Source organism: Leptosomus discolor, chromosome 19, assembly GCF_034619465.1.
Source record: "Leptosomus discolor isolate bLepDis1 chromosome 19, bLepDis1.hap2, whole genome shotgun sequence".
In the NCBI taxonomy this organism is placed as follows: Eukaryota; Metazoa; Chordata; class Aves; order Leptosomiformes; family Leptosomidae; genus Leptosomus; species Leptosomus discolor.
The window spans coordinates 10,793,764-10,864,423 of record NC_141409.1 but is presented as its reverse complement, the minus strand read 5'-3'; the positions used below and the strand labels follow the sequence as shown (position 1 = coordinate 10,864,423).

General features: G+C 50.4%; 1 protein-coding gene across 3 annotated transcripts; it reads right to left on the bottom strand.

The window, feature by feature from the left end:
* Positions 1–36,597: 36,597 nt before the first annotated feature.
* Positions 36,598–69,466, bottom strand: OLFM1 (olfactomedin 1). 3 transcript variants are annotated; one of them, XM_086475606.1, is made up of 6 exons: positions 69,401–69,466; positions 56,031–56,180; positions 50,453–50,608; positions 47,743–47,962; positions 40,465–40,571; positions 36,598–37,272 (listed from the first exon to the last, which is right to left on the bottom strand). In XM_086475606.1, exons 1-6 carry the CDS (start codon positions 69,464–69,466, stop codon positions 36,598–36,600), a joined length of 1,374 nt encoding a protein of 457 aa, XP_086331732.1. The 3 variants fall into 3 exon arrangements, with proteins under 3 accessions (XP_086331732.1, XP_086331734.1, XP_086331731.1); XM_086475608.1 differs by lacking the exon at positions 69,401–69,466 and adding an exon at positions 61,840–61,848; XM_086475605.1 differs by lacking the exon at positions 69,401–69,466 and adding an exon at positions 57,793–57,942.
* Between the last annotated feature and the right edge of the window lie 1,194 nt (positions 69,467–70,660).

Genomic DNA, 70,660 nt, shown 5'->3' with positions numbered 1-70,660 from the left:
AGCTGTTGTGGAGTTTACAGGCAAAAAAGATTACGGTGCTTGGAGGCCCTATGCCACAGAGACTAACAATTTTTGCTGCAATGGGGCTATCAAGAATTGGGATTGTGTTTTATGGGGCTGATATATGGCTCTATAAAGAAGAGACAAGGTCTCTTTCTTTTCTCTTTGAGTAGCTAGTGAGTCGTGCTACAAAGCTCCAATAAACTCCGTTTGAACATTCAGGGATTCCAACACAGCAATGCCAAATTATTCCTATTCTTCCTATTAATTATTACTATTATTACATTAATTTTTAAGGCATCAATCTCCATACTATCTGGGTACTATGACACGAATTTAGCACAAAATTAGCATACATTAGCTAAATTAATGTAACGTACCATATGTGGCAAAAACTAACATAACATAATGTGGAATAAATTACAATAATTTAACATTGACTCTCAGGACTTGATGAGACTGTAAATCTTCTTTAAGAACTAAGATTAAAACAAGAAGTGTTAAAAAGTGGATTCATTTTACAAAGCAACAGTCTTTGCAAATGCAGTGTTTTGAAACACAGTTCATTTAGTGAAAGGTTTCATCCAATTTGCCACTTAATAGCATTGCTTTGCAATTACAACATTCCCTTTCACCCAAAACACCTGCAGCACTTTACAAATAATAATGCATTTGCACTGTGTCTTGTGAAGCCAAAGAGTATCAACAATCCCCAGGTTTTATGCAGAATGAAAATGAGCTGTGGATAAATTAAACCATTTGGCCAAGCAAGGCAGAGGCAGGGACCATGTCTCTGAAATCCCGACTTCCAGTTCTTTGCCCTGATCATCCATCAACGTGCCACGGCTGCTCCTGCTTATGTCAGTGATAAAACCTCTTCCCAGCTCGCTCTGCTCAGACACCAAACTCTTAATTTCCACATGCAACGAAGGGCACAAGCAGAGCCCTGTGGAGCAGAAGTGCTGGGCTCCAGCCACTGCCGAGGTGACACCCCTGGGTGATGCCCACCCCACTGCTGCCCTCTCCTCTCCTGCCATTCAAAGTGTTAAAACACTTTCTTCCCACCACCGTGTGTTTTATTGGAGGAGGTGTCCGGCTGTAGCAGAGGGGATGTTCTTACTGCAATAATCATGCAGAGCTCAGTTCCGCTCCTGCTGAAACCAACCCCCTGCCAGCTGCTGGTTTAGAGCCAGCAGCAACCCGGACGGCGCAGGTCCCCGTCCACCTCTGTTGGGTACCAGACAATAGCTGTACAACACAGGGAAACTCTTCTCCTCTTTCTCTGTCCCCATGTGGTCCGCGTTTTGCTCAGCTAATCAGAGGAACACGAGCAGCACACGGAGCTTTACCAAAACTGCTGCGCTTGGGTCTGCTGGGAGGAAAACCAAATGCAATTTCCCTTCCATGTAAAGCTGCTGTTAGCTCTAGGGAGCCGTGCTCCTCCGTGCCTCAAGGGGAGGAAGAGAGAGGAGGGAGAGTCAAGACATTGCCCTTGAAGAATGCAGGAGCAAGTATATTAGTCATAGAAAATCCATTACTCAAGATGATGAATGCCCTTTCCTGCTATGTTGCTGTTAGTTTCCAGAATTAAAACCCAGACACATGTTGCAGCTCTGTGAGGACACTAATTTACACCACAAGTACAGAAATTACAAAACACAGTATTTCCCTGGATCACAGAGTCAGTCTGGCCATTGGACAACTGCCCCTTTCCAGCCTCCAGCATTAGGAATCCCACCAAAGGACCCCAAGTCCCCCATAGCATATGATGGGCCGTGAGCAATGCTAGAGCACGTCTTTATCCCCTTCCTCTCTGAAGAGTCACTCTATTGCCCTGTCTGCAGAGGCCAAGGGAAAGGGTGCATCTGGGGGAGCCCCAGGGGGGTGTCTGTGATCAGAGCAGAGAGAGGCTTTGTTCATCAGAGATGGCTCAGGGGTGTCCACGCGAGATCCAGAGTCAGAGAGATGCCTGTGGGGAAGATGATGGTCCATGGACCATCCTGACCCATAACTTCTGAGCTCCAGACGTACCCCGCAGAGGTCAGCAGCCCAGTTCCTGCAGTACGGGGGCAGATCCTCACACCAAAAGCCTTTGAGCCCAAACCAACAGGCAAAGCAATTGGGGAAGAGAGCTCTAAGTGCAATACAGTATGAAAAAAAGAGATGAGGTAAGTGAAATTCCCGCTCTCCCAGGGATTTCACAGAGCTTTTGCGCATCCTGGGGATCCAGCCTTGGGGAGGCAAGGCTTTCCCTGCCCGCACCAGCCCTCTGAGCTCCTCAAGGCCAAGGCTGACTCTTCTGCTGTGTTTCTCCATGCCTTTCCATGCTCAGGGGGTGCACCCTTGCATGCTCCCGGGCGTCCTCCACCAACCCCCTCTGCCCTGACCATGGGCAGCCCATGGCTGCCTGCCCTCCATCCCTCCCTCCTGCATGGTGTAGCTCCGTGGGGCTGTGGGAGAAACCTGCTGATGTGCTCCCATTGCTCAAGTCCACAGAAAGCAGCGGTCATGGTTGGCCATGCCGCTCTGGAATGATATTCCCACAGAAACTGCCATTTTCATAAATGTAAAAGAGAGAGAAAGGGAATTTAAGCCGGGCAGAAGGATGACAAACACCTCAAAGTCCCAGGCACCACACTCATCAGGAACCTGCTGATGGAGGGAAATGTTATTTTTCAATATTAAACCAATCTCGAACAGATTCAGAACCTGGTGTCAGCGGGGCAATTTAATCAGCTGCTCCAAAACATTTCACCTTTGGAGTGAGAAAATGTGCTAGTGGAGAAATAGCAAATGAAACGCTCCAGAACGTCTGAAATCCACCTTTTTTTTTTTTTTTTTTTTTTTTTTTTTTTTTTTTAACACACCATCCTTTGAGATGTTATGACACAATGCCTAAATGTGGAAACACAGGGATTTTCTGAGGAATAAAAATGTTAAGTTTTGCTCATGCCTGTTTAGCTCTGAGTTCAATATTATGAAGCAGGTTTTAAAGCTGTAGAGAAGTTGATGAAAGAATATTAATGATATTCTTAGATGAGCAGTAAAATACACTGATGCTGCTAATAAATTGTAGCTGCTTTTTTCACCATTGAGATATTGGATGGATACAAGCTGATCTGCGAGACAATTTTTGCTGTGCTTTGCTGGAACCAGTAGAGGAGAAAGGTTAAAATCAGCGACGCTGCCTGTGCTGGGAAAACACGACGAAACCCGGTGGTGATTCATCAGCATAGAACAATGCGGTCCACAACTGAAGGAACTATTATAAACCCAGGAAGGACAGCGTAAAACCTCCAAATTATTCATCAGTCCCCAAGCCAGGCCTCTGCTTGTGCTTTTTATCTTGCAAATAAGATGTCAGATCTCAGGAGGCTTAATTCAGTCTTTGCTTCCCCAATTTGGTGGACCATCTATAATGATTTGCCATTAAATATCCCACATTCACAAATTTCTACACTTATTGGCTTCATTTTAAAACATCACGGCTGTCTTTTTATGTCAGCAGGAGATATGACAGAGCTCTTCGATGAAGAGAACTGACTATAAAAGGGGCTAATAAAGAAATCAATCTAACATTACAGCACATATTTAGAATTAATTCTACCTATTCTCTCCCCCCCTCCCCCTCCCAGCAATAGACAGCACCTAATAACAGCAGGATCATCTGAAAAAGTATATCCCTTGATTTAAAAACTGATGTGTGTCAAGGTAATGGGATTAAAAATGAATTGCCATTTCTAATAGCTCCCCACCAGCATCTATCTCACTGTCAGGGCTTCCCAAACAACGGAACATGAAGACTCAGTCTGAAATTAGCCCATGTCATTTTAAGTCTCTTCCTAATGATCTTCTGAGTGAATTCCTGCTATTTGGCAACATAATTTTAGAGTTAAATATCAGCTAAATTTCTTTTTTTTTTTTTTTTACGTACTGATAACCCATGATGGGTTCTTCACTTCGCAATGGTGCCTTGCAGATTAGAACAAAGTGAATTCTGGGGGGGAATTGGCACTTTTGTTGCTCTCTTAGCAAAGAAGAAGAGCAAGCAGCCCCTCGTCCCGCTCCCAGGCGCGGGGCAGACCCCAGCCTCGTACGGGTTGTTGGGGGCTTGATGGAAAACGAAGCTCCCATTTGGGCGATTGTCCTATTTCTCCCCTCGCAGCGGGTAAGCAGCTGGCCCAGGGCGGCAGAGCAGGCAGAGGCAGGCAGGGCTGCTGGCTCAGGCGGGCTGCGTCGCTCCCAAATTTATATTCCTGTGTATTGCCGCCTGCGCTCTCAATTGACGATCGTGTCCCGGTTTTAACTGCAGCCTTGACACCACTCTGTTTCTTCAGTGTACAAATCTGTCAAGGGCGCTGGCTGAGAGAGTACATAAAAGCATTTCTTTTTCCCATTTGCTCGCGTCTGAGAGTTTTACATATCCGAAGAGGAATAAAGAGACGACAAGCCTTTGATATTCTGTGGCACATCTCGTGCAAAGATCACTCGGTTTCTTCGCGGTGTCACCCCCCAGCTCACGGTAGCACGCCTACCGCTCGAACGGGGGGTAAAGCGGCAGCTTGGCTCCCCGGTGCAGATGCCCAGAAAAAGGTGTGGAGGGAGACAGGCTCAAAATAAATTTGGGGCTTTCCCTTTTTTTTTCTCGCCAGGCAGACTCACAGCACACGGGGGGGCTGAGGCTAAGGCAGGGTAAATGCATTGACACCCCACGGACGTCGATACCCTCGCAGGTACCGATGCCTGTGAACCGCCCCGCGCAGGGGACAGCTGGTGACGCAGATCTGACTCAGACCCAGTGCTCTGGTCTGACTCCAGCTTTCCCAGTTCTGGGTGCAGGCTGGGAGTGGAGATTCTTGTAAGTGTGAGGACAATCCCTCTGGGTACCAGAGAAGACATTAAAGGAGCTGATTTCAATTTCCAGCTTCTAAGGGGTTTATTAATAAACAGTGCGGGTAAACATCCTCCTTCCAATTATGACAAATACCTTGAAGGTATAGTGTCCTTTTAAACAAACATTAGATGCCTTATTAAATCTAAATTAAATGCTCACTAAGGGCCATTCATTGACAAAAAAATGCTTCCAAAAGTAATGAGCAGGTCACCTCGCTGGTGTATTACTGCCTGACCTTGGCTTCCCGAAGAGACAGCCCTAGGTAATGCACCAAACGCTTGGCTGATGAATGGCTCTGACAAAATGCTCTTGACCTTAGGAGACACTCCAAAGTGATGAACAGTTAATGATGAAAGGCTCCAGAAAGAGATTGTTTTAATTTCTGGCCATAACACGCAATTTTCAGGCCATTGCTTGGTGGGGAAGGGAGGGGAGGAGAGTACAAGGAACAGAGAGAAGAGGTTATATTTCAATATTTAACAAACCACGGTTTAACAGCACCGCTGAAAGGCACTGTACTTCTGGTTCAGCCATGCTGTAGGGGTTGTGCAGCGCTTTCCTCAGCCCCTCTAAATTCACAATGGATGTAGCTGGTGAGCCTTCCCTCAGAGTCTTTGGTGGGTGTCACCCCTAACACACCCCGCTGTCCTCCCTGGCTTACAGCATCCTCCAAGCTGTCCTCTTGGTCTCCCAGCAAAAGCCCCCCTCACCCTTCATGTCCAAGGGGACACCAGCTGATGAGGCATCTCACCCCATCCCTCCATGTTCTGCCACCCCCGCTCCCTTCTTCCCAAGCTATGGCATCAGCCAAGGTGCCAGAGAGAGTCCAACACCCGTTCGTCAGCCTGTGATTGCTTCAGCCCCTGAAGCACTTGCTTTTCCGCCATTCTGAAGGCAATAAAAGTAATGAGAAGAATGATCGTGCCATCTGCTCCCCAAGCTTTTCACCTGCACTGGCAAGGCAATTTGTTTCCTTGACTCTGTCAGACACAGTCCCTTGGGCAGCAGCAGGCAAGCCCAGCAAGCTGGGTGCCTTTTCCATCCCATATGGGCTTTCCCCAGCACAGGGAGCCGTGCAAGAGGTTTGCAACTTGAAAAAGAAACATTGAGGTGCATCCCTTCACCTTGATGGAGAGGGAAGAGTAAAGGATGGAGAAGTTGCTTCTGAGCTGGAGATAAGACTGGCCCTGGCTCAAAACTGCTTCACGGCTTGGAGCCAAGCTGAGACCAACTGGGGGCTCTGCATAAGTCAATGATATCACACCAGTATCCAGAGAAGGATGGGGACACTTGACTGCCCCAAAGAAAGGATGAACAAAGCAAAGTGAAAAAGAGGTAAGGGGAAGGGAAAGAATGCTTGAGGATAGTCACCAGGGTTTTATTGGCTGGAAAATCAACAGAGGAGATAAAAAAAAAGAGAATAAAAAGATCTGTCTGGAAAAGTCAGGCTCAGATTCACTTGGAAAGCGTGGCTGCAAGCACGTCAAAGCCTCCATGGAGCGAGGCTGGAGCAGGGCTTGCCAGCAGAGCTGCAGCTCCCCATGGAGCCGGGCTTGGTGACAACAGCAATTTGTGTGTATCTGGAGCACTTTGTACTTGTGGCCAAAGCACACTTCAATAAACGATACCAAAGCATCACAACTTGCCCCCTGAATATTAATACTGCACACTTGACACTTGGGCAACCTCAGATGCTGAGAGTTTGAGGACTTGCTTGAGGTCAGAGAGACAGTGGTTGATCATGGTGTGACCCTTTGTGTTAGCTACCAGCATTAGCTACCAGCTCACACTTCTTCATCCATTTCTCAGAGGAAATGAGAGTGACTTTTTTCCCCTCCCTCGTAGCTGAGTGCAGAAAGACGTATTGGTTCAATCTAAAGGCACAGCAAATAGTCACAGGGCCTTGGCTCCAGAGGGATTTTTTGTTCTTTTTTATACCAACTAATTACATTTAAACAAATTCTCACTGTTGAGCTTGTTGGGAAGTGTCAGCTCTTGTTTTTGTCATCTGGCCTCACAACGCTCATTCCGGCTGAGTTTGCCTAGCACTTTCATTAACCTTTCAGGGCATTTTGTTTATGAAACAGTGAAACAAATGAACAATGTGCCACTTTGCCTGAAGTTTCTGTTCAGCTGCACTTTAACTGGCTTTTGCCCTGAGTTTTGAAGTGGTCCAGTCTCCATCCTGCATGTTCATCTGTTTCCACTCATCACAAAGTTAACCCTGGAGAAAGACAGAGATGCAACATATACAATAAATGTATGTCTCTCTCCCTATATATGTTTATAAAATCAAACTATCTCCTATGCTTTGAGTGAAAGGCAGGACTCCAAGGACTCCCTGGTCTTTCATGATGGGGAAAATGAAGTTGTAAAGTCTTTTGGGGACCTTTCATACTTCCTAACTGTAGGCATCCAACTAAAAACCCTCATTGAAGACTTTATCCATCTAAAGACAGAGGACAGTAGGGTAAGAGAGAAGTAAATGACTCCAGGGGGCTATTCTGAGTCACAGGAGACAGGGTGGAAGGACCTTGAAAAAGCATTGAGTCTTTTTCCTTGCCTCCAGGCAAGATCAGCTCCTCCGAAACCACTCCTGACAGATGCTTGTCTGATCTCTCCTCCAGAATTTCTTCTGCTGCTATTTTAATCCCATTATTTCTTTCCAAGAGAGCAGTGAACTTGTATTAAAAAAAAAAAAAATAAAAAATTAAGAACTGAGGTCTCTTCCTCACTGTGGAAAACTTGAACACACTTGGTGAACTATCTTTCCCTTCAGTCGTTTCTTCTACAGAGCAAACCAACCCTCCTCTTGTTGTTTTCTTCTGCTGAGGTGATCTCTGGACCCCTCACCCTACTCACTGCTTTCTTCCACCCATTCTTACCGCCTGCTGTCCACCTTAGGTGCTCTTGACTTATCATTGAGGTGCCCATTTTTTCGCTCTTCCTTCCAACCATGCATGTTTAAGTGAGAGTCCTAGAACAAGACACAGCAACAACACTCCCTCAAGAGTTATCTGAAATTTCTTAGTGTCTCATCCAACCAGAAGAGACGTTAGAAAAGAAGTCCTGGGTTTGCTTCATGTGGTTCTTGGCAAGATGGGTGAGGGCTGCAGGAGGATTCACGTGGGATTTCACTCTGCTCTTATCATCCAAGGGGAAACTGAGACACTCCAGGGCCAGCACCTTTAAAGGAAAGCTTTTCAAAACACCCTGCCTCGGGTAAGGGCTGCTGACTCCAGTCTTTCGTAACAGACCCTTCCATCACTTACTAAAACAAAACGTGCACCACAGGAAACAGAAACCTGAAGGTGAATGGCAGTCTTCCAACCTCTCCTCCTGGTCATTAAGCTCTTCTGCCATCATCAAAGTCTCATCCACTGTGAATTTGTTCATTGCTATAAGGAATGGGCAACTCTACAGTCTCTGATTTAGGACCTCACCTCCCTCTCCAGGCAATAACCACCACTTCATCACTTCCTCCAAAGATGCAGGAAAAGCTCCTTGAAACACGTGGCTCTTCCTGACCCAGCATGTGGCTCGGGATGTTCAAACTCAAAGTTTGTCTGTAACAACCACAACAGATGGACTGCTCAAAATTTTTGGCTAAAACATCTCCAGTTGGCAATGACAAAGTGGGTGGGGAAGAATGATATCTGAGGATTAGGCCATGGTACATCTCATAAGTCAGGCTATGCAGAGCCAGGACAGCCAGTTTTGAATTGCAAAGCTTCCAGCTCTGTGGAAGGACGCAATCCATCTTGTAACGAAATGAACAATAGGCAGTTACTAAAATTCTGCAAAGTTGATTTAGGAACCCTGGTTCTGGGTGTATGTGTAGGGAAACCATCTTCAATCATCAGGTGGGATGGAAGGGCCTTTCTAAAAGCATCTCTGAACTCATTCCAAGGTCTTTCTTTTTTTGGGGTGAGGACTAAAGACAAATATTTCCTCTTCCACCAACTCACCCTGCTCTATGGCAAGGCCAGTCCTTGATCACAAATCCCTCACCCCACGTGCCAGCTGCTGGCCCAGACAGTCTTTTAGGCAGGAAACCTTTGATCTGAACAAATTTGGCTTGATCTCATCTCAGATGAGCCCTGCAGCCTGCCTATGTTAGACTGGTAAAATACATTCACCCAGCCATGGAAAGCTTGGCCTCTCTTGCTCCTGAATGTAGAAAAGCCCCTGCACAGTAAATGCTGCACACGGGTCTATGGGGATAGAAAAGTCGGGAGCAGCTCACGAGCGACAGCTCCATGGCATCGCTGGCTGCAGATCTGCAATCCATGAACCAACTGCACCCCAAAAGAAGGGCTATGGCCTTGGAGTGGAGCTGAAGAGAGCATCCATCTAAAGCTTCATTTCAGCTGCTAAAAATACGCAAGATCTGAATTTCTCCTATGGGGTTTTCCCCTTACAAGGCAAAAATCCTCCCATTAATGGCTTGTAATCTCTCTGCCATTCCTAGTGGCAAGTAACGGGTGAGTCTCAAAGGGCGAAGGAGCCAACTCCTGCTACTTTTGTTCTTACAGATGGGAAACATTAGCACTGACAACTTGAGCTGTGCAATATGTTTTACTCCAGGAGGAGAGAAGGTGGTGCTGCAGGAACAATACAAATAAAACTGCAAAGCAGTGTAAACCACTGACTCAAAGGCTCAGTGCTAGGCAGGGAGAGAGCAATGTCCTTGCTGGTGCTCACACAGTGACCTGACCCACCCTTGTCCCTTGCCATCCAAGCCATCCCTCTGCCCTCTCCCCCGTAGCACCTCTGGCCCCAGCAGGAAGGCTCCCCTGCCCAGCAAAGCCTTTCCCCAAGGGCTGCAGTCATCCGGAGGTGGTGCTGGGCCATTTCTGCACAGAAGGATGAGCTAGAAGTAATCTACTCCGGCAAGATAGGGAGGCAGACTTTGGGCCAGAATCCAGGTTTTTATTAATATCCCAGGCTGGGGGAAGGGAAAGCTGTTCTTCCTTTCATATAGAGATGTGCTGAGAGGAGGGAGAGAGACACATTTCTGTTTAAGCCTTCTGCAGCCTCGAGGCTCTTGCTGCCCTGGAGGTTTTCTTGTGGGTATGTTTGCAGGTCAGCAGGAAGGTGCAGGGTGGTGTGGATTGACTGTGGTAGGACATATGGGTAAAATTCCTTTTTCATTATAAACACTGGTAGGCGGAACTGAGAGGAAGGGGAAATTTGTTGTTTGCTTAACCATTTATTTTTAATCCTAGCTGGTGGAGACACCTGATTCCTGGGACAGCAAATCCTCCAGCCAAAGCAGAGGAAATGCAGAATTCAGGCCAGTTTGGGGAGGTTTAGGATGAAAAGGACCGCTGTAATCTCTGCTCTGTCCACAGGGTCACAGCGTGTAGGCAAGAAGGGAGGTTTCATCCCCAAAGACTGCTCAGCCCACAGGGATGACAGTGCCCAATCCGGGCGTGTGAGCTTCAGCCCCAGCAAACAGCACCCCTCTGCCAACTGTTTGTTATAGGGAAGCCAAAGCACTCCAGAGCCTCTGTAAAAATTCAAAGTCCAAAACTCCTAGTCAAAAAGGAAGGATTTGGGGATTATCAGAGACATGGACAGCAGTGGAGAGGTGGAAGGTGGAAACACACAGTTCAACTTCTGAGGGCAAAATTTATTTTTAGGCCTTCTCTTTTAACCTTTTATTTTTCACAGATGTTGGAGGTAGGGCTCTGGACTATCACAGGCGACATCATTAATTTGGATTTCAGGAAGCCTTCAAGGAAGATCTCTGGTGCCAGCTCTGCCTTTTTTTTTTTTTTTTTTTTATAGCTACTAGACAAGCCAAGATTTAGGAAAGCCCTGAGGGCACAGCAGGAGGCCAGACCCACTGCAGGGTGAAGAGTTTGGCGGCCAGCTTGGGATGGGCAAGCTCTCGTGCATTTCGTACAAAGAGCACTCAGACCTAGAGTGTCTCCAGAGAGCATAAATCAGTCTGACACTAGGAAGAGGAAGCATCCTACCTTTGAGAAATGTCACCCTCATTCCAGGAGCATCGTATCAGCTTTCCTCCATCACGGAGACTTACGTTTCCCACAGCAGCACCACCAGTATTTCGGAAGCAGAGAGGCTGCTTTCCTAATCTGGGAGCCACCAAACACAACACACCAGGACGCATCTGCCCCATCTGCTCCCTTCCCTCCTGCTCCTCCCCATTGCTCTTCCCTCATGATGGAGGCAGCAGAGCACGCTCCTCTTTACAGGACTTGTGTGGGCTGTGAGATTTAATGTGCTTTTCTGGGGGGATCAGGTCTTTCTTTCCTTTCAGTAACTTCATATGATTAACCAGTTTGAGTTTACACAATGCTGTAACTCATTCCATTGATACATAATGGGGTTTTGCTGCAATGAGGCTTTCCCATATAAACAGCATTTAATCTAGACTTAAATTCTTCCCAAAGGCTAATGCCTCACCTTTATTCTGTCATTTCCAGCAGTGGTACCGCATAGGTTCCCCTGCCAATGTACACAAAACCCATGAAAACATCAGAAACTCAGGATCTTACTGAGCAGCAAACAACTGGACCCCAGCCAGCCAAAGCCCTGAATTACCCAGAGAGCAGAGAGAGCGATAATAGTTGTGCTTGTAAATAGCTGGTAAGGAACACACAGAACGGCTCTTTTTCAGAAGTCTGCAGAAATAGGAGCACATTTTCTGCCTGTACTATCTGTGGCAGGAAAGGGACACATCCTGGGTCACAGCTCAGCTCCAGGAGACTGAAACTGTAATGAAAGCTGGTTTGAAAGCAATGCTCGCTGGGTTGGGAAGGGCAGGTTGCCATTCCTCATGCTGACCCACAAGATCACAGCTGAGGGGGGGGAAGGAAAATTAAGAAAAGGATCTTCTGTCACTCATTAACCATGCTTTTGAGTTTATTCTCACCAGGCAGCAGCTGTGCTTAGAACAAATTCCTGTCCAAATACAAGATGTTTGGCTTATAGACTTGTTAAAGTGATAGAAAGCCAGACAGTTCAAATGATACAGCCTTGTGTGATTGTGCTACTTAAGGACTCTTGTTCAGCCTCTATCACAGGCTTTAATAGCTACGATTCTTAACCCATCTCCTGACTTTTACGTGATGCCTTATATATACACACATGTGGGCACATACACAGAGTTTATCTCTAAGGCAAAGCCCTGGAGTGCTTGAGAAGCAGCTCCTGGTGCTAGAGAGATCCTAGGGTTTATCTTAAGCATCACTGCTGTCAGAATGTCTCGTTATTGATTCGGTCCTGTGGCAAATTTTTGTTCAGCTCTGAGACTAAGAAATAGCCAGATAGATGGATTCCTTCCTAACCCACAGTTCTGATGCAGGCTGGATTCCCAGAGCGGGCACAAGGCTATAGCTCTTCCCCTAATTGCAGGGAAATGCAAGCCTGCTTGGCATAAGTCAATACTAAAAGCAAAAACTTGCCCAGCCTGTGATGGCCCATCACACTGGGAAAAAGTTCCTACGCCCAGCAGTGCATAAAGATCGCTGTTTCTTGCAGCAGAGCTGCTTCATTTCCCAAGGGCATTCCCCCTCCCATCCCACCCACTTTGTTCTCTCCGAAAGTCTCCAATACACTCACCACATCGCTGCCCCAGCCCTGCCACCCCGCACCTCTCACAGTCCTTCCAGCGCAGGGTAAAGGAAACCCACCACGACCAGTGAAATGGCTCTTTGCTGTCCTCATCCACCCACCTCCCCAGGTCTGATGGGCACCGGCACTGACAACTGACTACTTGGAGCTTTCACCTAAGCCCTCCCTGTCTGCACACCCCACTTGGTCCTTCGGCACTGCCCTGTGCCAGGCCCATTTTCAGACACGTTCTTCTACATTGCACCAAGATGATTCGGTCTCCTGGTCTTTATTTAGGAGCCAGTTATGGCAGTGACCAAATTATGTATTTCCCCCTGCTTCCAGAGGACTTTAGCTCTGCTGTCTTCTCTGACAGGGCTATAGCCTTTCCTTTCATGAAATAAAGGAGTCTGCACACCTGCCTTGAGAAAATAGCACCGATCGCACAAGGAAAAGGTCTCACTAGGTCAGATCAATCCACAATACACAGCACTACTTAAAATATGCCTCTAGTTGAAGTCAGAGAAAGGAAACCCCAGAGTTAGATTAAAAATGTGACCAAATCAGCAAGTTACACTTACAAATGTGCTCTCAGACTTACTAATTCAGCGATTAATGTTTTCAAATCAGGCCGCAGCAGGTGGTGATGGTTGCCGGGGACAAGCGTGTGTGATGGGTCTGCGGGATCTCAGGAAAGTCTTGCAAAAAACCACCAACCACCCCAAACTGAAGCACTGCAGTGCTCCAATCCAGATCCCACCAACACAATGAGGACAGTAATTGCTGCTGCTACAGCCAGCGCAGTGAGACTGCCCTGCCGTCCTTCAGAGCACCAGCTTCTGCAGCCAGCAGGGCTGTACCAGAGGATGATATAGCCCAGCAGCTTGCTGGAGAAATACTGGCCATTTTGACAAGATTGAGGACTTCTGCTCCAGAATAACCCCACAACTGGAAGTGCAAGGGTCCTGACATTGCTATTCAGCATCCTGGAAAGAAGCACAACTAAGAGAACAAAGTATGTAAACCAGGAGAGAGAGGCTGGGAGAAAAACATGCAGGGAACAGTCTATTAATACCTGCCTGTACTGCCATTGGCTTTAATCAGCACTATTAATCCCTCACTGTCAGAAGCATTTTCCATTCACCCTCTAATTTTAAATAATTATTATAATAAGGATTCTACTACAAAGTGCTAGAAACAGCATCCTTGTCACTAAAACTGTACCTAGTAATTGAAAAACAAACCAGCAGAGGATCTATCAACCACACACACGAAAGAAAGAGAACATTAACTACCACGCTGCAAAGCCCTTTACTTGTCATAATATGTTAGGTGTTTCATTACACATCCTGCTGGAGCTGCAAACGCACGGTGACCCAGCTAGCGTGCAGAAAGGGAAGACCTAAAGGGCCAACAGCCTCTAGGGAAATAAAGTTTGTGTCCATACTGCCCTGCTCAAACCAAATGGCTGTCAGAAGGACTGGTCTCACCTCCTGCTTGGAAACTTGGAGGTCATCTTTTTGGGTGTCTTGGAAAACCACCCACCCAGCTGCATGCAGCTCACAAGGTGTGAAATCCTTGGTGCACATCAGCACCATCCATATCTGAGTTAATTTTGTCCACTGATTTTTCTCTCATTACATTAATTCCATCTTATGGAGGAAACCAGAACATCCTTTTTCCTTTGAAGCCATCACCACTGTAACGCAGCTCTAAGATTCATGGTGCTGGAAACTCTGTGCCAGGACCAGAGTAGCAGCACAAGTCTAATTAAGACATAGAGGAGGAAAGGCTGTAATCTCCCCGGTCAATTAACCAATTTCTCAATTCAATAGCACTCTGATGGGTGGGCAGAGAGCTGGGGAGTTGGACAGTCAGGCAGATGGAGTATGAGCTCAAGACGTGTTTGAGTCGATGAGCACGCAAACAAAGTGTTTCTAGGTTGAAGAAGGGAGGAAGAAAGGGCTGGAAGCTTTTCCCCACGGCCACCTGACCCCCTGTACCAGCCTCCCTCACCCCACACCGTTCCACCTCCACCGTTTGATTCCCAGGGCAGATGCCCTGCAAGGATGCTGGCTTATTTGGGGAAGGAAATATTTTATAATTCTAAAGCAGGTAGAGCTGACGTGGAAGGCGTGATCTGTCTCTACTCCCTCACTCTGCCTGAGAGGGCTGGATGGAAAATGAAACCAGTTAATTACGTAAAAACAATACCTCAACATAAATGTAATTACAGATAAGCTGTAAAAATATCAGAGAAAACAGAGCAGTGGCTGTAAAAGTTATTCTCTACAGAAAAACAAAATTTTGTCATTAAAAATAAACCCCCAGAAGTCTCAGCTCCTTTTCTCTTTAGCCTTTCCACCAGCTCAGCTCTGTTTCTAAAGAGCTGCTGTTTATGTGCCACCAGCTGCTTCTCCTCTGCGTTTTACTGTCCTTGAAAGTGGGGACTCCTAGCTTTGGTTTAAATTTATTATTGATAATAAAATAAATAAGCAATCATTGCAAAAAGCCCTAAAACACTTTCATGCTTAATTTAAATGCACCAGTAAAACATTTGGAATAATCTCATGAATAGATGCAGAAACTAAGATCACGTAAAATAACATCAGCAAATTATCTAGTTGCCGACACAACTTTCTGATAATAAAAGGTAGCTCAGGACAATTTACCATTGTTTAACCTAATTTATTTATCTGCACGTAATCACAGTACAACCCTAGGGGAAATACAGAGGGGGAAATAATTGGAGTTGATTTATTCATATTTGTTTGCTCTGAATTGGAACAGAAAACACAAAAGTGGAATATTTTACAGAAAATCATTCCAGAAAAAATAAATCTCTTTTGAGGGAGCCAGTTTTTAGCTGCAAGTTGCCCACTTGGCTGGTTCTTCTGCAGGCAGAAAGCAGAGTAGACAGCAGCCATCCCAGTAGGCACTGGGGAGCTGTCGTTCCCATTCCCCCAATGGAAAAATCCATTCTTTTATTCAATAAATCCATTTTTGCTGCCGAAAATTACGATTTGTATGGAAAGGCTATTTTCCTGTTAAAATGCCAACCCGATCTGGAAATAACAGAGCAGGCCCTGCTAGTGAGGAGTTTGAAAAGGTTAAAGAAAGTCTAAAAGCTATTTGGGAAACACGTGGCCACTTCTACGGGAAGGAAAATGCATCATTTCAGAGGCGAAATGGGAACACCTGGACGCCGCAGCCTGCCAGACCCGTTTGTGGAGGCAAGCAGAGAAGATGCATCCCTTCACCTGCGGCAGGCTCGGCAGGAAAACAAAAGGTTTGGGGAGAAGAATGGAAAAGCTCATAATGTATCAAAAATTCAATGCATTCTAGACACCTGCTTGCAAGGGAGGCAGAGAAAAGGCACGCTGGACATGGGAGCGTTCAGCAAAGCCTTTAAAGTAACACGGGGCTTTCCAGGGGAAGGAGAGGACTGTATGCAGGATTTGGCCATGGTTTATAGCTTTGTGGTCCCCCACTGCCCCCAGATGTTTGCAGGATGGAAGGTCCCACATGTAGCAGCTGCCAGCACCAACTCAGCAAGTGGCTAAGGGATACTGTCTCACCTTTGAGCTCCCTGAATCCTAGCGGGTTGCCTGCATACCTGATGGCATTTGAACTGCTTTTCTCAGGGAGAGCGCAAGAAAGGAGACACCAAACTGATCAGAAAGGGCTAGACTTGCTTCTAGACCCAGATTAACTTTAAACTGAGAAAGACGGGGACTGTGCAGAAGCCCCAGCAAAGCACAAGGCAACGCTCTTAATTTCCAAGCTGGAAATATGGTGACAAAACCAGAAAAATAATTAAATACGACTTGCAAGTTTGGATTAGAACTTCTACTGAGCCCCTTCCTGTAGAAACTTGCCATATGAAAGTATTTCATTGCACCTGAGATGGAAGAGATGCTGCCGAGACTGTCACCAATATCAGCAGGAAGACCAGTGCAGGAGAGCAGCTCTCATCTCTCCTGGGACAGCTGGGCTCCCCCAAGCCCTCGTGGCTCCTGGATTTGATGCCACTGCCACAGCAAAATGTGCATAACAAAGTAGGACTTCAGGAGAAGCACTTTGCTTTCTACACAGAAAGAAGCCATCTTAAAAGATATAAAAAAATGAACACTTGAAAACCTTGTTATTTTGCTAAAGCCTTGCCTTATTTCTTACGTAAAGAAGATTTCAACCCAGAAGCAAGTTTCCTTACCTAATTCCCACATCACTGCTGATCTTCCCTCTGTCCCACACCCAGCCCCATCCCAGCAAAGCTGGCTGAGGACCAGAAGGCATTTGCTCCCCACCGCTGGCAGGGTCCCCCCCAACTGCCCTCTCCCACAGCAGGCAGCTTCACTTCTGCTGCTCAGCCCTGCCTTTAGGAACTCTGAGCTGTAAACGCTTCCAACGGCGTTTGTTGTTTTCCTTCCTTTGTTATCCATTTAACATCTTTATACATCAAACCAAGCTATTTATAGTCGACTTCTCTGAGGAGGATCTTACAGCTCCTTTGGCTGTAGCAGGATCTCTTCTTAGCCATAGGCCACATCAAGCAAACACACAAACTGAAAGAGATCTGTCTTTGTGTTGCAAACAGGGCTGCTCTTTTAACTCTGTCTGTAGCTAAAGCTGAGCAGGAACAAGGAGCCCTGTTCTCCCAGGGATTCTCCACTTCATCTATGAAAACTGAGAGTGCCTTGCATTTTGCTAGCCCTAGACTCAGCTTTCTGTTCTTTCTTTGGCAAGAATAGGAAGAAGCATCTCATCGCAAGACTGCCAAGGCTGAGAATGCAATTAATGACTTCATTAGGATATGGCTTCTCAGATTGCTTGGGCCTAATTATTCCACTAGATGGACCCAATATCATTCTCAGTGTCATGTGCCCTATGCTACGGATGGCTGATGGAGCCTCCCCTGGGAAAGGTCTATCTGAGCAGGAAGACATCAGTTACACAGCACAGCCCTGAGCAGTCCTGGCATGCAGGATTACAGCATCCCAAAGTGTAAACTCTCGTTACAACTTCTTCTTTTGTCCCACACCAACATCAAATCCATAGGGAAACAGTTTCCTTCAGTTCTCTGCTTTAATTGAATGTGCATAGCAACCGTCTATTTAAAGAAAGTTATAGCGAGGGAGCAGAGTCCTGCTCCATGGCAGGCTGTGCACGTACACAGCCACTGCAGGGTGTTCTCAGGGCTGCCACTCACCTGCACATTATTGCTTGTGGCAGTCTCAACCACCAGGAAAAAAAAAAAAGGAACGCAAATCCCTAGCAAACTCTTTCCATCTGTCATCCTGGCCATCAAATGTGTACTTTTCCTGGGAACTTCTCCTGTGCTGTAGGACGGGTGGTCCATCTAAAGAGGACAGCAGTCTCTCCTGCTCTTGGCACGTAGGGAAGCTGCCCAGTTGGTATTTCAGTTCCCTGATCCGTCCAGCAGTTACAGATGGCATGCCTCTTCAATATTTTATTAACCTCTGCCACCATCTAAAATCCCCAAGCAGTTTAATTTCTGCTTTCCTCAATCTACTGAAATGGAAAGTTTACCCAGAGTGATTTTCAGCCAAGATGACTCAAGACAGAGTCCTCAACTGAACTCACCTCACTCTCCACCAGTAAAGCCATTCTGAGCTCTTTTTACTTGCAAGCAGAGACAAAATAAAAGGACTGCGCTCTAAGACGGTTCAGTTGAGCACAGTTGATCTCTACCAGCGGGGTGCTTGGCCCCAGTGACGGAGACTGCTGAAGCTTTGCCAAATATTACTCCATGCAAACGTACAACTGGTTCTTGTGACACCCCACGGCCCAGCAGAAGAAACTAGTGGTCCAGGGAGGATGAGCAACCTCATTTGCAAGGAAACACCAATCTGCTTTCGAGTCTCTTAGAGAATCACTGGAAAAATAACAAGCTTTTCTCCCAAAACACTTCGAGAAAGCAATCCACTCCAGCTAATGCCTAATACCATGTCCTGAGCAAGAGTTGAAATATTTATATTTAGCCACGGTAAAATTAAGAGAGAAGCGAATGCTGATGAGGCTGTGCCCTTCAGACAAGGGCCTTTCGTGTTTCTGCTGCCCAGCCTCCTGCGTGGCACACGCTGGTGGTCAGAGCTGCTTCAAGGAAGCTGAGGAAGGAAGGCGAAGGGATGTGACCGAGGTCATACAGGCAGCAAGGATGCCCGGTACTCACTGGGATGCGGGATTCCTCGGTCTGGCTGACAAACAGCAATTACCGGCCTCAGCTCGGTCCCAGGCACAGTTCCAGCTCTGTGGTCACAGGCAAACTCCCACCCAGGGGAGGTGGGCTTCTCAGCTGGGGGGTCCTTCAGGGCTTCGGGTGGGTGGAAGCTGATCAGCCTTCTTTCTCACCGATTTTCACCTCTTTAACTTGTTAATCCCTTGGCCATTCAGCCGGCACTCTCTCTGCAGGGGGTGAGGGCGGAGGAGCAAACCTTGTCAGCAGAGATTTAACCCTTCCCAAGCCAGAAAAAAGTGGTGTGAGACCACAGCCAAGGAAATGCCCTTCTCTCCCACATCCTGTAGCACGGTGGTTTTGGCACTGGGTCTGCCTCCCTGCTCACGGTGATGGCTTCCTGGGCTGCAGAGCAGTTTGAGTAGCTGCACTTCCCAACTGCCATTTACTGCTCGAGGCAACACCTACTTTCCTACAGCTTCACCCCTCTGTTTATCTGACAGGAGCAATTTGTTGGATTTGTGTCACAGCAAACAGAAAGTTTGATCCAGAAGGAGCTCGGGAATTGCTTGATCATCCAGACCTTCCTGAGATGACTGGACAAAGAAAGGGATTGTTTTCTTTCATTTATTTGAAGCCTAACAGTTTAAGAATCTGCATAGTGGCTGATAATAAACGGCAATTCATTAAGCCTCTGTAACTCCATCTCCTGCAACCATCTCCGCACATCTTGAGCATTGCCAACAGGAAGAAAGGTTGTCTATGCAACTATGGCAATTCCTAGGGATGCTTTAGGGCACCCTGAATCATCTAACCTTTAGATGTAATTTATATACACATTTATATGTGTACCTATAGTCAGCACCTTTGCCTCTTTAGCTGGATGTTAAACTGGCATAAACAGAGCACGCAGAACCCAAAGCGGCTGCATTTCCAGGTTCCTCTTGATGACTTTTGGATATTGGTGTTTATTGGTGTATCTGCAGTGACTCCTGTACTGAAGTTTCCACTGCTTCACAAACAGGAAGATCACAAGGCCACTAATTGGGATCCCCTGTGTGGCAGACCAGTGTGCGGAGCCCTGTCCCAGCGGTGTGCTGAGCTCCTGTGCAAGCACAGCAGCCGGCATTAGTAGTACAGAGCAGCTCTGCTCATCAAATTATTCCCTGGAGTAATTGTCTAGAATCTAGAACTGATCAATGAGTGGGTGACATGGCCTAAGAAAAATACACAGCTGGAAATGTACCAGTATATCTGATTTCTCTAACTTGCATTATAATCCTACATCATACTTTATAATGACTAACCCTCCAGCTGTGTTTTCACTCCTGAAATATATTAATGTCAGCTGCTTTGTCCGGTTCCAGGCATTAAAAGCACTTCTGGATTTGAACTGTAATCCTTGATGCAAAAGTGTAATCCAAGCAGGACTAGTACATGTGTGTATAACTGGCCAAAATACCAGATTAAAGGAGCAGCATCTGCCTCAAAACAGCCTTCGGAATTCCTGTGCGGTTCAGTGCAAGGAAATGAAATGACTCACTGGTTTAATTTTCATTTCAAACTAACCCAAACCCCTATTTCTCATCTTCTCCCTGAATTTTGGGGAGGATTACAGAGAACCTTTTGGACATGCTCTCCCTCCACAGCACACAGGTACTCACACTCCTGGGCTTGCTGTGCAGCAGGGCAGCGGGCAGGGTCCCACACCCCCTTCCCCAGCCCTGGTCTCACGGAGGGTGCAGTGAAAGGCACCGAAAATCAGGAGCTGTTTGGCACTTCAACATTCCTCCCAGGTTTCAGGCTGGCAGGAGGAGGGATGCGTGAGAGGCGCCTGGAGTTTGGGGAGGCAGCAGGACCGAGTGGAACAGCTTTCAATTATCACGAGGCTCAGACATAGTAATGAAAATAGCATCCTGCCGAGCTGCAGCCGCTACCAGCAAGGACGCAGCAGCCTGTGGTTTCTCTCCTGCGTGGCTGCGTACCCTGCCTACACCCAAGCCACGTCGGGCTGCAGAGGAGCTGATAGGAAAGAGGACAAACTCCTTGAAGCAGAAGGAACGAGACTAATTTGCAGCAGTTGAAGATCTGGTTGCTGGGTGTCATGCTCTTGACGGATCTGGACGTTGGTGGCTGTTGCCTGGACCTTTAAGTCCAGATGCCACCCCACGCTGGAGACATTCACACATAGCTTGGGAAGCTCACCTGGGAAGGCTCACCTTGGGAAAAAACAGGGGTTGCTGTCTCTGCTCCAGGTTTTACTTCTCCCAGCGTGGAGGTTGTAAGCTGGAGCCCTGGAGCCAAGCTGCTCGGTTGTCTGAGCACGCTGTCCCAAACACCATTCTCCTGTCAGAGGGTAGTGGGAGAAGGACCCATTTGCGCATCCTCATCATAGTCACTTGCCTTCTTGCCTGCGCTCCTCCCAGCACCCTCATTTGCAATTTTCACATGTTTCAGCTCTGTCTCTCTGGACCATAAATCATACACCCGAGAAAGGCAAGCTGGGCTGACAGAAGACATCAGCAATAAGCCAGACAAGACAAGAGATACCATGGCAGCAGAAAACAGGACAGTGCTTTAATAATAGCATCTATTTTATTTATCATGCAATCTAAAATTTCTCGCTGTCTGTGTCTCAGCACTCTGTGCCAGGGGACGGGAAGGACAGCTGGAACGTAATACAAGCTGACCTGAGCTCTTGTGGAGAGCTTAAATAAAAGACAACCAGGAAGGAACCTGAATGTTAAAAAATAGTCTCAATAATACAGTTGTTCTGCTATTGCCTTGTCTTTCTCAAATCTTTCACGGGTGATGCACACTGACGCGACACCACTGCTGGATCTGTCCCCCCATTTGGGATTAACATCGAGGATGGGGTTATTGGTTCTCTTATAGCTTCTATTTGCACCAGGGTCAAACGAGTGTGAAATGCCACCACCATGATCGAGAGTGCCTGCCATCGGCTTTGCCTGGGAGGAGGTGACGACCCCAAGTGCCAAGCCATACCAACCAGACCCCTCAGGCTTACAAACCATCCTGGAAGGACATGCCATACATTGTCCTAGATGTACTTGTCCAAAGCGTTGTCCTTCCTCAAGCTGCACCGCTGCCTGGCACACAGCAAAGTCGGACAGGACCTTCTAAATATAGAGGGTTTCCAATGGCTGCAAGAGGTGAAAATATCCCGGATCCATTTATCTTTGCAAGGGAGCACCATGGGGATTTCATAATTAAACTATGCACATGCAGTTGCTATGGAGCTTTTACCAGTTCCTGTATCCATCATCCAGAGGAAAATGGGTCAAGCGTAGCTTTCTGCAGTCACCGGTTCCCAAATCTGGTTCCTCCTTTGCAGACAAGCATTCGAGCCCATCACATTGGCAGAGGTGGCCACTCTTTGCACCAGCAGCCAGGCTCGGTGCTGAGCAGGGGCCTCAGCAGCGTTTTGTAGTTCCCAGTCTCACATCCGTAACGCGGCCAAGCCCGTGGGAGTCTCCACCATGTCACAGCAACGTGGTTGCTCCAAACTTGGGCCTTGCAAGGACCCATTAGAAAATCTGGCTTAATTTTTCATATCTTCAGCAGTGTCAGTCTCAACTTTCAAAAAAAAAAAGAAAAAAAAAAGGTAGAAGAAAACCAGCCTTGCTGAAGAACACAGAGCAGGCTGGTTGCTGTTTCTTTCCTTCATTTTCTGGCCAGTTTTAGACAGGTATGTTCTTCCTGGAGGTAGCCTTTCTCCACTTATCTTAATTTTCTGTGAAAAAAAGAGTCAACACCCTATGAGTGATTCTTTAGGAGAGTTGGTATTGCAAATAAAATGCATCCCAGACCCTTCCTTCAAACTGCTTTGGGAAATAGATGTGTGTTTCTTGATCACCTTTAACTGGGTGTACGTAAAAGGTCAGAGCAGCTGTGTCCTCCCTGGATGCAGAAAAGGAAAAGCCAAAATAGACAGCTGAGCAGCTGTCCTCAAGGTGGTTTTGACCTTATCAGATGTAAGCAATGTAGGAAAGCACATTAAAAAAATATTGCTGGTGCAATTAGGCAGATGCCTCTGAGACTGGGACAGTGAAAACTCCTGCACAGCCAGCATGGGCCTGTGACGTGGGCTGGAGCAGCATCACCTCCGGAAGGTGTCAAGCAATGGAAAGCAGTGGGGTATGTGCAGATTATGGGTTTAATTATAATCTCCCAGCCCCCTGTTTGGAGCAGTCGGAGGGATACATCATTATTACTCACATTCAATGCGAGAACTTTCAGATCTTCTCTTTTTTAATCAGTCAAACCACTGGAGGTGATTAGTGCTTTGCTGTCTCAAAAATATGGTTCTTGGCAGGCAAGGTCATCCCGGGAGCCAGCTGCATCAGCTTGCTGCCTCCAGCAAGGGACAGTCTTCTGTCTTCTCCCGGGCACAGCCACGCACACCGCAAAGACCAGTTCTCTGGGGCAGCAGGATGGGACCAAGCACAGTCCCACCGCAAGAAGGCAGGGGTGGGCAAGGACTCTTCCCGTTATTTTGCCCTTGGCTCTTGTTGACCTCAGGACAGAGGTGGCACCGTAAAAGCCCCAATGAGCACCGCGTGCAGAGCGGAGACACCAAGGGAGTTCTTTTCTCACGAGCACCCAAAGCTCCCGGCCAAGGTGGTAATTTATAAACCCCCTTACGCCATCAAAACACATCGGCTGGATGCTCCGGAGCGCTGCAGCTCGACAGACAAAAGCCTCTTGTGTGATGTTAACAGCAAGAGCTTGAAGAGGAGAAGGGCCATAAAAATAATGATCGACAGTTTTGTTGTAAGGAGAGACTTCCACAGGGAAGAAGCGATGCTTGTGCACGTCCAGCGGCCAGGGAGACTCAGCCCGCCCTCAGCTGCCTGATCAGTCTGGGAAAACATCATCGAGCAACCACCGGCTATTTGCAAAGCCTGGGAAGACGCTGGGGGACAGAGGAATGTGCAGGGGGAGCCCTTGCAGCCCCATCCCGAAGCTGTGGCGTTTCAGACAAAAAGCCAATAATAATTCCCAACCCCAAGTCTGGGCTCTTGTTAGCACAGTCCTCACTCCTGCTGCAGGACTAAGCCAGGATCTGACCTCTTCCTAAGCAAAATGCAAAGTCCACTTAACAAGGCTTAATTAAAACAGAGCCTGGTGCCGCCCTGCAGCTGCGGGCACGTCAGCTTTGCCATTAATACCAGAGAGTGCTGGCAATTAAAGCAGCACTGGCAATTACCTGTTTACTGATTTTGTGGGACTTGCTGTTGTTTTTCACTCTCTTCCAAAAAAAAGGATGCAGACCCCACGCACCCTTTGATCGAGCTGGAAACCAGACCCTGCTCCGAGTTAGGTTTGGAGGGTTATCGAAGACTTGGTGTACCCGAGACACAGCCGAACTGCAGGGAAAGAGAACCGTACCTAATTTTAAGTAAAAACTAATACTGCAAGAGAAAAAAATTTTAAAATCCCCTTCTTTGATATTTTCTAAACAAAGGGGTAGTCCCAAAGGTGAGCTCCAACCCAGCCAGAGAGGAAGAAAAGCATACTGTGCGTTTCTGAGATTTTCCAGTGCTCCTGAGGTTATACCTTGTACGTTTATTTATATGCCAGCGACTTAATTAGATGTTCCTTTGTCTCAAGTGGCAGCAAGATGAATCAGCACTCTCGGTACTCATGCAAGGTCTCTGCTCAGGACCGGCTCTCAGCAGCCCCATCCCTCCAAAAAGCCACGGCAGGGGAAGGAGGGGCTGTGCTCACCCTGTGCCCAGGACCCCAGCCCAAAGCCTCCAGTGCTGCATTTACCCAAAGTGCCTTTGACACCATTGCCGCCGGTGGTTAAAAACAAGGGAATCCCCACTCTATCAGTCGCATCTCAGGTTGAAGAAACCCAAGCCCCGATGCGCCCCTGGGGATGATGGGCTCGCTCAGGGGCCAAGGGTGGGCGTGTGAGAGGAGCTGGTCCTGCCTCTCCCTCCCCTCTCCTCTGGGGGACTCACCATAGATCAACTGCAGCTTATGTTGCTACAACTTGTCAGGCAAAAGAGCCGCAGAGAGCAGATGAAAAGGCTTCTTGTAAAAAAAGTTGTCCTTTTTCCTTTTTTTTTTCCCCTGCCTTTGGTGGTTATTCCAGAAGACAGCAGCTCCCCACCCCACTCCCAAGCCCTGAAGGTACCAAGGGGTCACTCTCACCTTTAAGGACGAGCAATGCGTCCTCTGAGACAGCTGTGGGGAATCTGCTCTTTGCAGAACTGAAGTCATTAATCCAATGTCCCGTTAACAGACAAGCACCTGCAAACACAGGGCTATGGGGGGGAGGGAAGGTATCAACACCTTGCTCAACCCAAGTCATCCCAGCTGGGCAGGTTGCAGCCTGCAAAGCCGCCCTAAGGACCTGGGCGAGATGGAGCCAGGGGACATTTGGGTCCTGAGAGGTGTTGAGGTGCTTCAGGGCGACGGGTGGATGCCCCATCTCCCCCCAGCAGGGTGCCGAGGGTGCCCTGTCACCCGGTGGGAGCAGCCACGTAGCGGCGCATGGGCAGAGCCCCCCAGCACGTGTCGGCGTGGCTGCTGCAAAAGGGGCCCTGACCTCTACACCGGCTTTCGCTGAACCGACTTTTTTTTTCCCAGCAGAAGAGCTGGTTTCTTCCTGTTTTATAAGCTGAGCCCACACGGTCATGTTCAGAGTGATGCAAGGCTGGATTACAAAGTTTTACACATTTCCCCCAGTATCTGGCTTCGTTTTTCATCAATGTTTTCAGATAACGTTGCCGATATCATGTTATAAAGAAAACGCATGACTGTCAGCCAGATATCTGCACACCAGCATGTTCATTTGCAACCAGCAATTCCTCCCAGCTCGGGAGAGGTGCTGCCCACCCCATTCCTGCGCCAGCAGTGCAACGGGTGCGAAGCATGAGGCAGGTACTGATGGCCAGGGTACGGTGCAGGATGCAGCGATTCTTCCCGGCTCTCTCTTGCTTTCACTTGGGCAGGATTTTTCTCTAGCAGATGGGAGTGGGTTGCAGCATTATTTGATTGCTCCCTATTTATGGCAGTTTCACAATATTCTGTTCCACCAGGGCAAGAAGCCATTTGCAGGGGGTTGGACATGTGAGTGGGAAGTCGTTATGAGTCGCTTTTCTTCAGCCCAGTGATTATGCAAGAGAAGATATGCTTTGCTCCTCGAAATGCAGCTGGGTTTAGGGCTTGGAGAGACCTTTTGCATCTGTATTTTCACTGAGAAATCGTGAAAAGCAAAGAAGAAGAAAAGCCTGGCTAACCTTGCGTTGCACGTGCTGGATTCCTCTTACAAACCAGCCTTCCTCAAGCGAACAACCCCATCACAAGGAGTTAAAGAGCTCCCCAGGGTGAAAGCTCCTAAAATGATAAAAGAGCAGTCCACGCTCCAGCACAGGAGTGAATTCAATAGGAACGGGGCTTCCCAGGCCTTTGCGTGGCTCCGGGTGTCCCCTGCACCACCAGCCCAGGCGCTGAGCCCCACTGCCCGCAGCAGCAGCTCCGGCCGTGCCCGGAGGCAGTCGGGAGGATTTAGCAGGGACTCGCCTGGCTCACAGCCACGATGCCTCGGGAGCAGGCGTCAGAGCAAACTTCTCCTTGTACCTGGGGTTGCTGGCGTTATTACTTCCGCAGCGGAGACAATGTGATTTATTGAGGCTTTTTTTATTTCCCAGTGGTTCATCCAGTGCTGTATGTGTTGGGAAGATAAACTGTCTCATTATTGCCCTGATCTCTAATCATGTCACATTTTCAGTTGCTCTGTGGTGACGGCGACATGTTGGTGTTTTGGTCTGCTCTGATGCAAAGATAAAAACAACAAGAGGGGAAAGAGGAAGGGGGGGCAAATGCAAGTGTGGTGCTCACTCCAAAATAACGTTGTCCTGGCCTTTTGTTGAAGACCAACGCACACATATGTGACTCTGCTCAGGTCTGCGATGTCACTGGAGGCAACATGATGGCAGTGTGTGATGTTATCTGCATGCCTGTAGGAAATTTGGGGGTTTCTGAGTGGCACGGGCACCCTCCCAGCTCTGCCTACTAGGGGCTGCGTGCCCAGAGCGAAGGGAGGTTGCTTACCCACAGAGGAGACCTCCACTGCTCATAGGATCCCCCGCAGGAAGCCCTGAACACGGGCAGCACAGGCTGGTAAAGGCTCCAGAGACGTTATTCCAGTTTGCTGAATAAAAATGGGATTTTTTTTTTATGCCTCCACGTTGCAAAGGAACACACAAAAATCAGGGAAAACCCCTTGAAACCAGCTGTCCACCCTGAAGCCAGAAGGGTGCTCACAGAGATGCTCCAGCGATGAATTCCCACATCTGTAAGCACGCCGCAGTAACGCCTCTGGTGCCTCTCAGCCCTGGCAGAATTTTCCTCTCCGATGGCAGCATCTCCTCCTTGGGCTGGGGGTGCTCTGGGGTGCAGCGAGGGGTGCGAGACGGGGGCTGAGCATCGCTGCGGGCTGCGAGCCTCTGGTCACGGGGCCTCTTCCTTACCTGCCTACAAGATGGCATTTGATACGTAGGGCAAAAACTCCACTGAAGAGGCTTGGGTTTTTATGTTATCGTTAAGCAAGGGAATAATATGACCAGATGCTCTGAAAGAGGCTGCAGGATTCATCAGTGAACAACAGAGAAGCTGTAATGATTAAACATATTAGATAGGGAAAGACAACAGAGGATTAATTTCAGCGTTTAATTAGATCACCTTTAATCTTCTCCTTCACCACTATTTTCCTTCTCTTCCCTTCCCTAGTTTGTCCACATGTGCTTCCAGAGAGCGTCCTTCAGGGAAGAGGGAGGTGTGAGATATGCCAATGTTTATTTTAACAGCTCCTTTTTTAGGGCTTTGCTGTGAACACGCTCCTCCTGTTGAACGGGCTTGTTGCTATGGGATAAAGTGCTCCAAGTTCCCCTGTTTTGTACTTTTTCTCCTCTCTGCTTACAGGCAGCTCTCGCTCCTGGCCGAAGGACACCCTCGGGCGTGCTCCCCTGATTCTGGTGTCCCGGCTGCACGGTCCCAAGGGGTGTCCCTGCCCTGCACCTCTGTTCCCTTCCAGGGTATTAATCAGCTCCCACCAGTTTTATGCCCTCGCGTAGTTTGAGCTGCAACTGGGCTGAAACCAGCCCAAACCACCGGGCTGTCGGGGCTCCTGTGGTGAGCAGGAGGAGCCCCAGCAGCTTCTGCAGTGCCCGAGGACTCCTGCGAGGGTCCGGGCAAGTGTTCCACGTAGCAGAGTGCTTACAATATTGCTTTGACAGATGGGAATGACAATCTTAATACTGCATTTAATATTTAAGATGCAAAATATATTCGAGCAACACAGTGGCCTCTCAGGTCTGGTAGCCTGTTTCCAGCAGCAGCAGCTACTGCTGCACGCTTTCAGCGGAGAGCATTACAACTCCACACAGTCCATTAGATAGCATCACCCCTAGGACAAATTTCTTCCTGACCCTTAGCTGACAGCCATCATGTGCCCTGGTGCATAAGGGTTGATTGCCCTTCTGCAGGTTTTATCCCATCTGGTTTAACTGCAGAGGCTATTTTTGTGCCAAAGGCTGGAACATTTTACAGCTCTTTATCCCAGATTTGTGCATGCCCGGGGCGCCGGGGCCGGGGTTCCTCGCCCTGGCTCGCAGCCGGGCACGGGCAGCACCGCGCTCATCGCTGCTGTAACGAGCAGGAGCCTGAACATCTGGCAGTCGCAGAGCAGCTTCTATTCGCTCACATTATGAAAACACAGTAACGATGGCTGGTAATTAAAAGTCTGACAGTTTTTCCTGTGCAAAACACCAGTTTATTGAGTTTTTGAAATAAAGCGTAATGGCTAAAATCTGGGCACAGAGCCCTGTTCGTTTACAACAGCTTACCCTCCTCTGTCTTTACTGCAGCAGCAGCAGCTGTGCTCCGAGCACCTGCACCTGAGCGCTGCGTGTGTCGGAAACGTGTTAGGTGCTGCGGGGCGCTCGGCAGAACTTCGGGATCTCCTCCTGCAGAGGAGAGCCTTGCCTTTCCAGAGGCTGGTTTCCTTCCCAGGGACGAGCAGGGGTTTGCATCTCAAATCTGCAGAGGAAAACCAGCACCCAGCGCTCTGTCCAGCAAGGAAACAGGTGCTCAGACCCGGCCCGGTATCATCGTCGTCATCATCATCATCACCATCACTGCTGTCACCGCAGCTGTAGCAGAGGGTCGCCGCCCTGTTTTGCTCCATTCACCACAAGTCCTGAGCGCCTCTGGCCACTGCTGCATCAGTGATTCGGGCTGATTCCTCCTGCTGGTTCGGGGGAAACGATAAGAAAGGAGAAACGTGGAAGTTTGGAAACATTTCTCGGCTCCCGTCTAAGCTCTTCAACGTGCCGCGCAGCCTGTGCGTTCGCAGCGGGAGGCTGCCAGCTCTCGAGCAGGGTTTGCAAGAGGAAAGCCTGCTTGAGAGCCCAAATACTTGTGCTCACAAACAGTGAGCCTCACCCAGCACCTTCTCTTCAGGCAAACTCTTCCTGGGTTGCCGGACTCGCCCAAGTCTCACTTCTGAAAGCGCTGTCTGAACCCCAGCTCCCAGAGCCACCCCGTGTCCCCCGGATGGTTCCTCTCACCATGGCACTCCGGAAAGCCAGATCTGTCCTTTCATTCTTCCACGGCGTCTGCTCCCAGGTGATCCCACGCTTGTCCTTGCCCATCCTGCTAGTCATGGAAAGCAAAGCCGAGTGGCACCAGTGTGTTTTCCCTGGACCTTACTCCCGCAGCGGAGCGCAGCTGACTGCCCGGTGCTCGTGGCCAGGATCACTGGCAAATTCGCACTCAGCTGCTAATTTAAAATCCCAGCACAGCTATTGAGGCTTACCCTGGTGGCTTCACATTGCAGAATTGCAATAAAACTTTAATTGAATGCCTCCTTCAAAAGGGGACTTCCCTGAGTTAAGGTCAGCCCCTCTGAGTGACCCTTCGCAGCCACAGTATGTCTATTTTATTATGGCACGCCATGGCCAATTTGATGGGAAAAGAAGACTGCTCCGGCCACAGAGAGGCAATGCTTTAACATTCATTCAAAGTGACAGTGCCCTAGTGCAATATGACTGGTAAATACTAAATTGCCACAGATGGCAGATTTATGTTCCTTTCCCCAAGGTCCCTTGCCTGCTTTGCCAGGGGCTCGCTTCGCGTGTTTGAGGAAGGACCCACATCGCTGCTGCAGGTGCCGATCTGCCTGTAGACACCTTTTTTTTTTGGTAGCCGGGTGCTCAGAAAGTGCAAAAATGGGAAAGCAGGCACAGGAGGGCGTGAAAAAAAACGATCCTGAAAGTGATGAGGTCTTGAAAAGCCAGACCAAAAAGCCGGAGGGAGGGCGAGAAAGAGCTCAGCCCTTGTCTGTCGAGAGGGAGCTGATTCACTGCAAAGCAGCCCTGAAGCGTGGAGGATGCTGAGGGCCAGGGGGGAAGCAGCAGCCTATGGACAAACGCAGCAGTGCAGCAGCTGGAGATGGCCCGGAGCCCCTGTCCGGCTGTCAGCCGGTGGTCTGGGATGCCGTTCTCTGTTGCAGACTGAGGCTGTTTCTCAGGGTCATTTCTACCTCCTCTTGGAGGACAGCAAAGCCACGAAGCTGCTGGTGCTCAGAGTGGCCATGGCTGCCTGTGCAGCGAATTCCTTATGTAATCACTCCTTTGCGTTCCTCTTTTCGTTCTTTTTTTGGTTTTATTTGACAGATTTGCTTAAAAAAACAGCGTGGGAATACAAATGACATGTTCAATACAGATCAGCTCGTGCCTTTACAACATCCCAAAGAACCTAAGTACCGTATTATCACAAGTCCTCGGCACAGGCTGAGAACAAAAGCCCAGCGCTCGTCGCTTCGGCACGGTGCTGTTTGTCATGGCTTGCACAGATCCCTCCTTACAGCTGTGCCGCACACCAAAGCCACTTCCCCGGCTGGCTCCCCTCGGTGATACGTGTCCTCCTGGGATAATTATACAACAGACTCTTAATGGCCATGAACTTACTCAGCCTGGCAGACCTGGGGACTGTTTTATGGGAGGAAGAAGCTGTTTGGGGTTAGGTAAGGCTCTGTAGGCTGGTGCCTGTTCAGCTGCAGACAAGCTGCATCCATCCTTTATACCCGTCGGAAGCGACGTGAGGATGGCCATCCCTGGACATCCTTTCCACATAGCTTGGGAACCATTTTTAAGAGGTTTGAAGCAAATCACTTTTTATCCCTCTCCAGGTCAGTGGAGCCATTGCTGCTCCCCTTGCTTCACGTCGGCTCTGCGGATTTTTGTAAGGGCTCAGCCCTGGGCTTGTCGATTGGCCACCCACCTCCCCGTTTTTTTGGCCACCACAGCAGATCAGGCCATAGACTCATCCAAGGAACCCAGCGAAGCCTGTGGGACTCTGTGCTTTGCAGGAGAGACCGTGTTCGTATCTGGTAGCTGCACTCCTCCACTAACAGCTTGTGCAATACAGGGAATATCATCCGTGCCCGTCTGGCTTTTATTTATTCATGAGGGGCCTGATCCTGCAAGGTGCTGTTGGGAGGAGCTGAGCCTCACTAACTCCTCTTTCACCCCTGCAGAAATGGAGGGTCTTGGCACCTACTGTCATCTGGTAGGAACATATCCAGGGTAAATTAATATAAAGAGGGATGCGTACGTTTGTTTTTACAGTGCTGTAAAAGTGGAGTTATTAGGAAATCAGCCTATAATTGCCCTCTTAATGATTCTGACTTTTCTGCACTCATTCAGGGAGAGTCATCTCTATTGTATCAGGTATAAAAAGAGCAGCTCCATTGACATGGTTTATGACTTTATTAAAACCAAGGATTTTATATTAATAACTATCTGCTCCTCAGCTATATTTCCCCAGTGAAGAAAATGTGTGTATTGGTGTGGGTCCAAGGCAATTTGTAAACACAAAGTATTAAAAGGCTCAACAATTCTAAAAAGTTTTAATTGGAAACTCAACAAATTGCTTTGCAATGTCTTAATGCTTCAATATGGAGCTCTCAGATAATGAGGAGCTAATTAAGGGGCCAGGATTCATTTTTTTATGATAACTGTCTCCATATGGGCTCCACATTCGGTGCCTGCAGAACTAATGAAGGTCAGAGAAGTAACAGCAATGGAAGAAGGGAAAATTTTTAGCTGTCAGTGTTGTGATGATGCTAAGCAACAGTCAGTATTTCTGTCTGGGTTTCAGGCCAGGTGCTGAGCGAGCTTCATTTAATTCAACAGGACAGTCTGTGTGAGCGCTATCGCAGCTCTAAGCTGCATTTCACAGCCCACTGCTGCTCCCCATGGGCTTTGCCACCAGTGGGGGAAGGATGAGCTTCCTTCCCGTATGTCAGCCCCAAAAGCCAGGCTCTCCCCAGCACACGAAACCAGTGACACACGTTACAGGCTCGACGTGGCCTGGAGAATGACAGAAATGTCACGGTGATGAGGTGCAGGGAGCTGCTTTGCCTATGGTCTGAGCTGGCCAGACACACAGCCGGGCTCTCAGGAGGCACGTAGCTGTGTTCGTGTCCCACCTCGCCCAAAAACCGGGCAGGTGTCCTCTGGGGTGGGCACAACAGCCCCTGGGAAGGGGGTTGTTTCAGTGCGAAGGACAGAGAAGGACCATGACTTGGTGAGCTGCAGGAATGAAAGCAAGTCCCATCAGATACCCCATTCATCCCAAGGCAGGTATGAACCAGCTGCAGATCATGGGGTCATCTGGCTCAAAGGATGAAGGACAGCAATATTGTGACGTGCAAAATTAAATCTGTCCAGTTAACCCGCTCAGCTACAGAGCTGGGACACGGCTGACGGGGCTGGGAGCAGAACGTGGGTTCTGCATCAAACCGAAACCCTCAGGAATATCCAGCACAGCGCTTTCGAATTCATCCCTTGTAAAAATATTAACAACACATAAACACACGTACAAAAGTATGGTCAGATGTTTCTCTGAAGTGACTCGCTGATTCCCATGACTAAATTTGGACCAGCAAGCCTCGTGCTCCAAATAATTAAGTCATAGGCTATAGAAAGCCATCCTCTGGGACGTACTTGTCTTTGAATGGCTCATCCACTTGAAAAGTAATACATACCATTAAGTATATGACCATATGGCATCCATTTATAGAATATTGCACTTCGGGCAAATAGGACAAAGGTACACCCCTTAAAGCACTTTTCTCATCTCATTAACTTTGGGTACATGTTATAGAAAAGCTTCTCTGTCTTTGTTGTGTTCAAGGACATTTTGTGCTGTTGAGTCTTGTCTTAAATGAATTGTGCTAGGAAAATTAGAATCTAAATGTAGCTGTGCCCTAAAGCAAACAGCATTATTTTTGCCTTTCTGTAATTCAATTTATTTTTGCAGATCAATGTTTCGAAGCAAACGTGTTCTTTTGTCCTCAAATCTTGCCTAATGACAACACTGACTCTGGGAGATTTGGCACGTGGAAGTGTGCCTGGACGGGTTGCTGGCACATTTGGGTGGTGCAGGAATGAAAGCAAGTCCCATCAGATACCCCATTCATCCCAAGGCAGGTATGAACCAGCTGCAGATCTGGTTCATACCTGAAACATCCCTCCCCCCCAAACTGGACAGATTGGCTGGGACAATCTCCGTGAACACCTACAGAGGTCCTAGAGAAGAACCGTCTGGTTCTCAGGGTGATTAGCACAGCTCCGTGGCGCGCAGGTGGGTAGGAAACAGGAGTGTGCAAAGCCCAGCTGCTGGGACAATCATCTGCACGGAGAAGCACTTCAGCCCATAGTACAGCTGACAGCAGCCGTGATTCAAAGCTATGGCAAGACAGTGCAGGAGAACGGCCCCGATGCACTCGAGGAGCTGGGCGGCGAGCAGGTTCAGCTGGCTGCAAAAGCCCAGCCCCTGTTGGAGGCATCAGCACCCGTCCCATTGATTGCAGCGGTTGCTGGATCCAGCTCTAAATCTTATAAAAACAGCTCACTCCCCTTAAATGAGTTCGCACTGAAGAAATACATTAATTAAATAGAAATGACTGCAGGTGCCTTACAGCTTTTTTGGCTTAACAGATTTCTCTGGTGCATTGAAGATCAATGCTGCTGCCAATTACACCATGGGTCTCCAGCCCCCTTTCTTAGCTTCATGGAGGAAAATCCACTGCTAAATATCAAAAAGATCTCCACAAACCTGGCAGTCCAGAGCCCTGGAAAGATGGTGTGTAGCACAGAAACGAGTCCTCAGAGAGCTGTCCTCATTCTGGATACAGCCAGTATTTCAGTAAGAGCAGCAGTGCTGACACAGGGCAGTATCTCAAACCCGTGTAACTGGCTCAAACATCTACATGTGGAAGTTCGTTCATGGCTTGTGGTTTAATCCAGCTCTGAGAAACCACTTTACACCATTTTTTTTTTTCTTCTTTCCCCTCTTCTCCTGCTGAAGAGCCCAGCAGGGACCTTCTGCTAAGGCCGAGAGGTTGAAATCCGTATGTGCAATTTGCAGCAGTCACCAGTTGCTTATATTCAATCTCCCGACCTCAGTGACCCGCGCTGCTTCCGAGGGCCCCGATGTATCAGCCTGCTGAGTTTGAAGGCTGAACCTCATCAGTGAATATAGCTGTTCACATCCCACTTGGCTGAAAAATCCTCATGCCTGGTGGTGCTAAACACCGTCACCTGCTTCTCTGTTTGGAAAGGAGGCAACAACAGTCTAACGACACCAGAGCGAGCCCTTTGCAGCTTGCACAGGTACCAGGCATCCCTGCTGCCCGTGAGATCCAGCTCAGCGGGCTCCTCAGGCGGGCAGTGAAGGCAGGACAGGTCTTGTCCCATCGCCTGGGGCCGGCTGTGGCACGGGAGTTGCTGAATAGTGCTCTCCTTGGGGCAGAGGGGAGAGACGGGACCCCACATCTCACAGCAGAGGCAGAGATGGGACCCCACATCTCACACCAGACAGTGGCAGCAGAATGAAGCTGCCAGTGGTGCTGGATTCCCAGTAAAATGAGCCCTGGCATCCGGTGGAAATGTGTAAGGGGAGAGCGGGGAAGTGCAGGATTTATTGAGGGTGGTTGAGAAGAGCGTGTTAGCACCCAGTGTCTTAAGCTTCAAAATATCAAGAGCTTTAGGACCCTTCAGCTGGAAAAGTGCCTTGGTATCATCCCAAGGTGTGTGCTGCGGTACTGCAGCATCCTGCAACGCTGCGAGGCCCCTGCGTTGGCAGAAACAAGAGGAATGATGGCGTTGAGGTCTCAGGCCCCAACAGTAATGGTTACTCATCATAATAAGCATCGCAGAGCTAGCTGCGGTAAATGGAAGGAGGTTTTTACAAGCATAAGGCTATAGCACGTTCAGGATGAGGAGCACTCCGAGCATCTGAGAAGGGAAACGATCCAATCGCACCCAGCAGTCCAAGGCACCGTGTCTCCAACTCCTAACGAAAGCGACAGATGACACGATTGCCTCCTGTTGTGGCACTGATACCGAACGCTGTTACCCCCCCCGACCCTGCTCTGCCATCAGCCCCCGGGATGGGGAGATGGGGAGGGGGCGACACAGCCTCGCTGCGGCCGCCTTCGCTTCCCCTCGTAGCGGAGAGTGGCCGCAGGAGCAGAGGTGGGATCCTGCTGCGTGAGCCCGACAGAGCAGAGAGCCAAAGCCTCCATCCTCTCAGCCCCCAGCTCCTCGCTGCCGGCCCCTCCGGCTCCCAGCGGCAGCCACGCATCAGGTAATAGTCAAGTCAAGATGTTCGGAAAGTCAGGATGGTTGCTCAAGGCTTACCCAAAAAACCCCCCACAATAATTCCTGTTACCCCTCCCCTACTCTAAGGTCACTCGTACAGCAAAGACAATAAACAAAGCAGGGAAGTCTCCTAATATTTTTATTGTTCCTTAGATAACTGTGGATAGTACAAAGTTTTCCTCTTAAAAAAAATTAATTACCTTCACACTTCCATAAACAGGGCTTCCCGTGGGAATCTGATGGCACAGAATTCCCACAGAAGCGATTTCCAACCACCATAATGCTATGTAGATAGTATAACAGTAAGAGAATATTCTTGTAATTATCAACATGAAATTGGTTATCTGTGTATAAGGGTGAACACTGATCTTTTTTTTTCTTTTTAGAAACAAAACCATCGTTTATTAATCCAAACTACATCATTGCATTTACAACATTCATTGCATAAACTGGACATACAAAGTTTTGCCACCTCTGGTAAATAACAGACATACATTATACAATATATTTGCTGAATACATAAGTTCAAACAATATGGGTACAACAACTTGTTCATAATACATACTTAAACCATCGTGTTTAATAGTTACTAAGACACAGATCCATGAGCTACTTCGGGTCTCAGCACAGTTAATCTAAGTGACAAGAACACAGTTGAGAGACAGTAGCTGCAATGGAAGGCGAAGAAAACTAACCTGCGATAGGTCTTGTTCAGACAGCGAGAGCTCCTCACGGGTCAGCTTTTTCTGCTAAGAAATACAAATCACACATCCATCACAGCTGACCGTGATGTCGGGAAAATGTCCATGCAACCCACACACAGAAGAGAGCAAGTCTCCCACGGATAAACTTTCAACAGTCATTGCCTTACTTCTTTAGTATGTACTACAGGTTTGCTATCGGAACAGAAACAAAACAAAACCCCAAACTGAAGTGGTTCTTTAAGTGCAGTTCCAGCTGCAAGTACATGGTTATTCATGAGTCTATAACACAGGGCCAGACTTCTAGAAATGTAGAGGTAATGCTGATCTGTCAGGTTTATGCTGAATAATCCTCCATGACGTTGGTCTTAATTTTGGCAGCTGTTTATATATTTACTTACTTAAAGTGTGTTTCCTTGACATTAGTATTTTTTTTTTTCAAATTCATTTCTCCCTTTTCTCCCTTTATTTTATTTTTTTTTTTTTTTCCGAAATCAGTTTCTAAACAAGGGTGGACTACAACTCGTCAGACCTGATGACGTGGAAGAGGGTGACATTGTAAAGTATTTGGTGCCCGTTGTTCCAGGCATAGAGGGCCCGATCCTTGGGGTTGTAGTCCAACATGGAAATGTGCGAGTACTTGTTTTGGAAGGGGATGTCGATGTACTCGTAGGTGGAGGCATTGGTCTGGTAGGCGTAGTGCACCTTGGTACCTCCCGAGTAGCCGTTGGTGACGTACAGCGTGCCGCAGATGATGAAGGCCTCCCCGGCGCTGCGTTTCGGGTAGCTGGTGTTCCAGGTCTGGAGGCTCTGCAGGGTGTTGGGGTCCAACTTGCTGATGACGATGTTGCCCGCGTTCTGGTTGGTGGCGTAGACGGCCCACAGCCCGTTCTCATCCACCATCAGGTCAATGTCCGAGTGGCCGCCCCAGGCGTAGTGGTACATGTTGTTGTAGCCGGCATAATCCAGGCTGCGAGTCTTGAGAATGGTCTCTGTTTTCAAGTCAAACCTGATAATTATGTGGCTTTGGTATTTATTGAAATAGATAGAGCCATTGTAGACCACTTGACCGGTGCCCGACCACGGGTGAGGGAGACGGTGAGAGGTAAAATTGTCAGTATTCATGAAATCTGCCATGGATTTATATTCACGGACGAAGCGGTTGTTGTGGTAGCTGTCCATGTACCAGACCTGGGCGAGCGACAGAAACAACGTGGGGTTAGAAAACAGCAGAGAGCTGGCTGAGCCCTTTGCACAGCACCCTAGAAACTGAGCTGGGAGCAAAATCCAGAGCAAGGCATCCAACCCGCTGGAAAACGATGTGTCCAACGCCTGCCCCCTACGCCCAGAAATAAACCCGATTTTTGGAACTCAAAACCATCCAAGAAATCAACCGAACAGCAAAACTTTCCCAGGGGGTAACCTGGTATCTCCCCAGGAACCTGGCAGCTTAAGAGGTTCCCTGAGAGTGCTCCATGACTGGCACCGTCCTGCCAGAGGGCAATTAGCATCTTTTCTCTGGCTAAACACAGCACATTATGTTGATGCTGCTTTCCCTTCCCGTAAGCCCCGCCGTGGCAGCACTCAGTAAATGACAGCAGCTGCTGTGCAGGACTCCATTAATTTGGCATGCAGAAGCGATGGATGCAATCGCTCATTGTCAAGGAAATTCTGGCAAAGTCCATATTGGTTTAAAAATCATACACTTCTGCATCAAAAGCTTAAACCAAGGCCGCTAAAATATAAGAGAGAAAGACATCAAAATCTTGCTATTGGTAGATGGGGGAGAGATTTTAGATCATCATTTAAGTGCCAGTCCACTAGGGACACTGTCTAGACTCCTTAAAAAAAAGCTTTTGTCATAGGAAACCAATTCCGAGGCAAATGACAGAGCTGTGCAGTCAGTATCAAGAAGAAATATCCAGGCAGTGAGTGACATTCTGTATGCAGTTGCTGCCTAAAAATAAGAGAGCTGCTTTCTGTAGAAACTGTTTAGGAAAGAGGAAAAGTAAATTAAATAGCAAGAGGGAAGCCTTTAAGGCTGCAGATTTGGGTAATGTTATGGCGCCAACTTCTTTTGCAAACCCCTTGCCAAACCTGATAGCATTGTCTCTGCAGCGTGGCCGTCTCCAGAGTCCCTTAGAAGAGCAGACAAACATTTACACACGGTGTGTGCATGTAAAAAGTGCTTTTGGCTGCTGGACTGGAAAAGGCAGGTGAGGTCTGCAAAAACTTTGTAGGGAACTTCAGCCTTCCCTCGTGACCTCCCTGGGAACACTGCAGAGGTGGGGAATGAACGTGTGGCGAAGGGCTCTGAGCTTCACCCCTCCACGGTGGGCTGCAAAAGCACCAGGGAAAACCCACGCCTGTCCCTGAGCCCATGGCAGAGAGGTGCCAGCAGCCTGGGGGAGCTTCTGCTGTCAGACGTGGCACGGGAGAGTGTTCCTCGCTTCGTGAAATGCCTGCGTTCAACTAAACCCGCTTGGGAAATTACCAAAAAAACCCCCCAGAGAACTGATTGTCTCTCTGCTGCTCCCATTTCATTATTTGCTGTTAAAAAAAATTACACATGCCAGTGCAAGGTGCTGGGTTTTCAGAGAGACAAAGAGAAGCCCAGAAGAGCAGAACCCCATATCATCACGCTGGGGCTGCAAGGTGACAGGACCCAAAGGCATTTCGTGTTTTGGAGAAGCAGAGATGGATGGATAGCAACGTCTCATCGCACCGGCTGGCTTTGAGCAACCTTCTCCTGCCAATACACATCAATCCCGGCACTCGGCATCCACCTGCTGCCTCGCCGCCGGGCTGCTCCTGCGAGACTCGCAATTTTCCCCAGTTGTGTTCAATGATTTCGTGACATGAACAAACGACCATACGAACCACCGAACACCTCCTGGGGCTTGGTGACATAAGATGGATATGATAAACTGCCCATCTCTCCCCATCCCTAGTTTCTCACTCTGCTGGGCAGCCAATGAAGTTCACTTAATTCTGTGTTTCTAATAAAATTCACAGTAGATTTATATATTATATACACATACATGCTCGTGAAGCAGTCTGGAGAAAACTGCTTGTCTACTCTCATGGCAAAAATACACTGCAGAAAAAGGCATGGATAAAATAAAATATTAAAAAAATACGTGTTTGAGACAAAACTCACTGAAGACAGGGAAAGATCTTTAGCATGTGATCAACCAGCTTCAGCTGCAGCGGGCCTGACTCTTCCTTCACAGATGTATAAATCACATTAGTGCTGAGGGATGCAGCAAACACAGCCCGAAGGGGACAAGTCTGTCCCCTCTCTTGAGCAAAACGAGATGTGATGTGGGTGAATTCTTCCCATCTCACTTTTAGGATCGTATTGGGATTATAGGCGAAAACTTGTTTAATAACTGTAAAACGTGGAGGTGTCGTATTGGGGAACCAGTGCCAACCAGTTGACTGCTGGAGGGAAAGAGCCCGACATCTCAAGTCACTGCTGCTTCATTGCTGCACATCCACGGGCAAATGGAGCCACCCCCAGGGGTGGATTCTCCGGAGCAGCTCTCATCCCCTCTTAGCTACAGAAAGTCAATCATGGGGCAAAGCTCTCAAAAGAGCTGCCCCGATACAGCCCTTGCTGGTGCCTCCATCGTTTGATGAAGGATGCTGCATGCAGGAGGCAATTACCGTGCAGCCAACCTCTGTGGTTTTTGTTTTGTTTTGCTGCCTGAAATCCTCAGCAAACACTCGAGATATTTTCCATTCCATCAGTCATGGGAAGCCTGGATTGATTTTCAGCCAGTTATTGGCCTCCTACCTCCTTGGGATCAAAACTGAATGGTCTGAATGGAAAAAAAAAAAAAGTCCAAAACAAAGCAAAACAAATCTCTCTCTGGCTGCAGTCAGTTAATTCCTCAAACAATGAAGGGGGAGGGTGGAGGACAAGTGTAGTCAGATGACATTATTGGAGGCACCGGCAGCAGAAGCGCAGCAGGGACTGGGACCATGGGTCTCTCTCTGCTTGGCCCCAGCTCCCTCCTGGCTGCCAAACCCAGACGAGAAACCCAAGATTTCATTTTTCCCTCCCGTGGCGGGGCACAGACCTCATGGTGACACTTCTGAGACCACACACGCTTATCACTGCAGTGAGTTTCACCCGCCCTGGGAAGGGAGCACCGCACAGGGCTGCTCAGCCCCCTCCTCATCCTCCCTCCCTTTGGGATCTTCAGCCCCCTCCTGCTGCAGAGAAGGCCAGTAGAGCCCCGTGAGGTGAATTAGGACCTTCCACAGCTTTCACAGGGCGCAACCTGGGCTTCGGTGCTTGGATGTAATGAGTTTTCAACGACCTCAGCCGCATCGGTGGAGGTGGGAACGCATGAGACGAAGCTGTCGCGGTCTTACCTTGTTCTCTCCCTCGGGAGCGAGCGGGTCTGTCATCCACGATCCGAACCTGGACCCCGAGGTTTTTATTGTGATCGGGTCACTTATTCCCGTCAGCTTGCCACAAGCTGCAAAAGAGTGCAAGGCTGGTGAGCACCACGTCAGACCACCACCACGGCGCCTTCGGCGGTGGGTCTCCACCAGCCAGCCCCGAAGCCCCAGTGAGGGGCACCAGAGCCAGCCACCACCCACACCACTCTGCCCGCTGCTCTGCCCCGCTGATGGGCACCTCGGTGTTTATTTAATGAGAGGTAATTAGGCCAAGAGCAATTGCCGGATGCTTTTGTTTGTTTCATGCCTCTTAATAACAATTGTCATCACCACACTGTCCCCAAGAAAAGAAGCTTTCCTCAACCAGCCGTGCTGCTAACGCCACAGAATAGAAAATGAGAAGAGTTAGCCAGGGTCGAGCAGCCAGTTGGAGAAATTAGCTGAATTATAGCATTTCTGCGATAACAGAGTGGGTGCAGCCAAGAAAAAAAGACAGACATGTCTATTCCAGCCCTGCTGGAAACATGCATTTGCTACAGGTTATGCAAAGGAGGAAAAAAAAAAAAAAAAAGGGTGGGAAATTATATGCAATATGAATTTCTTCCCTGCAAAGACCATCTACTGGCTTCTACCGGCCACCTTCTCTGTTCCCTATCATGTCTGCATACTTAGGAGACAGTAATGAATTCTCCAGCCTCTTCCCATCTCCTCCACCAGCCCGGGCTTCGCCAGCTTCAGGAGAGAAGCCCAAACACAGCAGGATAGAAGGCAGGAGGTGGGGTGTCCCTCAGGTCCCTTGGGAGCTGCCCCGGGAGTCCAGCCCAGACTCAGCGTCACCACAACCGGGACGTGCACCCGCACAGCGCTACGAGCCAGGTTTTTGAAGCACGCTCCGGTGCTCCACACTGCTGACCTCCCGCCACTCAATTCGGGGGGCATGTCGGCGCATTTGCAAGCCCAGCCATGTGCCTCGCCGTGTTTTTAAGCCCTAACCACAAGGTGAAGCAGCAGCACCTCTCCTCCAGCGCGCTGTGCCAGCTGCCTGTGGCAGCTTGTTTCCCTTCTGTGATTCTGTCCCCCCGACGCTGAACCCAGCACCGCTCCGGGGACTCCCGTGGATAGATGCCTACAGTGCTACAGCCTCAGCATCGAAGGTGCAGCCATACACTGGGTTCCTATTTCCAACAATATCCCCAAGTTTCAGCAAAGCTGCCATTCCAGTCTCCTGCAACACTGGCATTTTAGCATACAAGCACTAGGGAATGGCAGGCGAAGAGATGAAGATGCCGTGGGAGGGACTGGGGGCTGGTGTTGGATGGTCTGTTGCTACAGGAGCACTCATTTAAAACCCAGACACATTCAGCGCAGAGCTGGTACTGCAGCAGCATCTCCTGAGCAAGACAAGCTAAGGTCAGCGGCGCCAGGGGGGTGGCCACAACCTGAAGTTCAGAAGGTGTTTTCTGACTTCTCCTTTTTGATGTGGAAGCCTCTGGCAGGCTAAGGAAGGGGAGGGTGGTGGTGCTGGGGTGGAGCGGCTCCCCTGGGTGCTGGGTTTGCAGGCTGAGCCGCAGCTGCACTGCGGTACGGACGGCCCCGCTGCTCAGCGAGGGGTTCCCAGGGCTTGGGCTGCAGGTGGGAGCCCATGGAGGTGCTGCTGAAATGCCAGTAGAGCTCTGCCAGCTCAAGACAAGGTCCTTCTGCTCGTAATTACCAAGTAGAATCACAGAACCGTCAATTGGTTTGGGTTAGCAGGGACCATTAAAAGCCATCTAGTCCAACTCCCCAGCAATAAGCAGGGACATCTTCAACTAGACCAGGTTGCTCAAAGCCCTGTCCAACCTGACCTTGAATGTCTCCAGTACCTACACGCTGCAGTATCTCTTAGCTGCCTCTCTCCTTAGCCTGTTCTCATCTGCCCCTTTACATTTCTGATCGTGGCCACGGGACACATCCACCTACCTCAGCTCTGAGCTGCAGGCAAAGGGGTTGCCTTAGCCTGGGGCATAAAATAGATTAAGATATTTTTGACATGCACCAGCACGACATGGCCAAGGGGACCATCAGTCTTCCCACAGCCTTCAGACACCAGGCAGATAAACAGAGATCCTACCAAAAAGCAGAGAGCTTTCCTGGCCTCACTGAGACACGACATACGGGAATTTGTCCTCCTGCCTATCTGATGCATTCAAAACCTCTCAGCTCAGGAGAATAGCAAGGTATTGACAAAGGGATGCAACGGGTTAAAATAATAAATCCTTAATGTCTGGCAAATTCCCCTTGCAGAGGACTGGCCTTCCTCTAATCACAGATCTGCTCAACGCTGCCTTCCATTATCGCAACCCTACATTGCTGTCACTTTATCTCTTTCCTTCCATTTCCCTGGAGAGAAAGGTTGTATAAAAGCTCATTGATTAAAAAAAAAAAAAAGGTAAAAAAAAAAAAAGAAGCAGCAGCAGCTGATAAGGGTAAACTAGTGTTGTTTGCAAGTGGTGAGGCTACATCTCATACATGTTTAGCTGGAGGCACATTCACAGCAGCTTTTCAGCAATGCAAGAAGGTTGCTCTTACACAGGGCACGGAGTTTTCTTTCTTGGTGTCATTCTACCACAGGCGTTCAGATGCTAGGGGGAAGGTTTAAAACGGATCCTGTAAGGCCCCTAGTTAGCTAGGTCCCTGCAGCTCTCACGGGCTTACCACCCAGGGGTGGACCACTACAGCCTCTGTGATCCTCGTCCACCCATCGTTCCTGATGAGACCCACACCACTCTAAACACCATTAACTCCCCCTCCTTCTATGGGGCTAGCAGTCATTAAAAGCAAGAAGATCGCTTTACTGGGGGCAGAGGGGACTCTGTCTTCTACTGCTTCCCTTGGATGGGTGGCAGCTTGAATTACAGCAGTAGCTCACCAGACAGGATTTTTGCAGCTCCCCATGCTCCGGCACGAAGCAGCAGCCTGCACAGCCTTGAAAACACCCACCAGCAGCACCGGCCAGTCTCAGCAGTGCTCTGCTCTGCGAGTCAGGAGCTGAGCATGGGGCAGTGGGTTGGGAGCAGAGCTGGGGCGAGAGCCCAAGACGTCCAGCATCCAACTCCATCAGACTCTACTGGCTTACATAGGGCAGTTTTTAAGCCCTGGCTGTGATTGCCCTGAAGCTGCTGCTTGGCTGCCCTGGGCAGCCCAGCACCCGTGGGGGCTGAGCCTTTTGCAGCAAACCTGCTCTCCCGTGGGGATGGCAGGAGCATGGGATGAATGTGCAACAGGAAAGCATGACCTGGTGCTCATCCACGAGGCCAGGACACAGGGGAAGCCTGTGAGCAGCAGCTTTCGGGGTATGCATAGAAGGTCTGTTTTCACTCCACTTTCCCCAGCACTTTCCAGGTCCCTGGACCTGTGGCCCACGGGGAGCTGCATGTCCCTATTCCCGGAAAACACCACAAATCGGCCTCTTCCCGAGTGACCCTCCAGGGTGACCCAGCCAACTGCCTCCAACCTGCTCACCAGAGCAGCAACAAAACACCACCTCCACACGCACAGCCCCTTTCTGTAGCTGCCCAGGGAATTTTCCAGCAGGAGAAGACACTGCTTTCCTCCAGCCAGTTCCCACGAGCGCTACCACCCTCCCGGGATACTAACAGCCCTGCTCCATATTTCTCCTAAGCTCCAGCCCACAAGCAATGTTTAGCAGCTCCAGCAGCGATGTATCTGCCACCACACCGACACCAGCCCTGTCTCCTTTTGGACTCCACAGTTCTGCTCGGGCTGCTGCTGCTACAGCCAAGCACCTTCCCTGCTGGGGCTTCCCACAAAGCTCTGATGGCCCCCAGCCCCATCGCATCCCGGTCCCAGCCCTCTGCAGCAGGGACAGGGCTGTGGCGGTTGGGTCGTGCCCTGTCCTCGCCTCTGTTGTCTGGCCAGGAGCGCCTCCCCTCATCCCAAAAACATCTGGGGACAGGCTGGCAGGGCTCTGTCCCCGTCCCCGCGCCAGGATTGTGGGCTGGGATTTTTTGCAAGAATCAGGGAAAGCTCGTGCTCTCAGGCAGACAGGAGCCTGTGGAGAGCAGCCGAGTTAAATTCCCCTTTGAATCAAGGAGTGACAACCTCTCCACTCCTCCAAGGCTCCTCTTAGGAACATTAATGGAAACGTTAAAATCCCTGTATAAATACTGATCTTTAAGAGTGTAAACAGAATAACAGATTGAATGTGCCATTATTGATTTTTTTTTCCCTTCACACACATGCCAGGGTCAGGAAGTGTTTTCACTATTGATCCATCAATAATGCTTAGGAAACCCAAAACGCAAAACAGGACCTTGCCTAAGGAAAATGCTGCTGCACTGTCAAGCATCAGCGCTTCCCAGAGGATGGGGAGAGGTGAACTGGGCGGGAACACAGCACGAGCCCTCCCCTTGTCCCGTGCTTATTGCAGCGGCTCCCTGATCCTGGTCTGGGTGCTCTGAGCTGTACCCTGAGCTCTAGCAAGTGAACATACATCAGGTGAGCAGCGTTGGTGGCCCATGCAGAAGCAAATCTAAGCTAAAACACGCTCCTTGAAACGTCAGTGAATCCCTCTGAGCAGATAATTTGCAGCAAACAGCAATCCTCAGCAAGCAGGGCCTCATCGTGCAGCAGCAAAGTGTCTGTAAGGTTGTTGTTCCAATTTAACTCAATTAACTACCATTTTCACTGGTTTACACTCTGGAGCGATAAACAACATTGGAAGTTCAATCCGTGCTGTTTGCTGTTAAGTGACCAAATAAATCACCCTCCTGCGCCGGCAGCAAACCCCTGCGAGACTCAGTGTCCGCCTCTGCAAGCGCCCAGGGGTGCTGCAACGCCCCAAGGCAGAAAAGCTGCCCTGACCCCACGATCACAGAGACAGTAAGAGGAGAAAGAAGAGGCACAGCCAAAAAGCCCAAACAAAGCCTCAAAAAGATTTCAAAACCACCTCAAAAACCTAGAAGCTTCTAGAAAAAGTTGCCTGCAAGACCTTGCCATCCTAGCTGCCTCAGTCAGTTTTACCTGGGCTACTGCCTGGGGGGGATGTCCCACTGGGAGGACCCGAGCATGAAAGGGATGTAATGAGCCAGGACATGGCCCAGAGCAGAAGGGGCTGATGGTCCAAGAGCAAATTTTTGGTTTTTTTTGAGCCCTGAATGGTTTGGGAGCTACTTAAAGTCTGCCCAGGGTCTGCAAGAGGATCATCACAGCTTCCCTGGCTCTGGTAGAGTCAGCCTGGGCCGGGCAGCTCCACTGAGGAGGCTGTGAGGTCCAGGATGGATTTGTTTAAAGAACTGTCCCTGGGAAAGTATTTCTACAGCCCCGACTCAAATCCCTGGTCCTGCTGCTGTTCCCTCTCCCTATCGCTCACAGCTCCTCCTCATCTTCAAGAGATGGGCTGAAGGCTACAGATGCAGCAAGCGGATCTCTCCTTGGGCACCACCTCCTCTCATCACACCCACCTCCGCCTTCAGCGGGGGAGGAATCAGAAAAGCCGTTTGCAGGGCAGAGCTGCCCTGTGCTGGTGGTGTGGGGCTGCCGGGAGGATTGTTACGTGGCCATGGTCAACCAGCCACTGCTGGGCCCGTTCTCCATCCTTTCTTGCCTTACCCACCGCAGGACTGCCATTCCTGACATGTCCGTATGGTCCCCACGGGATAAAGCTCCAGGTATGAGGCACTGCTAACACAGAAAGCACCTCGTCATTACAACCCCGATCATTTCTGTCTCCATTAAGCTTTCAGGGTGAAATTCAAGTGCGTGAGGACGAGCTCAGGACCTCCCTGCCATCTCCCCAACCCTGCCGCCTTCCCCATGGCCACCGCGGGGCAAGGAGAGGGATGGCAGATAGGGTGCAGAAAGCGATGGTACCGCTCGCCCCAGCCTGTTCCGCCCCAGAACCAAACCTGGGCACATCAGCGCTCATTAATAAATGAGAAATCAGGCTCTGCCCTCTCACTTAGCCTGGGGGGGTTACACCTGCCCTCTGGGCGGCTCCCCGGGGGTATCTTGGTGAGGGACTTGCTGCACGCTTGTAGTTCAAATACCTCTGAGCATCTGGGCTTAAGTGGAAATTCACTTTCCTCTCTGAGATTTCAAGTGAGAGGCAGCTTATTATAAGGGACTTAGAAGGTAACAGAGGACAGGATGGAAATGCAGGGAGAAATACAGGGCAGGCGGCTGCTTACAGAAGTGTGGAGGCATCTAGAAACAAGCAAAAGCAATCCCACCAGCAGAGACAAGAAAGAAACAAAGCGTTACCTTGCCAAGGATATAAAGGGCTCAGAAGAGATCTGATCTTCCATGAAGTTACCTGAGAGTGTAATTTCGTATGTGCTACCAAAATAGACTGCAGAGCAGTTAATGTGTTTAGATTATCTAAATTGCTTAACAAGAAAGTCAATAATGTAAGTAGAAATTAAATCAAGTCAGAGCTAGGCCAACAAATGGTGGGGAGATTTCTTGCAGCTGCGGAAGGCAGTGCCCTTCTTCCCCCCTTCTCCACCCTCTGTTTGGGGGTCAGACGCTGGGTTTAGCTACAGCTGGGTCTCCCCACAGGCTTCAGTCAATTAATACTCTCTGAATGAGATTACAGACGAATCTCTCGCGCTTTAGCCCTGCTGGTTACTTGGCTTGGTGGAAGAGGCTCCCTGAAGGAATGGGAGAGATGGGAGAGGGTTTATATCCTGCACAGTGGCATCGTCCGGACCAAACCGCGAACCCGCACCAGCTACGTCATGCTCTTCTCACCAGGGAGTCGCAAGATGCAAAAGGAAAGGAAAAAAGGGAAACCGAGTCACAGCCTGCACACACACGCACACGCGCACACCCCACTTCAAGCGGCGTGCGGAGACCTCTGCTGATGTGCCAGGTCCAGTTAGCAAAAAGATCGGGCGGGGAGGCATCAGCAAAACGGCGCATGTGGTCGCTTTGCATAAGCGTTACTCGCCACCGCCCGCTTATGCAAACGCTGCAAACCGCCACATGCCTCGTCACGGGCCCGATCCTGAAGCACTTAGGCCATGAGCGACATTGGTCATGCAAGTAATCCTCAGCAGGACTACTCCCAAGATTAATGTTCCTCATCGCGTAAATATTTACAGGATCCAACCCGGCCGTGCGAGCTCATCCCTCACAGCCAGGCCAGGCCCAAGGAGATGGCCAGTCTAGCATCTCTGCCTCCAGACGGGATGCGTGGTTTAACACCGATGGCGTTGAGCCAGTGCCACCATGTTGTTCTGAGCCTACCTAATTTTTGCATGCATGCACGAAGCCTTTCTTCAAGATTTGACACTCTGTTCTGAAGCTCTTCGTAGTCATAGGCGCCAATCTCTTCCTGGAGTTCGTTTAGAACTGACGTCAGATTCTGGACCTCCTCTTTAAACTGCAATACCAATTTTGCATCGGCTTTGTACTCTTCCAACACTGGTATCAAAGGCCTAAGTTCCTCCATTTTCGCTTTTATTGCCTGCAAGGTTAAAATAAGCTTGGTTCAGTGCTATGCGTGCAAAAATCTGCAACACTCTGCCTTGACCTGGTTGCTTCCTACGTGAGTGCAATGTTCATATCCCACAATTATTATCATTAAAATTATTTTAATTATTATTTTGGTCCAAATGATGTATTGGCAAGAACATATTAAACAGGCTGCAGAACACCAAAATATTTGGGAAAGGCCTTTATTTGTCATTTTTAGAATGCAACATCTTAGGGTTACATGCTTCAGATCACATACACAAAGAGTTCTTTTTTTTTTTTTTTCTTTCCAAAAAATAAAATAAAATAATATATATATGCATTGACAAGGGTTTCAAACTATTCATGAAATGCATCTACAATTGCATGCAAAGGAAGATCTCGGTTGTGAGGTTCAAGGTTCCTTAGTGAGATATGGTGCTAATTTGGAAAATAATCAAAAAAATAAATGCATGGTGCAAAATGCTCTGTGGCCCTCTTTTCATGGTTACATGGGAGTGAACTGCTTCTTCAGTCACTGCAGCATTGAAAAAACTTGCTTTTTAGTTAGCCCTGTAAGCAAGAAAATGAAATACTGTTGAGGATCTAGCTCACTAACCTGCCTTATATAGATAGCCATTCATAGACAAATACTCTCACGGAACTAAAGAGCAAAAAAAAACCAAAACACAAGAGCTCCAAACCACTCACATTTTAACGCTGGCATTAGCAGAAACAAAATGCTGTGGCTGTTATTTAAAATGGTGCTTTGGCAGCAAATTAGACAAAAATTCCTTACTGTTTTTAGGCATGCCATAAAGAACATAAAAATCAAAGTCATTATCAAATTTATTTTGCAGAAATGAAGACTTTTTTTTTTTTTTTTTTTTTAAATTAAATGAAGGCCTCGTTTAAAGGCACGGAATGCAGCATTTTGTTGAAGATGCTTTGCTCCAGCAGCTAATGAGCAGACATAAATATGCATGCACCTACCCGTTAATGAAGCATGTTAGTATACACAGTATACCTGGTGCTGCTTAAACTATTGCACAGTGGCCAAGTTCCGAGCGCTCAGGGCTGTGACATCTGGCTGTCTGCTGAAGCAGCTCGGGGGTGAACGGGGCCACAAATCGGTTCTCAGCCTCATTTCTTTCCTTCCCATCCCCTCCTATTTAAGTCAAGAGGCTTTCCCTCCTGCGGTTTGCATGTGGGGAACGTGTTTATTTTCTAATTGACTTGCACGTCTTGGTGCAAGCTCCCTGGCAGGCAATGGGGAGGATTAAACACACCGGAATGGAGGGGGGAAAAAACCAAAACAAAACACAAAAAAATCCAACAGAAACTAAGAAACTCATGGTTAAATCAGAAACACGGTCCTTACATCCAGACTGTGGAGCTAAATTTAGGGTCCTGCGGTAACTGGAAGATGGGGAGTGGAGGAGGTGCAGTTGGGGAAAAGTTTTAAGAATCTTCTTCCCAGCTTTTTCTGACGTAATCTTGGTATGTCAGTATTTAAGACGGCAATTTAAAAATTTTGCTTTAAAACACCAGCCAGCTGGGCAGCTGCCTGGAAACGAGGATGGGAAACAGCTGAGTGGCTGATCAGAAATGTCCCCAAATTTCACTAGAAGTCTTCTCAATTTGTTTTTTATATCTATTAATCCAAAGCATTACTAAAATTTAAGATTCCAAATAACGCTGACAGCCTCTTTTTGGCAATTTCATTTGTTCTCCATCAAGTTCTTGAAAGCTCAACCACGGCTCACAATGACAGCTTCATTTAAAAGGCTGATATCTTTACTTCTCATTTGTATGACACCAGGGCAAAACACTTATAATCCATCAGAAAGTGCCGGCTCTGCTGCCAACACCATTACTTCAGAATTGGACGTTTGCACACCCTTGAGATGTGCAGTTTGCCAGCCCGAGGACAGCGGCAATTGTCGTACTTTTGGTTTTTTTTTTTTGGGGGGTGTGTTTGATTTGTTTGATCGATTGCCCCATTGCTACAACCACCCCAAGGAGGGAAGCCATTTGGGGACAGGTCGCTGCGGTTTGCCATGTGCTGCAGAAATGGAAACGGAGCCCCAGCTCCTGGCTCTTCCCAAGAAAATTGGGTCCCAGGCCTAGCGTGGGGAAGGGCTGCCTGGCCACGGAGGGGAACCCACCTCGCCTGACCTCAGCTGCCCCGGGGTCTCCCTGAAGACCCCCTCTCATGGAGCAAACCCTACGCTGCCCCGATTTGGGGCACCCAGGTGGTTTGTGGGTATAGGAACGCAGAGATGTACGCCCTTACCCTATAGAAAAATGGATTGCAGCTGAGGATGCGATGCCACAACGCGGATCTGGCCGTGCTTTGGACAGGAGGGAGCTGCACGGGTGGGTGGCCACCGGCACCGGACCAACGGCTACGTGAGCTGACAGGGACCGGGGCCACAGTCCCGCGCACACCCCGCTAAATCCCTGGCCGCAGCTTCGTTAACGGTTTGGAAAGCAGACATACCTTAAACTGCCTTGCCAGGTGCTGCTTGTGGCTTTCTTCCACTTGCTTAAATTTTGTTTCCAGTCCCCTCATCTGGTTTTCCATCTTCTCAACGTACTGTAGGTCTCTTTGAGTCCGCCTGTCCAACACCTCTATCGACTGGGACATGTTTTGCACCTGGCAAATGAGAAGGGACTCATTAAGAAGGTGCTTCCCCAGCAGCAAGGCAGCCCCGCTCGCATCCCAACGCTGGGCGCTGACCTTTTCCTACACAGTCAACAAACCTAAAGGGTAATCAGCCTGTGCATTATTTACTAGTTAATCAACGGCATCTCACAGTATTATGACCCCGTGGTCTAAAACAGAGCAAACTGGTTTCACGAACAATTATTCTGCTGTGCTGCGGAGGCTAATTTCACCATCGCCCATGCGAATAAGGGTTGTAGTCAAGGCTAAAATGCATCACTCACAATGGCCCCTTCGAGAGGCTGAAGCAGCACCCACTGTCGCGTGAGGAGAGGCTCTTAGTCGAGCAGAAGCACGTCTGACTATGAGAAATGCTTCTGCTGAGGTGCACATTATCATTTCTTCGTGTACGCAAGTGACACTTACTGATTGCCTAAGTGCAAACTTTACTCCCAGCTAGTCAAAACTTCATTATCCAAACAGCCCTACTGTTTATACAGCATCTGCCACAACAAACCCAGCTGCAGGTGAGGGCATCCTGGGAAACCGGGAAGTACCGCGGGGGCCGAGGCGTGCATGCCCTGGCCCCACTGGTGCCTGCCCACGCGGGTGGTTGTGCCGCGTCGGCAGCTTTCCTAGCCGACCCGATGCCGCATCCCCGCGGCTCCCCGCGCAGCGCCCATCTGGCCCTGCCGAAGGAATGATGCAAGAAGGTTGGCTGGGCTCGTCGTGAGAAAAAAAGAGCTGAAGGTGTAAGGAGGGGTGGAAAACGATAGCTAGGCTGACCTGATTTTGAAGGCTGGCTGCCATCTGATTTATTAAGATATTCCCTTCTCTCATTTTTCAGGCTAGGAGAGGGTGAATGAAGCCCTGACTTAGGCAGGCACCCAAGCACCTATTTAGCATTAAGCAAGGGGTGTAATTTAAGGTCTTTGTACCACAGTTTGTACCTGACGGGGCCCAGCCCACGACTGGTGCTCCTGCCACTGCCGCGTTACCCACAGAAATACGGCTGTCGGCACCGGTCGGGATGACGCCTGAGATGAAAATGAATCAGGCACCCAAGCGTGCTGCTGCGTCAGGGCCCTCACGTTAAAGGCATCCTGGTTCAAGCCTCTTCATCCGTGGGTGTCTGAGCAAAAGCCAGCACCGTCTCCGCGGATCCGCTCCGAGACGCTTCCCAGAGCCCACGCTGCCAACATCCGCTCCCGTCGCCGTCCTCGCCAAAGCCGCGCGCAGCCAGGCTGGGATGGGGAAAGGACGGTGGGAGCGCAGCGTTTCCTCCAGCAAAGCCCACCGGGCTGCTGCGACTTACCTCGAGTGACAGAGCAAGGGGACGGCAGGACAGCCGCCCGCAGCCAGGTCTCGGAGGCTACTTGCTGAAACCAGCATAGGTCAAATGCCAACTGTGGCGTCTGCATCTCTGAAGCGATCAAAATGCCCGTCGCTCATGCATGATGACAGGAAAACTATTACAGGGAACTATTAAAAATGTATGGACAACCTGTATTGCAAAGGCCAACAGCGAGGAAACATTTTGTACTACTGCTCCGGGGGTCTAGCAGTCTTCCTCAGCGAAAGTGAAGCTATTTTCAGTCTCTGAGTCCCAACACATCACCCAGAGATGCACCAGCACCCATCCTGACTACCACCAAGGACCTGCTCTGGGAGGTGCGAGGAGCAGGGAAGAGCAGAACAAGACCCTCTCGGTTCAAAGAGGAAAAAAGCAAACCTGAGCTCAGCCCGAGCCCGCGTGGCTCCCGTTTAGCCATGCCTCCCCCGGGGTCCATGAGCTCTCAGGAGACATGGCTGGGTGCTAATTTCCCTGGGCTGGATGTGGAGGAGTTTGAAGACCTCTCTCTACCCTGACACAGGAGAAGTCTTAGACAAGCATGACTGGTCTGCAGATATTTTCATTCTGGTAATCCAGTCTATCCTCCTTTGAGTTGAGCTGTATCTACACAGTAGAATTGTTCTAATGGGTTGGAACAGGAATGACTCCTAGGGATCGTACAAAATTGATCTCACTTACTCCGCTAATGCCCAAGCCCAATTAAAGGCCAAGCTGCAAGTAATCAGAAAAGAGCATTTCTGTAATGATCCACTGGTACCTGACCCCGCAGGGGCTGAGCGAGGCTACGGGGGTCTTCTTACGCTGCCTCTTGGATGGTGGGGAGGGAGAGACAGACTCTGCTAGGAAATGAATCAGAGCATCTCGCTCAGGCTTCTGCTCTGAATCACCTCTGGGGGAGTGTGCCTCTCCCCTGACTGCAGAGGAAAATAGCCTCCTCACATGTCTCTAAATTGAGATGCCTAAAATGAGCTGCTGTGCTATTTCGGGGATGTGTTTTACAAGGCCAGACTTGCGCTATTCGTTGCCCATATTATTTTCAACCAGGCAAGATTCTGGCCAGCCTGTAGAAAGTCAGTCTCCATTGCTCCTGTCTCTGACAGTAATGCTTCATCAGCTGAAGATCTACTTGTTTTCCTTCATTAGCATATTAAGCCCTTGATCCAGCAAAGTACTTTGGCACATGATTAGATTTCAATGAGACTGTTCATAGCTTAAACTTAAGCGTGTATGTAAGTGCTCTAATGAACTGAGACCCAAGGATACCGTCTCTCAAATTCCCTCAGCTTCATCCATTAACTGCTATCCTCAAACATCAGTGAAAACGCTTTTTGCCTCCATTGGTGGAGCACGCACTCTCAACATGAAAAATCATTTTCCATCAAGGTAATGTGAGAGAGATACCTGCAATTGTCTTGGGGAAAAGAGTTAATTTTAGCATTTGAAACGGAAAATTGATACAAACAAAACTTCCAGTGCTGCTGTTGTCACCTTGTTTGACACTGAGTTGTTTCAGAATTAAACCAGAGTAAGGGAAAGTCAATATTGGCCTGATGACCCTAGTGAGATTTATACGGTCAAAGCCATGGTTTAAACCCTGCTCAAGCTTCCCTGTGGATCAGCCTTTCATGCCAGCTCAGAAAGGGCTGTTCTAAGACCATCTTTGGCGTTTGAATTGGGATGAATCTTTAGCTTTGGGTAGCCAGGCAAACTGGTGGAGCAATAGCATGAGGCATCTGGAGAGAGATTTCATAGTCTACAGGAAGAATTAGCAGAGAGATGGACTCAGCCGATGGACCAGCGCATGAAAATTTCATCTTATAAAGGTCTGCAGAAGGCAAAGCGAAGGCTTGAGAAGAGATGTCATTGTACCCTATATACACCTCGCAGTGAATATCAAACGAACAAAAAGAACTGTTTAATTTGGAAATCAGCGCTGGCAAAGAGTAAGAATTGGCAGGAAACCAAAAATGGTTTAACCATCAGAGAAGGAAGTCCTCTCAGCTAACGGGGCCAAAAAAAATAAATCAAAATCCCTTTGAAGATAAAACATAATCTGTTTATGAACAGGATTTAGGCGATGTCTTGGTTTGGATGCGGTCCAAGATCTGGACTCAGCACCTGACACATATAAGGCTGGAAGGACTCCGTGTACTCCAGCCAAAGATGAGCTCAGGCACCTCGGTGTCAAAACACGGGCTGAACAGTTTGTGCGGTGGCGAGCAGACCTGGCTCACCTTCCCTCACTTAACGCCTGCTCTTTAAGCTGACGGGGTGCCCAGGATTCACTTGCAAGCAGCGTGAGCTGCAGTTTCTACACATATGCCCATGTGTTGAGGGTAGATGGGGTCTTGGCAGCTTTGAACCTCAGAGTACCTTCAGCTGCTGAAGCCTCTGGGTGCAGGTTTTCACCGAAGGTGCCGTACGCACACATACACACACGCACAAATGCAGCTCATTTCTGGCCCGTAAAAGCAGCGCCTTATCATTTCCATAGGTGACTGCCACGTCGCCTCCTTCGAAAATCCAAACATAATTACCTCTCCGACACATTATGCTGCTTCATCTGCTGGCAGAGAGAAATCAGGAGATGCGAGTTTTCCCATCACAAAGCTAGACTTAAAATGTCAGATGAAGGAAGGAGTTTTCCGGTTTGAAACCCTTCCTGGGAAGCTTGAAGCTCTCCTCTGCAGTTACATTTTCCTATAGGGATTATCATTTCAGCCTTCATCAAGATCAGATGTCTGGCACTAAGAGCCTATTCTTTATTTTGGGGTTTTCATATAGGTTAGTGTAGGAGTGAGATGCAGACAGATTAGCAGGCAGGTAACATATCCCCAGAACACATGCCTTGAAATACTGCTCCTCCCTCGCTTTATTCATTGGCAGCCGGAGAGCTGCATAAGGGAAAAAAATCACCGAGCGCTTCCACCCTCCACACAGGAGCTGGTGTTATCCCAGGTCCCGCACGCCCAGCTCGCCTGTCCATTAGCAGAGGGCGTTGGGTCAAATCCTGCTTGTTTAATGCATATGAGCAGTTCTGGGAACGTGACGGCTCTCGGGCGCCCGTGTCAGCTGCTGATATAACGCCTGCTGGCTCTTAGACAAATGTGCTGTTGGACCGATCGCTGTTATTGCTTAGAGAAATAAAAGCTTGAGTGGGATTATTTTTAGATGCCTCTGACATACCAAAGAAGTGTTTTAGGGCTAAATGTTTCCTCCCTCACTTTATTGTCCTTATCACATAGGAAAATCAGTTAAGTGTAGGTTTAATATTGTTACGAGTGACTAATACATCGACTTCCCGAACGCAGCAGGATAAGAATTATTTTAGCATGCACAACACATGCCAACGTAGCATTAGGGCATGAGGGATAATTACAATATCCAGCGCAGGAGTCCACTTATATTTTAAAGAGAAGAGCACCATTTCACATGAAACAGCATTTCTTCACTGAAATCTATTATCTGGAAAATTTCTTGTTATCGGGAATGTTTCCCTAATGAGATTCTTTGATCTCTTTGGACAGCAGACTATTAAAAACTAATCAAGTAGATGTCAACATTGGAAAGAAAACCACTAACTGTCATTTCTGTGCTATTTGATGTCGACAGCTTGTACTGTTTTATTCGACCTTTTTCATATCAGCTTGCCTAGGAACGCATGGGCTTCGGGTTTTTAATTCTATCTTCTCTCATCTTGTTGAGGCTCATCCTTTGAAACTGCTTGTGTTAACATAATGAGAAAAAATGAGTAAATTGCCTTTTTTTTTTTTTTTTTTTAGCGATACGGTTCAATATTGTGGCTTTGATCTCAGCAGTTTTCATCTGACCTTAGGCCACAGTCCCTTTTCCTCTGTGCCTCAGAGATACTTAAGAGTTTTATCCTCCTGACTGCGGCTGATCGCTCCCCTACGTGCATGGGGACAACTACGGCACGGGAGGGCTGGCCCAAAGCATCCATCTTCCCTGGAAACCAAGGCTCAGCCCAGCTCGCTCGGGTTTTTACCCCCAATGTCACACCAAACCAAACCGCCTTTCCCAGAAGGGGTCAACCGTTACCTTTTCTAATAGTTGTCTCAGCTGCTTTGTCCTGGCATCACGCGAGCACATCGTCTGTTGAGGTGCCACCACTGTGCATATACAACGTCCCTCGCTATCCTGGGCAGAGCTGTAGACCTGCCAGCTTTCCTCTGGGTTGGTAGGCAACACCTAATTAACACAGGGAAAGAAGGGTTAAGTAAATGGGGGGGAGGCCCGGCAGGGGTGTGGGAGGTGAAGGGGCTGAGTGGGGGAAGCAGGATGGATGTGGCAGATACTGGAGCTGGGCTGGAAGCGGAGGGAGGGCCCAGCTGGCAAAATTCACTTGTAATGCAAAAATATGGATTGGGGACAAATAAAAGAAGGGTCTGAAAAGGAGAGCAGGAGCTGAAGCAAGAAGGCAACGCCAGTGGGAAAGCGTGGACAGGAGGAAAGCCACGAAGCAGCCAGGGTTGTAGCGGGCTGTAAGGCACCCAGGAGCATCGGGGTGGGGAACCCGCTGCCTGGGTGTCGTTACAAAGCACTCGACTGCTCCTTGACATCGGGAGGAGGACTTGCCCGAGCCACCAGTGAGGATACGGAGTCCTGGCTGAGGGCTGAGCAGTGATCAATGTGCCTCTGCAGAGCTCTCCCGGATCCGGCAGCAGGAAAATCAGCTCTCCTGAGTAAATGGACAAGGGGAGTTACGTTTCCCCTCTCCTCCACCAGACTCTCCTGGCGATAGGGAGGTCCAACCAGACAACCATTTCCCTCCCAGCGTTCTGCGGGTCCCAGGCAGGGAAAGCCCGGTGCCGTGCCCTGCAAAGCACGCCAGCAGAGAAGGGATGCGATCCGGAGGGTACAACCAGTGCCTCTATCCGAGCTTCCAGGACACACGACAGAAAGGGAGCCCAGCCACAAACACAGCACGTTCCCCAGCCCCCCTCCTGCCCCCTGTGCTCTCCAGACCTCTCTGATCTTAATTTTCCTTTGATCTCGCAGCACTTTGCAAAATACACGATTTAATCACAATTCAGCCTCCAGTCACTTTGAAGGTACCGCCGTTTTGCCAACCAGAAGGGAAATGTTCTTTCCTACTATTTCAATATCTTACAAATAACCTTGCCAAACACCCATGTTGACACTCACCGAAAGAGACAGCTAAGGAGACAGACAATTTGATTCTCTAGCTAAAACGACCGGGGGGGGGGGGGGGGGAAATAAATAAATAAATGGGTCTCATAACCCCTGGTAAGACGGAAGAAAATCCCATCTTCATTCACAATCAGCAGAACCACCACACGAAATACTCATCGCGAAACAGCAGAGCTGCAAGACCTCCGCTCTGTTGAGAAGGCACAAGCAAGCAGCCCGGAGGCGAAAGGTGCCCGTTCTTCCCCGCTAAGGGCAGGCAGGCAGGAGGATTGGTTTTTTTCTCAGCCATTTCCAAAAGTGGTAAGACCAGGCACCGCACCAGCCCTCCACCAACACCGCGACAGGCAACAGCCCGCACCACCAAGCCACCCCGCAACTTCTCCACCGCATCTCCCATCCCGTTAACCCCCAGCGGTGAAAGACGACCGAGATCTTGCGGGACTCGCTGTCCCAGGGAGGAGCCAGACGGCCGGGGAGGTCCCGGGGGTACCGGGCGGAGGCAAGAGGGCAAAGAGGGAGCCCGGCGGGGGGGGGGGGGGGGGAGCACTCGGGGGACACCCAGGGGAGGAGGGACAGGGCGGCCGCGGCGCAGCCCCTCCAGGCTGCAGGGATGCTCCGGGGGGCAGCCCCGTCCCTCTCCCGCACTTACTCCCGTGCTGCGATCCAAGGTGCCGCCCGTGGCCGCCGTGAGTTTGGTGGTGTTGAGCCCCACGAGGGAGGGCAGCGTCTGCGACATCCAGTTGGTGATCATGGCCATGGTGCTGAGGACGACTCCAATCTTCAGTAAAGGCACAGACATGTCTGCGGGGGGGGGCGCCAGGCACCCTTCATTCTGCACCGGCGCCGGGCTCCATGCCGCTGGGGACGGGCTGCACCAGCCGCCCGGCCACCGCCGCCGCCGCCGCTCGCCGCCGGCCCATCGTCCTCCGCCGCCGCCCCGCCGCGGCCCTGCCCGGCGCTGGCGAGGATGCTGCCGGTGCCTCTGTGCCGGAGCCGGTAGCACCGGGTATCACCGGGACCGGAGCGGGGCTGCTTTCCCTGAGCCCGACGCCGTCGCCGGGCGCGCCCCAAGCCGGAGCGGAGCGGCTGCGGGGGGCGGGACGGGACCGGGGCGGGGGGGGAGGGAGGGGCGGGAGGGGGGGGGGGGGGGGGCGTGAGCGCCCAGCCAGCCGGAGCGACTGCGGATGGGCGGGTGGGAGGCAGGGAGGAGAGAGGGGGAAGGAGAGGAGAAGGGATTTGGGGAAGGGGGGGGTGGGGAGCGAAGGGGTGGAGAGATTTGGGGAAAGAAATTTATTTTGAGGGGGGAGCGGAGGAGTGGAGATATTTGGGGAAAGAATTTTTTTTTTTTTGGAGGGGGGGGAAGCAGAGAGATTTGGGGAAAGAAATTTATTTTGAGGGGGGAGCGGAGGAGTGGAGAGATTTGGGGAAAGAATTTTTTTTTGGGGGGGGAAGCGGAGAGATTTGGGGAAAGAAATTTATTTTGAGGGGGGAGCGGAGGAGTGGAGATATTTGGGGAAAGAATTTTTTTTTTTTTTGGGGGGGGGGAAGCAGAGAGATTTGGGGAAAGAAATTTATTTTGAGGGGGGAGTGGAGGAGTGGCGATATTTGGGGAAAGAAATTTTTTTGGGGGGGGGGCGGAGGAGTGGAGAGATTTGGGGAAAGAATTTTTTTTGGGGGGGGGGAAGCGGAGAGATTTGGGGAAAGAAATTTATTTTTTGATAGGGGGGATTTTTTTTTTTTTTGGGGGGGGGCAGATTTGGGGAAGTGGGAGCGGAGAAAAGGTTTGAGGAGAGGGGAAAAGGACTTGGGGAGAGGCCGAAAGGCTTGGGGAAAGGAGAGGAAGGTTTGGGGAGAGGAAGGTTTGGGGAGAGGGGGAGAGATTTGGAAAGTGGGGTGGGGGGGGAAATTGGGGGAAGGGGGGAAAAAAAATTGGGGAAAGGGAAAAGGGTTTAGGGAGACGGAAAAATGTGGTGTGGTGGGCAAAAGATTTGGGGAGAGCGGAAAAGAATTGGGGAGGAGGTGGAAAAGATTTGGGGAGGGAGGAGAAGAGCGGCGGGGCGGGGCGGGGGGGGGGGGGGGGCGGCTCCCCCGCTGCGGCGCGGCACCGAGGCGCCCCCTGGCGGCTGCCGGCGCCCCCGGGCGCGGTGCGGGACCGGGTGCGGTGCGGTGCGGGGTCGGTGAGTGGGTGGGCGCATCGAAGCGCCGAGCCGGAGCTGCAGCTTCTCCAGGGGCCAACGGGGAGGTGGCAGCGAGGGCAGCCGGGAGGAGCGTTCCCCGCGGTGCTGCACGCTCCTGCGCCAAGCCAGGAGGTTTGGGACCCAGGAGGGGGTACCTGGTGGTCCCCAGACCTGACGTCATCCTGGGCTGTGGGGCGTCAGAGCATCCCCCACATCCCCGCTTGCCTCCTCGCCACGCTTTGCCACCGCAGCCGCCGTCGGCACGAAGGACCCAATACGCTTGGGGTGAATCCAGACGCCCCGGCAACTCTGCCCGCCCTGGAGTAGCCAGCACTGCTCCTGCCCCGTTCCCAGCTGCATGGAGAGGAGACGTGGGGCAGCGTCAGACACTGCCAGAACATCCCGCCCCAAGAGTTTGAAGAAAACTCTTGGCTTTCTGTGGCTGGTGTGGCTCTGAGGCAAACCCTGCCGAGAAACCCCATGGGCTGTTACACTGCACACAGCATCCAGCCTGTCTGTACGGGCCTGGCATATAGTCTGCAGCGAGGTGGAGCTTGTTCACAACTCAGGTTTCCTGAAGGCGTTTGCAGAACTGTCCTGGTGACTCCGGAACCAAAGTGTCCGACCAACAGAGATCTGCAGTTCCTTGCACATCCTTCCCTAAGTGAAGCTTTAAACACCCTGTGCAAAGCAAATGATGAAATGAATCCCCTGGCCATCTCCAGAGGATAGAAGTGACACCCCTCGCTCCACTGGTACAGCACCAGCCTCAGCGTGTTGGAGCAGCCACCACCCTGCTCCAGGAGACCCTGCACTCTGCCGTGGTGCCACCAAACTCCAGCTTGCGGGAGCCACCACATTCCCACTGGAGTCTGATCAGTCCAGCCCCAAACCTGCCACCTCCAGAGCTGCCCTCCCAATGGCATGGCTCCTTGGGGTCGTGGGCCTCATGGCCTCCTCCCCAGGAGCTGGCTGGGTCACAGCTGAGAGGGCACTGAGGGGTGCCCCAAGACCGTGACCCACCAGTACTTCCTCGCCCTGCGGCACCCAGGCTGGTGTGCGGAGCAAGTCCCACCCGGCGAAGCAGAGAGCTGTGCCCTGAAGTGCAATCGCTGCTGAGCTGGCTTGCCCACCTTAGCTGGGGGACCTGGCCCTTGGCGAGGGAGCATCCCAGCACACCCCAGCACTACTGGTGTGGGCAAAGGGAGCAGAGACTGGCGACAGCCAAGTGAAGCTGGTTCTGCAGAGAGCGCCGGGAGGGGTTCTGCAAAGCACTGAAATGAAAGCACATCTAGCGAGTCCACCAGGTGGAGGAAAAGAGATGAGCTGGAGTATGAGCACTGATGCCAGGTCGGATCCTGTCCCTCCGGCAGCAGAATCAGACGCTGGCAGCTGGGAGGCAGCAGCTGGTGCATGTCACAGGCTGCAGCAGCTGAAACGCCATCCCCTTCCCTCGCTTCCCAGCGCCCTCAAACTGTGTCACCCCTGCCCTTTCCCCCCCCCGCTCAGGCCAGACCAGCTCTCATCCAAGTAAGTCAGCCAGCTGACAGGTCAATCTGCTGCTGAAATCAATAAGAAAGCACTCCTGCCCTCTGAATCGGACACTGTCCTGCTTAGGGCTCCCAAAGTAGCTAAACTACTTCCCTGCCCCGTGAAATGGGTTTCACCCAGCCCAGGCATCCTTTCCCCAGCAAAGCTGCCATCGGGTCGTGCAGGGTTGTGCCCAAGGAGGTCAGCACCAAGGAGGTGTTTCAGGCTGCAGTTGTAGGAACAGGATCATTAGGCAAAAGCCTCGGGTGGCTTTGATCTTTTAGAGCAAATCGCAGCTCCCCGTTCTGTTCCAGTTCAGCCTGTTCTGCTCTAACAGGTGCTTATGGTGCGCTCAGCACCGCAGCAGCCGAGACCCTGACTGCTTACCTGATTTCATACCATATAAAACACTTGTGTGCTACACTTAAATCACCTTAAAGTTCATTTTAAAACTGAGTTTGTAAGTAAAGTTTATCCCTCATATTTGTCTACCCCAAACACATACAAAGGGAATTAGAGCTCCAGATACTTTATTATTTAAGATGGTATTCAGCAAGCACTCCTTTGCCTTGCTCTGATTCCACCTGGACTAAAGAAGGACTCATTTCCTACCAGTGCACGCAGGTGATTTCATTCGTATGCCCTTCACGTGCTTTGCAATGATTAAAGCTCCTGCAGATGGGGACAGTGAGGCACAGAGAGGGGGGCAGCAGCCAAAAGTCCCTGCTAAGGAGGGGGCCCGTTACCAGCAGTCTTTTCTCAGGCTGGGGGAGGCCAGGCTCCAGCACTGGCCATCAGCAGAGCTGTTCCACTTCCCTGGAGCAAAACCCTTTGTGTCAGCTGAAAGAAGGGCTGTGTGTGTAATAACAGAGGAGAGAGAAATCCAGGTGATTTTCTTTCTCCTGCTTCCAGTGTTTGCTGCTCCGCAATGAGGTGCTGCTGGTCACCTTGTGCTGTGCTGGGTCGTAGGCATCAAGCAGGAGAATGACCTTGGTCATCTCAGTGCCTGAAGTAGGTGATGTGCAAACACAGAAACCTCTTCCCTACCCTAGTGATATCCCTGGTTTTAGAAGCCCAGCATGGCAACACAACGAAACACAGGCAGCAAAAAAAACAGCAAGGACATTAACTGGATGTGGGAAACCTGACGTTGCCTTTACTCCTGCTGGACCAAATCAGAAGGAAGGCTGGCAAAATCAAGAAGGAGAAGACTCAGGTGACTTTTTGACCCGATAGCATTCACTGATGGGTGCTCCCAGAGCAAAGCAGGATCTGGCCCTTAAAGAGCAACTTTCCATCCTAACATCTGCAGAAAACTCTTCAGCACCAGTTTTGCTGATCTGGTGGAGTTCACCTTTCTCCTGATCACTTTGTTTTTTTGTTTTTTTGTTTTTTTTTCCACAGGGCATTGCCTTGGAAAAAAAAAGCCTCTTGATGTCCCTGAGTTTTTCTTGTCCTGATGTGCTCACTGCAGCCGCCCTCCCCACAGGAGCAGAGGGTGCAGAGGTGCTCTCTCGGTGCCTTTTCTGCTGTAAGCAGAGAGTAAACAGCAGGGAAAGGTGAACTGTTAGGGAAAAAAAGATCCTCTTTGCATGCATATATTTTAAGCAGAGAAAAAAGGAGGAATGATAGATAAAAGCAAAGAACAGGGTCTTCCAAAATAGCTACTTAGTGGAAAATTCCGCTGCTGGGAAGCAATAATGCAAAATGTGACTGTCTGCCTAAAGGAGCCCAACAAGGGTCAAGGTTTGCAAACAGGGCCAACTCCTCTGTGTGTGTGTGTGCACAGGACACGGCGGTCATTGTCTCCCTCTCCTGGCTGGTTCAGAGAAGAGGTGCTGAAGTTCCTGTTGCTCCCAAGCTTAAGCGGAGACGGTGTCCGTAGACCACAGTCAGAGAACTCCTGTTTAATGCATGGTGAGAGGATGGGATCTGCTTTAAAAGACATACCCCTGTATTTTAACAAATCTTGCTGGCGCTCCAAGGTGGCTCAGTGAATGCTGGAGGCACCTCAGCTAACACCCGGCATCGCCAGCGAGGAGGATGTGTCCAGCTGAGCTGGTGGCCCGATGGAGGGCATTGCCCCAGGCACCTTCCCAGGGCTGGCAGCTCCTGTCCTGGGAGTGCAGGACTCAGCCATTTGGCACCCCGGCCTGCCCTGGGATTGCTCTGCACTACGTGGGACAGCCCGTACTCCAGCTCTTTCCGACTCCTCCTCTCTGCACTGGAGACCCACAAGATGTGCCGTGCCCTCTGGCCAAGGACTGTGGGAAAGGTCTTGTCCTTTCCAGAAGCACCTTGCTGCGTAACTTCAGGGATTCTCCTTAGATATTTGGATTCAGTGACTTTTCTCCAAAGTTCCCTCCTGTAGTTGATGGAGGGGCTCCGAACCAGCCTCTGGAGAACCCTCTGCCTCCGCTGACTCGTTGCATCCCTCCTGGAGCCCAGACTGACACCGGGCTGCCAGAGGCCCTGGTTGCTGCCCCGTGCTGCTGCGCTTGCAAGGGAACCAGGACTGCAGGGAGGCAGGCAAGCTGCAGGTGGAAGGGACCACCTCCACCACGCAGAGATGGGAGAGCGCCCCGAGAACCAGGGCAAGGGGCCGCGCTGCCCGGCTCTGCACAGCACGGCCGGCAGCCGGAGGCTTTGGGGACACCCAGCAGCTCTGCGTGGGGCTCCCTGCAGCGGGGCTCAAGGCTGAGGGTAAGGCCAGGGCTCCAAGCCCACCCCAGCACAGCGCTGGGTGGTCGCTGTGCCCCTCCGCTTTCTGCCCTGCACCATGGGGTTACGGAGGGGGAGCCCTGGACTCTGCTCTTGAGAGAAGGACGATGTTTCTCATCGCTCGCTCAACTCCCCTTCGCCCCCTTCCCTTGGATTCCTCGTTACCTGGGCTTGTGGCAGGAGGTATCTGAAATCCCTCTGCACCAGCCTGTGGGCAGCGGGAGGGCTGTGAGCAGCACCAGGCAGGCGAGGCACCCCACCTGCCCTGGGAGGCAACTTCATCCTCATTAAGGAACATACACTTTGTACCCATCACCTCTGAAGCGTGGGACAATCTTCTGTTGCATTTGCCATGGGGCATCCGTCCCTCAGCAGGTCACGACTGACAGAACAATAAAATGCACCAGGTTTCCTTGATTTTTGGGTCTGACTTCCAAATATCCTTGCCCCTTTGCCTGTTTTTTTGTCACTATTTGTGCTGCCATCACTCACACAAGCCTCAGTCCTGGAGTTGGACCCTGTCGCCTCGGCACTGTAACAACGCAGAGCAAACTCTTCCCCTCCTGTCACGGGGAGGGTATGGATGGACAGATGGGGAAAATGAAGGAAGAAATGAAAATGTCAATTAAAGCCCCCAAAGTGCCTTGAAAACAGCAACCACGACGCTGCAGATCACCGCCAGCTCCTGGTGGGACTTGGTGTGAAACCGCCTGTGCCTGGTGCTGCGCTTTGCTCCAGGAGTGGCCACGTTTCGGCATCAGGCAGCCCAACATGCTCTGGAAAGTTAATCCCCAGCTATGGACACCGGGACGACTCCTTCCACACACAAAACACTCCGCAACCTTCCCTTTCGTTATCCGCAAGGAGAGTAGAAACACTCTGCAGCAGCAAGAACATGCTCCTTATGTTACGCTGGAACAGAATAATCCCCTTTGCAGGTCTTCACTTCGCTAAATCTGTGTTTAGCTAAAGCTGCTCTTGACATTAAACTCCTGCTCTAACAGCGAGTGCCAATACATGTCAGAGCCTCTGGGCCAGAGCGAGCCCATTACAGTCGGCGCAGGTTTCGCGGGCACGTCAGTGGGTTCCTGTTACTCGGATGTTTTGGCTGGGGATGATGATTTTTTTGGGCACATTTCCCTGGGTCAGACGCACGCCTCCAGTCAGAAAGTGCCCTTACACTGAAAACTTGTTCTGCACGTTGCTTGCTAGAAATCACGGCATTGCTCCAGGGCGGCTCGCTGCTGCGCTCCTGGGCTGAGGGCTGACAAGTGCCATCACCCCCCACTGTTACCTTCCCGGGAGATCTTTTGCATTTTGGTTGGTTTCGAATCCTGCCTCCCAGCTGGGATGGGGAGTTGGGGCTGGGAGGCACGACCTGGGTCCTGAACAGGGAGAAAGCTCCCCAGGGCCAAAATCCAGTCTGGAGGCTGGGACCAGGGCTCCTGGGCCCAGCTCCAGGAGGGCGGTGGCAAGCCATGGCTACAGTCGGCTGAAGAGGGAGAATCAGGATTTTGAGGTGCTCTTCCCACGCGGTCAGTGTTTGCTGGTGCTAAAATGCATCTCAGGCTCTGTGCCTCAGTTTCCCCAAGTGCATCTTCCCCTTTTTGGAGGAATTGCTTGACTGACTCAACCTCTCGGGCATCCCCCTGCCCACCTAGGTCTCCCAAAGAGCCTGGCTGAGGCACCCAGAGGCCACAAACCCCTTGGGTGTCCCTGCCTTGTTCCCTTTTGTTTGTAGCTTCATCGCACCGGAGCACAGCCAGCACTTATCACTCATAACTCAAGAATTAGCTTCGTCCACCGTCAACGCAGTCTACAGCCCTCAATCTACCTAATTCGCTCAGATAGTAATTAGTTTTGTATTACTTTACTCAGTGATGCTAATACTGATTACAAGGACTGATAACTTGAGTAATAAATACGACCCAGGGCTGAAAATTACCTTTCTTTTTTATTGGTTAAAGCTGAAGTTAGTGAAATTAGACACAAATTGGTTTATGAGAGGAGGCAGCTGCCTCCTGTTACAGCCTTTGCAGCTTAATCCTACTAGTTTCCATGACAGGGGAGGGAAGAGCCTGGCCACCAAACTGGGGACTGTGATGTCCCCCACAGATGGAGGGGAGCCAGCACGGCCAGGCTGGGTGCTGGTGGGGCAGAGGCGCACGGGCAGCTTTGGGGAGGGCAGCGTGCATCCCTGTCAGCTCCCCGCCTTCAGTTGAAAATAGCCCCGAGAGGGACCTGATGTGCTTTTAGGAAAATCAATGGCAAAATTATTTGGGTTTTGGGGTTTTGTTGGGGGTTTTTTGTTCTTGTTTTGTGGGTTTGGTTTTTTTTCGTTTTTTTTTTTTTTTTTTTTTTTTTTTTTTTTTTTTTGTCTTGCAGAAGCCCTAAATGTTTAATGAGAACCTGCTCCAGGAAGGTATTGCTTCCCAAGTAGTTTCAACGATTAGCGGGTAAGTGGATGTCAGAGCGCCGGCTGCCCCGCTCTGCGCCTGCAAAACTTTGAGGAACGCAAAGAGGTTTTCACCGGTGATATCCCAGCAGCTCGCCAGCGAGCACGAGGCATGACAAAGGGACGGGTCAGACAGAGAAGCAGATGGCATCCTGAACCCCCTCTGCCGATACCCTTGGCTTTACTACAGCAGCCCCAAAACTCTGCCCTTCTGGCAGCACTATCCTTCTGCACGTGACCAGCAGATCCTTGGAGAGCGTAAGTTGGCTTTGCTGCTCCATGGCCACCAGGAGAGCTGCCCTGGGTCTCACTGAGAAGAAGACAAGGAGAGAAAGCCCCACGCTTTGGCCCGGGAAGCCCTCTGCCCAGAGCTGCATGCACAGCCACAGTGAGGGTGCTGCACCCTCGGGTGCCCGCACCAGTGGCTCTGCACCCCCCACCCCCGTCCCAGCACCCCAAAACCAGCGTGCTCAACCCAGCCGAAATATTTGTCATTTCAAGTTTTGATCACTGACCTGGGGAGAGCCGAGCCAAGGCACAAAACAGATGAGGAGACCTTTGGCAGCTAGAAGAAGTCTCAGAGCCTCGTGCAGGTCTAGCTCTGGGGCAGGGGCTCCTGCCACCCCCCTCAGCCCTGCAAAGGACTGGGGTGGCAGGGGGACAGGACACACGTAGGGGCAGCTCTCCCCTTGTTTCACACAGGTAAAACCACCACCCGCCTTCGGCAGGTCCCAGAGTCCCTAACCTGGGCGTGCAGCCCACAGCACGTGCATCACCCGTGTGCTCCCAGCCAGGCACGGGCATCGTTCCTCCCACCCGGGGGGGGATCATCAGAGGATGCTGCAGTACCACTACTTTGAAGACAACTCCCTTCCCTCCACAAAAAGAGCTTTCCCAGCACCCAGATGGAAGGACAGCCGTGCGCTCACCCCCTCCAGCCCCATTTAACAGCCATCCCTCTCCTTCTTTCTTCCTTTCTTGTGCACTGGCCTGCCAGTGTCACTGCAGGGAGGAAAAGGAGGGGACGGCAGCAGCTTCTGCATCACCAGAGAAAGCTGCCTAAAACAGCAACCTCTCTCCCCTGAACCTCAGTCCCTCCTCCCCTGGCATGGGATCTCTGTAGGAGATGGGAGAGACTCCACGCATACGATGGAGCTGTGAACCCGGCACCGAATTAAACGTGAAAGGCACCGAGCTGGGCGGTGCCTGGGCTGCAAGGCGTATTTGGGGATTGCATCTGGCAGCTGTGCCACAGAAATGAGATGCTAAAACTCTGAAAGGGCTCTGCAGTGCCAAGCGAGTCAGCAGGCACGCTGGCGGGAGAGCTCTGCATGGCCGGTGCACGGGGCCTGGAAGGACTCAGCTACTTGCAGGCAGCCAAGCCCAGGTAGACCCTGCACACCAGAAACCAGTCCCAGCAAGGCAGCTCAGCAAAGCCAGAGCTTTAGCAGAGGCTTCCAACCTCCCACCGGCGGGCAGGGGCGGGTTGGGAGGTAACTCTGCCAAAGTCAGCCCGCAGCACTCAGCCCCACGGCTCGGAGCGGATTTGATTCCCCACCCCGATTTAAAGTTGGGCGAAAAGTTGAAGCGCTGCATTCACCCAAAAAAAAAAAAAAGACAGCAAGAAAAGGAAAAAGTAGCCGGGCGCAGCGGCATCCTCGGCACACGAGGTGATAACTCGGTGTCCTTGAAAAAAACCCACCAGTGCAGAGCGACGGGGGCTGACGAGGCCAGCGAGGGACGGTGGGGTACCACCCGGGTCCCCAGGCCGTGGGTGCGCTCCCTAGGGCTGGGCAAGAGGGGAGGCTGGAGGGGCAGCGGGGCAAGGGGCAGCCCTGCCACGCTGCTTCACCATGATGCTGCCACAGCCCCTGGCTGGCCGTGCCCTTGGCTGGACAGGGTGCCTGGCGAGGAACCCCTTTTTTTTTGCTGATTCCTGAGCAATACTGGCGGTCGCTGGCTGCTTTGTCCAGCGCGGCGCATGCGCACTCCCCGAGCATCCTCTCACACACAATGGGCTTCTCCTGGGCACTCACTTGCAGCTCTGGTTCCTTCCCACCCCTCCTCATCTACACACAGCTCTTGGATGTCTTTGCTTCCCCCCCCTCCCCAAATTACTACCTTCTCATCGCTTCCCTGGAGGGCTCCGTGCAATTAAAGGCAGTTGTTTACCTTGGCCATTTCTTCCTGAGGACAGCAGAAATACTCTGAGGGTGCAAAGCTAAAAGGCTTCAGCTACTGAAACTTCAGCAATAGGGCAGTGACAGGAGAGAGCATTGTCAGCAGGAGAAAGGAAAAAAATAATCTACATAAAGCATCCAGGATGAGAGCCCAGCTGCTAATTGCTCCTACACTAAGAAGCCTCCACTCCCCTCCTATTTATAGCTTCTTTTTCTTTCTTTTTTTGCTTCCAGGCAGCATCACAATTAACCCCACAATCTAGAGCATCCTCTTGCAATTACTTTTCTTCCTTAGTGACTGGGAAAAAAACAAAAGACAACCTCCCTGCCTGCCTCTCCCTTATTATCTTAAAGAAGTCAAATGGAGTTTTATTTCCAGTTGCAAGAGATGGCTTTGGTGTGCCTCCTTCCTGCCCCCAGCCCCTCTACTCACTCCAGGGGCCGGGACAGTAAAGGCAAGCATTAAAACCCACTAAAATAAAAAAAAAAAAAAAAAAAAGAGGTGGAGTGGGGGGGAGAAGGAGATAAATAAGATGCTCCTCTCTCCCACAAGCCTATCACAGATGGAAACATCAAGGGACGTTTAAATGTCACCTAAAATCAGCAAAGCTACCCCCACATGAGGAGCTGGGGGAGGGGGGTGACGAGGAGGGACCGCCACCGGGCACTCCTGTCCGCTCCCTGCGGGGACCCGGGACAGGCAGCCCCGAACTTCCCCGCGCCCCAGCTCTGCGCTGGGGGTCCCGCTGCCCCCCGCCCCCTCCTTGTCCGTCCCGTGTCCCCCCCCCCGCCCAACTTTCCCCGCAAGTGGGGCGGGCAGGTGCCCCCTACCACCCCCCCCCCCCCAACCCCAGGGGACGGGGATGGGGGGCACGCCGGGGCTGCCCCCTTCTCTCCCCAGCTCGGGGGCGCCGCTCTCCTCAGCTCCCCCCACCCCGACCCGCTCCCCCAGCCCCAACCCGGGGTGGGAGGGGAAGGGGGGGGGGGGTGTCCACCCTCCCGGCGGGCTGAGCAAAGGAGGGGGGGGATGCTCGGGGATGGGGGGGGGGGCACGAAGGTGCAGCTTTCCTACTCCAGTTTTCTTTTGTGCTCTCGAGGTTTAATAGAAAATGGCGTTGGGGAGAAAGGGAGAGAAGGCGGGGGGGGGGGGGGGGTGGTGGGGGGGGGGGTGGGAAAAGCAAGAGAGAAACCTACTTGAGTGAGTTCTGTGCCCATCAGGATGAGGAAGCAGAGGGTCAGGAGCTTGCTTGCCGGTTGCATGTCTCGCACCCCGTTCTAGGCACCTTGCATACAGATCACCTCCCGGGCGAGTCTCCCTGTGCCGATCACCGAGCGCCTCGCTGCCTCCTCAGTCCTTTATTGTTATTATTATTTTAATTAAAAAAAAAAAAAAAAAAGACAACAAAATGCGATTTTTTAGAAAAAAAAAAAATAAAATCAGACTGGTTTTCCGGGCGGCTCTCAGCACCCCCGGGAAGCAATGCAAGAAATCTGCTTAGCAGAGCCTTCACTTTGCATATTTATTGGGATCCCAGTTTCTCTCCTCTCCTCTCGGTGCTGGCTCTCTCTGGCAATTTTTTTTTTTTTTTTTTTTTTTTTTTAATGGCTCCCTTGATCGAAAGACATTTGCGAGGAGAAATTCAACGGAGCACGAAATGATTATCTCTGCTATTGCCAAAAGTTTGCCTTGAAAAGGGGGGGGTGATGGGGAGAGGACAGGGATTAAAAAAAAAAAAAAAAAAAAAAAAAAAAGGAATTGGTAGGGCTGGCTACTAGCAGGGGATGGCTGTGGAACAGGATGTGACATCAACTAAGGCGGGGGAAATTTAACTAAACACGGCAAAGGGAGAGGGGGGAAAAAACCAGCTCCGGGAGCGGCGGTGCGGGGCGCGATGCGGGGAGCGGGGCTGGGGCTGGGGCAGGGGGGTTAACCCCCTCCCTCCCTGCCGCCCGGCACCTCAAGGACCTGCTGAGCTGCTCTCCGGGGGTGCCTGAGGGCAGGGAGGGGGATGCAGAGGGATCTCATCCTCCCCGCGAAGTACCAACCCCCGAGCAAAGATGCTTTCCCAAACCGAGCCCTCCGGGAGGGCTCGGAGCAACAGCCGCTGTAAGGCTCAGACCCAAATTAATTTAAGGCAGAAGGAACACGGTGATAACCCTCTTGCTCTGCAAGGCATCCACTCCCAGCACCCTACAAGGTGGCTTGGCTGGGGGGGGGGGGGGGGGGGGGGAAACACAACACACACACTGCAGGCAATGCCCACCCCATGGTGTTCTGGCTATGCCCTTCCCCTCCCCAGGGTTCGTGGGGACCATTTACCTCTCCTTCCTCTCTCACACACACTCCTGAATGCTTTCCAGACCACGGTTTTCCCAGGACCTCATAAATACTATTAAGACTCTTCGTATCTGGCAATGCAGGTGAAAAGCATCATCCCCCCGTTTCCAGAGGTG

Coding starts and splice junctions, on each gene's coding strand:
- OLFM1 (XM_086475605.1), bottom strand. CDS start 57,942: ATGTCTGTGCCTTTACTGAAGATTGGAGTCGTCCTCAGCACCATGGCC. Junction 47,963..50,452: donor ACCTGGCAAGGCAGTTTAAG/GTATGTCTGCTT, acceptor TTAACCTTGCAG/GCAATAAAAGCGAAAATGGA. Junction 37,273..40,464: donor CTCCCGAGGGAGAGAACAAG/GTAAGACCGCGA, acceptor TCGCTCGCCCAG/GTCTGGTACATGGACAGCTA.